Source organism: Epargyreus clarus, unplaced genomic scaffold (assembly GCF_041222505.1).
Source record: "Epargyreus clarus isolate Ecla_fem2 unplaced genomic scaffold, WU_Ecla_fem_2.2 ptg000021l, whole genome shotgun sequence".
Classification (NCBI taxonomy): domain Eukaryota; kingdom Metazoa; phylum Arthropoda; class Insecta; order Lepidoptera; family Hesperiidae; genus Epargyreus; species Epargyreus clarus.
In genome coordinates, this window is record NW_027332228.1 from 3,715,325 (window position 1) to 3,787,413 (window position 72,089).

Consider the following 72,089-nt stretch of genomic DNA (forward strand, 5'->3'; position numbering starts at 1 on the left):
TCTGGGGTTGATTACAGATGTCCATGGACGGCAGTAGCCACTTATCATCAGGTGGACTCCATGCTCGTCTGCTACTCTTATATTATAAAAAATATATATTAACCATATCATTTACGATAGATATAGCTACGCCACATACCTACAAATACCCAAAACTGTTATTATCAATAACTAGTTATATCTTAATGCTTCGTAAGCGCTCAAAGCACCCTTCCGAGACTACCCTTCATTCAATATAATTAGATAAGTCATTACTGACAAGATCACTGAAATGCAAGGCAAAGCAATATCACGCATATTCGCCTCAATATCGGAATGCAATACATATCTAATGATATTACGCATTTGCTAATTTATGACGATACTGTCACATACATTTAGTAGATACATATGGATTGGGATTATGTTATTTATAAAATTAATACTTAACATTGATTAAAATTTGTCAAATTACGCTTTAACAGGCCTTCATCGTAGAGCTCGTCGTGGTTTAACTTCATTAAACAGACGCTGTGTAAAAAAGCGTATTATAAACTAAGCGATGATTTGACTGACAAAAACATGTGGTCTTAAGTAGCTCCAGCTCCACATGTATTACGTTAAGTGTGTCATTGTAATTTTTTTTTTAAAAAGGTGTGTGTTATGGCGACGTAGCGGCGAAAGTAATTTCGCCGCTACTTGTCCATAACGAAATACCTTGTGGTGGTAGTTGTATTGACATTCAAAAACTGCTCTGTAAAGAACCTATTTTGAATAAAAAAAATTGATTTGAAAAAAAAAGTGTGGTAAGGGAGACGTACTTTTCCGAGGCGTTCCAGCTTAGTCCTCATGGGTAGCGGCGCATCTGTGGCCGATCTCAGGTAGGAATATCTAATCCTATTTGGAGTTGATTACAGATGTCCATGGGCGGCAGTAGCTACTTACCATCATGTGGACCGCTTGCTCGTCTGCTACTCCTAGGTATATTATAAAAAAAGGTAATAATAAGTATTTTTTCTGTAAAATGTTCGACTCTCTCGTTCTTAATTCACCTTATTACATCTATACCTAATTGGTATTAATAGGTTTTTAAGTACCCTAAATAAAGTCCCTATAACACAGGCATAAAATATTAAATATGTGACATGACTCCTCGTGTAACGAAACCAAATCGGATTACGGTGACAGATTATGGCTTAAGTAACGTTAGTGTATAAATTTATGCGATATTCCTTTCTTTAGCGTACTTAGTTAAATCCAAAATATGTATAACAAATTACATTTTATTAACAGTACAATTCAACATAATTTTAAGTTGTATTTTCTTTGGCGCATTGGGGAGAATAGATACGATTGTATTACAGATTGCGACGGAATTGCATGCGATGTGACACATAATATTATTTTATAATTACCCCCAAAGAAGCATAACTAATGTATGTATAAAACATAATTACAAATTATTAGTAGAGCCACCTGAGATAAGCATAAAACATACGAGTATTTTATATGAATAAAATACTGAGGAAATTGTGAGGTTTGTGAACAAATCCTTAAAGGTATAAAGTTAGCCTTGCTAAACGGATATTTAATCACTTACAAAAGAACGAAATCTATTTTCTCATGTCTATCCGAATGTCATTTTTCAGATGGAATATTTTCAAACTCTAATAATATTTTATAAAGCAAAAAATGTATGTTATGTATGTATAGGTATACTTTTAAGTATACTGTACTGACATTTTCTAACCAGAACATGCCTACAGTATGCTCCGTGTGTAATATTCCCCTAAACATCTAAGGCTTCTTTCGTCGCGAACTATGAATACCATCATCAGACTCAGCGATTATCATATTTCACGTACCATTTTACCAGTTACCCCCGTTTTATCACTCTTACAGCAAAATGAACTGTATTCCCTGTTCGTACTGTATACAAGTGACTCTGTGGTGTGTAAATGATATATTGGTGCGTGTGCAACTGTAGGGAGACCTCAACAAGTCTTAAGTCCCCGTTCAATACACCCTCAAGTTTGTATGAGGATTGTCTTCGAATGTCGGGGTATTTACTGGAAGCTTCGGCACTGCAAAAGGCAGGGAATCCTGCTTAATGTTCGGTTCAATATTTTGTACCTTGAGGTTTATATTTTAGATTTTTGCAAGATTCAAAGAACTGATTTTGTGAGAAGTTAGCAAATTACATGCTAACTGGTAGTAAGTAGTCAAAGTGATGCATTAAGGTAGGTAACCATACCAATTGAGCTAATTCAAGTGCTGCTTCAAATATGTACCAGAGTATTCTATAATCTTCGGATTGACTACGGCGTATTGGAATGCGGGTAGTTTAGCATAGCTTTTGTAATACTTAGCCTAGATTAATACCAAAATAAATAAGAGTATTATACGAGCGAGGAAGAGGATATTAATCTGACGAAACTGTCATCGTATATGCCAAATAGGCTTATATCCTGACGAATATTCGCACATTTTGATAATAAAGGCATCTACACACAATGTCTTGTACTGTCGGCATATATAAATTTAGCAAGATTATTCAATGTAATAACTACAAAATTGTATCCCCAGACATTACTTACATAACGTACCACATTTAACATCCAACTCAACTCCAAATTGGGTGTGTACTTACCCCCAAGGAAAAGAATTTATAACGACTTTTGTACCAAGGCATCTCGCGTTGTTCATTAAAAGAGAACAATAATCTGGAATGAATTGAACTTATTTTTGTATTATGGTCATTATTCCACTTTAGTTGGTGGTTTAAGTTAAATCGCATAGTGTGTAAATGACCTAATAAGTTCTAGCTTTAGTGAACGTTTCATAACGATCAAACTTGATACACGTCAAGGCTGAGGATTGATCTAGATGAAGTGGCTACTAATACGTCCCATATATCGAGGAAGCAATGCATTTTTCAAGATCCAAATTTTGACATTGGATATTCTGCGGACCACAAAGTATTATGGCAAATAAATGAACGTATACAATATTAATGACGATATTTTACACATACAGCTCGTAAAACATTACCCTCCTGCAACTCATTCAGTGCAGATAATAATTCTGTAGTCGACTACAGTAATTTGATTGAATTAATATACAAATTTTGTAATACCTTTATACAAGTCGTTGTATGCTTTATTCTATTAAAAGGTATACAATTAACGTATATTTTTAGAAAAGTTACTATACAAAATACTAAGTTGTTTAAAATATTATCCGTCCTCTTTATCCAAGATAGAGAGGAATGTTTCAGATGATTTTTTCTTTCATTGGGTAGTAATATTTAAATTTGCCACGGTTGCACTGTATCAAAGGATATAATTAAGCCGGTCGCTTGGGGTGCTGTGACGTTATAATCTGGGCAGAATCTCGCTTTGGGAATACAGCTGTGAGGTCATATCTCTGCAGCTCTTAAATATAATTCGCTGTTGAAATTTATTTTTAAAAATAAGATTTACTCTTTGAATTTTGACATGTACCAGGTGCATGAAAGTGAGATTAGATAAATTATGAATGAAGAGAGCGCATATTTTTCACTAAAGCTTTTTATCTTGTTTCTAGAATGTGAAAAATTGAAAAATTGTAATATATGAAGGTGGTAGAACCCTTTGTGGTTCGACTCCGGCGGCACCACCGCAACACCTATTTCTACCTAATAACAGCAGTGGTAGGCGCTGCTGTGTTCCGGCTTGAAGGGTGTGGTAAGGGAGACTGACTTTTCCGAGGTGTTCCAGCTTAGTCCTCAGGGGTAGCGGCGCATCTGTAACCGACCTCAGGTAGGAATATCTAATCTTATCTGGGGTTGATTACAGATGTCCATGGGCGGCAGTAGCCGCTTACCATCAGGTGGACTGCATGCTCGTCTGCTACTCCTATATTATAAAAAAAAATATGGAATAAAGTTCTTTCTCTTTGAGGCAGAACTGCTTCGTGTAAAACTATTTTGGCACAAAAAGGTATAACGACTGTTTGTCTGAGGTGTGATGGCACTGTCACAGTAAAACCATAAAGGGTCAACTACTCCTGAGGACTAAGCTGGAACGCTTAGGAAAAGTGTGTCTCCCTTACCACAATCTACAAACCAGAATACACAGCGCTTAACACTGCTGTTATGAGGCAGAAATACCGCAGGTGTACTGGCGGTGCCGCCAGAGTCGATATACATAAAAAATCATACATAAAGACATCCCAATTTAGCTTCAGCAACACATTTTCGTCTCTAGGTATCACCATCTTCTATTTAAAGGTCATAGATTAGTAAAGATTACACGCTCCTGACAAGAAAATGTAACCAGTTTAAAGAATTGAAATAGTTGCGTAAAAAGTTTGCCGCTAAAATGTCCCTACAATATTTGAAATACTTATTTATTTATTATGTAAATTACGCAGTATTAGTTATTTATTCGTAAATTTTCTTTAAAAATGTTTTTTATTTGTCAAAAATTAAAAAAATAAATCATAACTGAAATCAGTCTTTTAGTGGCTTCCTTCAATTTTAAGGCGGCGAAGTATCTTTACTTATGGAAGTTGAAGGTAAAGAAGATATCAGAACTATTTCGACACCTATTTATACACAAAATTATGACCGCAAAGTTACAGCAAGGACTCACTCAAGGGAGCCAAAGAAAATTGAATTCGAAACTGCGGAATTGAATTCCGTACAATAATCACTTCTAATTGTGCTCGGCTGAAGGGCGAAATTTGCATAATTTTTGCTCGCTCTGCCCCTCAGGGGCCGCTTTATGTAGTCTGCATGAATAAATATAAATGTGATCGCTTGCGACCACAGAACTAATGTTAGATAGAAGTTGTAGCTTGCCACACTTAAGAAAAGTTGAGTCAGAAGTCTGTAGTAAATAGTACTGTTTTTTAAAATATAAGAGTAGCAGGCGAGCATGCAGTCCACTTGATGGTAAGTGCCTATGCCGTCCATATACATCTGTAATTAACCCCGGATAAGATTAGAATTCCCATCTGAGGGCGCCCACAAATGCGCTGCTACCCCTGAGGACTATGCTGGAATGCCTTGGATAAGTATATCTCCCTTACCACACCCTTCAAACCAGAACACGGCAGCGTTGTACCACTGTGTTTATTAGGCAGAAATAAGTGTGGCGGTGGTGCCGCCGAATTCGAAACACAGTGAGTTCTACTATCTTCCAAAAACACTATTCATATCGCCACTGCTGGGCAAGTGTCTGCTCTCACGGTGAGAGGTTTAGTCATAGTTTACCGCGCTGGCCAAGTACGTCTAGACTTCACATACCTTTGTGAACTTTATTTTCTTTTAAAGAACTCTTAGGCATGTAGGTTCTCCAGTTAAGTTTGAAACCACTAGGCTATTATGTTACATGTACCTATACAATTTAATTATTCTAGAGCGTACTAGAGATTAGAGTTATGAAGATGTACAGTACGGCACAAATATATCACAATATCACATATTATACATATTTACTTAAATAATTTTAGCCTCACAAATTTCTATAATAAATATTTTCCTCTTCATTAATACATATCCGTTCATTTATTGATTCAATATGTTTGCATTTCCTTTCGATACGACGCTAATAAATAGAACGATAATATAAATTATAATTGTTTTGCAGTAGATGTTTAAAGTACTTGGAACTAAACCCTAAAATGCCTATCGACATTTCTAAAAGATATTACATCCATTCAGTGTTCGCTACGGATGATACGAAGATATGAACACTATCGGGTTATCTTATATTTTAGTGCGAGATTGTGGGAAAATCTCTGTTTAATATTTATGATACGCTCTGCATTTTATGCGATGAAATATCTTTCTGTCGTACGGACATTTTATTTATCTCACTTCATTTCTTCATGGGAAAGAATAAGCAAAACAGTGCGCGTCTGTGATATAGAAAATAAGTAACACATTTTTGGATGCTTTTTCTTATTGTGTGTTTGTTTTACGTTGTGAATCCGTTGCGGTCCCACATCTGGGCAAGAGTCATCTTTCAATGTGAGAAGGATTTCGCTCATATCACTTTCAGAACTTTTTAAAAAAAATCCCAGGATGTGTACTTAGGTTTTCTCACGATGTTTTCTTTCAACGTCATAGCAAGTGATGATTACATTTTATTGCACAAATAATCGGGGATTCGAAACTTGGACTCCTCGTTTGAGAGACAGAGTTTTATACATTAGGCTATCATTAAAACTGCGCTGCACCATTATTTTCTACACAGACTATTTTAATACATATTTTTCGTATGAATAGTTCCTGGCGACTTTTTGGGCCACGAAACGATGAAGATGTAGCTCATGTCTTCTTGGTACTAAAATAGTGTTGTCCTAGATAAAAAAAGGCACAATTATTGATAAGCAATGATTAATGGAATTTCATTTCTATTATTACATCTCTATTAAAATATGTCTCGAAGAATTGTCTCCAAAGATAATAAGAACGCTAATGGGAGAGAATATGATATTATGAGAAGCGCTTATCATGAGGATTGTATTTTATTCCGCATTCCGTATTGCTTTCTCAGCAGAAATACCCGAAGATTGCTTTAAGCAGATTGTCCTTATTGCAAAGACAGGAAGCATAATGTTATCCGCCTAAATGTAGCAAATAATAAAGGTGTTCGTTAGGGTGCTTTTTCACAAAAAAATGTGTGAGTTAGCTAAGCGATATGTATTATGTATGTATATTAAATCTACCAATAGGGTTTCTTGATTTTCATGCAATGACATTTCATTATTTTTTAATTTTTATGAAAATTCTAAGAGTGGATTTGACGCACGGCCACAGCTTAGCACCAAACAAGTCAAACAACAGCTTTTAAAATTAATATTATATCTGGAGGTGTGAACACCACAACAGATCGCATCATGAGGCGTGTTTCAATCAAAACATACATAATCCGACAAAATAAAATCGATCACCGAGGCGTCGCCCCAAACTTCCTTTGACGGACCCCAGTTAAAACCTTTGTCCCTACGTGTCTTTTGTACAACAAAACAAACAATCGGTGGGCATTACCATTGTGTCAGGAATTAAGATGCTCGTAATAAGTGAAAATAGAAAAAGGCTGTATCGCAAATTGCGGGGCTCGAGCGCCCTCTTGTTTGCGGCGGCGCTATTGGCGCGACTGGATTTGGTAGTTGCGGTAGTGAAGATGTATTCGATGCTATTAATAGTAAACTTAAACTGCAAACATTAGATCTGATGCTACTGAACTGACTTTTAAATAAAATAATCACACCTTACCTCCCAAAACTTGATTTTTTGTAGATCTTATGTTTTTGTCAAATTGTTCTAAAAGTTCTAAAATTTTACTAGAAAATAAGATTGGAGTTATAGTAGTTTTAAATCTATTTCATGTTTTCGTAGGGTTTAACTAATTGAAAAGAAGACTCTTTATCGTTCTCTACACACAATATTTTTAAGCTTTAAATATTTCATTACTCTATCTTAGGATTTCACTATCACAAATCCGCCAACAATATACTCGTAGCTAGCATTACTTTCATAACAAGTTTCACAATACATTGACGTCATATACTACAAAAATACTCTCGAACATTAGTACCTAACTACTACTCCAAGGCTGTTATATTTTCCATTATTTTAGTACTATACAAAAATCTCTATACCATTATTATAGTGTTGAACCTGGCGACATTACCGAGAGTCCGCCACTAATCGGCGATTGTTTGACGTCGGCATTAAAACAGCGAAGTGTCAATATTTGCGGGCGATGCGGGGCGGATGTAATCCCTCTCAGCAAATACTGGCTGCCATAAGCTTCTAGGTACAACTGTTAAATGATACTCGGATGCTTATACATCTTGAACTTTAGTATTAAACTAAAATTTTATAACGCCATAGTTTTTTAAAGGTAAATAAAATATTATTATTTCATCCGATTTTCTTCGGGGAAAACGTAATCAATATTCAAGTTTTATAATTTGAAAGTTCTAAATATTGCATGTAAACCTATTATTCGCTTAACGCTGCTGTTATGAGACAGAAATAGGTGTGGCGGTGGTGCCGCCAGAGTCGAACCACAAAGGGTTTTACGACATTTAATAGTCATTTATAATCATATTCGGTTACAAAACGCATAGACATACTCGTACGAGCGTAGAGGAATTCTCCTGTGTTGCATTTCGGGAAACTAGACGTGTTCTGTAATTATGGGCAGCGTGTAATTACAGCTCAGTCGCAGCCCGCGCCGGAATTCACCGATTTGTGTATGCTGTTTGATGTCGGATGTGGTTTTTGAAGCGTGGGTACTTTTTGGAATGGTTTGTCTGGAACCCTTTTTATGTCTCACAGCTGGTTGGTCTCTCCCTGGAAGAGGCCTGGGGTGTACCTGTACCCTTACCATGAGTTTTTACGTTTTGACAAATATGACCGTTTTGGTATTTGTTTACGTATTGGCCTATACAATTTCCAAGTTCTGACACAATCCGCTAGGGGCGCTGATTGGAAATTGTATGGGCAAATACGTAAACAAATACCAAAATAGTCATATTTGTCAAAACGTAAAAACTCATGGTAAGGGTACTGAGCTGTTTCTACAAGAGGCTCTACAAGTTGCTAAGTATCACATATCATAAAATCTTATATCTATTTACTAGATGGTCATACACCTGCTGAAGTCGGTTTGCTCTAAAAATTTAGAGTTTAGACCATGTATAGTTGGTAGAATTCCATAGCATGATTCAGAAACCCTAGTTGCGCCATCTCTTGTTAGGTGTCAGTATGGTTCGTCCAGGGAGGTACTACACATTACCATACCTATTACTAGCGTGAAGTGAAGTATAGTGTCTACTGAAATATGAAGCGACCGTCTTAGTCCTAATGATTCCGTGCATAACCTTTTTTTCTCTTTTGTTTTTTTTTTCTTTTTCTCGAGGGGGAAACCTTCAAAAGGTACCCGACGACGTGGGAGCGACGCCGGGTTATGTGGGATTTTTACCGCACTAAACCCCCCCCCCCCCCCCCGGTGGCCGTCCTCAACGCTTGTTGGAGAACTCCGGGATCTCCGACGGAATACAACCGGAGCCCTTCAAGCGCGATGCCCAACGGGCTCTACCCTGGGGGAGCAGTTTTTGTTCCTCCCACACCATGTAGCGTTTAAGACGGTATGCGACTAAACATACCGCCGTCCTTCCCGGGGTCGCTTGCTGGACGGTTCGAGGTCCCACCCTTGCCGCCCGCAACCCCGGAAGCCCCCTTTTAGTCGCCTCCTACGACAGGCAGGGAATACCGTAGCCCTATTCTAGACCCGGAACTACACATAACCTACAGATAGAATCTGTTCTGTATGGAGTTAGTTACAAACCATAGCCGATTGTGATCACTTGCCACCAGTGAACTATATATTGCTACTTCAATCTCATAACAAACAAGACTATCACTGTTTTTTGCCATCCCTTTTTATATAACAACAAATGGTTACAACCTCCCTTTGTAGAACTACCTTTGACGCATTGGACATATATCATCACGACAAAGGACCCTGGTGTTGAAGTGTGAGTAATGGCCGCGTCCGGAATATATTACCGAGGGAAAATTCTGGAAATTGACAGTTTGAGAGAATTTTTACTGTCTATAAGGAATTAAACGTTTTATGGATTCGCTCCATTATGTGAGAATGTTTGTGAGAATCGTATATAGGTTGATTTCATAAAGATAATATCCAAAATGGTCCATCGACTGAACTAATGAGAAACATACGCATTTTTTTGGGATTTGCAAATGTGTCTCGTGAAGTGGTAGTAGGATTGTTAAGCGATTTTGTTACAATATACATACTTAAGTTAAAAGGAGAGTACGATTATCTTTTGAAAAGTCTTGAAGTTAAAACTTTTGAATCATAGGGTAAAGTGTTAGCTACAGGTATGTTGAAAACTGTTTAGAAAAGTGCTATAGGAGACCGACAAGTGCGTGCAGACACCGCACGCTCCGGAGTGCACCAAAAGTGAAATATTACACGTGCGCTGCATTTAATGGCAATCGTATACTTCGCTATACGGTCATACGCAGCATATTCTGCACATCAGGACGGTGACGTTTTAACCACGTAAATCAGCGTAGGTAGCAAACTCTTGTGTTAAAAAACAAAACCAGTTATTCAAGTGTTTCCTGCACTAAAGTAATTGAAGAATAAATCATTATCTTAAATAAACTATTATCTTAACATAAAGTGCAAAACTAAATTTCTTGGTTAAATAATAAAAAAGTAGTAAGATTTTATTGTTGTACTGTCATAAAGACAAAATAGTAACTGCAGTTATGTTGAAAACAGTTTAGCAAAGAGGGTATCAAAACCTTGTGTTAATGAACAACACGAGTATATCTTAAATGTTTCTAATTCTCTTAGGAAGTCGAATAATAAATCAGGATATAATTTACTTTTTTATTTACTTAAAGAGTAAAATTTAGGTACATAGATGAAGAATAAAATAGTAGCACAAATATACTATCATTTTATCCTACAAAACACAATAGTAACCGCAGTTATGTTGAAAACAGTTTAGCAAAGTGATAAAGCAGACGCGCAGCCAAGTGCAGACAGCGCACGCACCGGAGTGCACCTAAAGTGAAATATTGCACTTGCGCTGCATTTATGCGTACCTGCCCGTGAACCTATAAAATTCTGTGTATCGGTACGGTGACATCTTAAGACTTAATTCACTGCGAGTATCAAAACCTTGTGTTAAATAACAACACGGCTATAAAAGTTTCTTACTCTCTTAGGAAGTCGAATAATAAATTAGGATATAATTTACTATTTTATTTACTTAAAGAGTAAAATTTAGGTACATAGATGAAGAATAAAATAGTAGCACAAATATACTATCATTCTATTCTACAAAACACAATAGTAACTGCAGTTATGTTGAAAACAGTTTAGCAAAGTGATAAAGCAGACGCGCAGCCAAGTGCAGACAGCGCACGCACCGGAGTGCACCTAAAGTGAAATATTGCACTTGCGCTGCATTTAATGGCAATTGTCTACGTTTGAGAATGCTCGCCAACTCGTCTGGTTCACAGTGATTTCTCAACGCACTAGTGCTGTGAATTATTGTTTTGTTCTTATACTGACCACCGACCGCGGTTGGTCAGATAATTAGTAGTATTGATTATTAATTTCATTAGTATACATTTTATAATGTTTGTACTTTTATACCACTAACAAACAAAAACATGTTATATTTTGTATTGGTATATACTGATTATGTACATTGAATTTATAATTATAAATTTCATAACACAGGATTCAAACACTCTGTCTATTCCAAATCGAAAGATTTATATGAATTTAGTTAATGAAAGGATGCAGTAGCTACTAAATATAAGGCTTGCTTCTACCATTACGTAATGTCCATTCGTAGCATATCTACGTAACGGTAGCATGTACGTAGGCTTTATCTATAACTTCTATATTAAATGTCTGTAAATGACATAAAATTGTAGCATAATGTATAACAGCTAGTTATGCCTACGTAATACTGTAAATGGCTACGATTACGTAGGCTTTAGAGTATTTTTGTCTTTGTTAAAGCATATGGTAAAACTATTGTAGTGATACGAAGCAGCACGTAGCATCTAATGTAAGTGCTACGATAACGTAGGTCTTACCTTAAACATCTATTAATAATTTATAAGGCTAAAAATATATACAAAATATTTCTAATTTACAATATATACAATCAAGTGTAAAAAAACATAATCGTAAGTAAAATAAACTATCTAAAATTGCCATGTGATTAATAATTAATATTATCTATTAAAAAATATTTTAATTTTCTAATATGTTAAACAATTTCTTAATTCTTTTTTAGTGCACCTTTTGTACCATCGACAAAGCTAGAGTGACACTTATTCAATTTAAAAGGATGAATACTGTCGCTTTAATACAGAAATAGGTCTCGTATTTTACAGTCATTTAAATTGCCTTAATAGACTAGACACTTTATAGTACGTACTTCAACTGTACTCAATTACCTGCACTAAAATACACCAGGGCTGTAATTAAAAATAAATATTAACTGTACCGCATCTATTCTTTCTCGGTTTTAAAATCCACAAAGGACTTCGCCTACAATTGTTAGGACGCAGGTAAAAAGCTTTGAATTCAGTCTTCTGAAATACAAGTCCTATTCTGCACAGGGTTAAGTCTGCTTTGGAATAAGGGTCGATTGAGGTAAGTGTCGATAATAACAGACAAACGATGTCATGGCTAATACTGTTAGCTCTATTCTACGATATTTTCGGTTCCGGATTTCCATGGAAATAATAGGTATCAAATACTTTTTTTGCTTAGGTACGTTTTGTATAAAAAATATAATGTTTGTTACGTTTTGATATTTAAAACTATTTTTTTAAATAACTACATGCAATTAGGAAAAAATGTATTAGCTATGGTTCGTTTGATATTGTTTGATATAAGCTTTTATATAACTTTCCTTGTTGATATGTATCAATGTAAGTGTACGTATTATGTATTTAAGGGTTTAAATTTGGCAATCGAAATTTAACCTTAACCGTTGTGCTGACATTTTGCAAGCACGTTTGGTTTGGATAAGTAGACGGTAGTGACCTTATTTGGGGTTACTATTGATGTCCATAGGCGGCTGTGTCTACTTACCGACAGGTTTTTTTATAATATGGAGTCGCAGACGAGCATGCAGTCCACCTGATGGTAAGTGGCTACTGCCGCCCATGGATATGTGTAATCGACTCCAGATAGGATTAGATATTCGTACCGGAGGTCGGCCACAGATGCGCCGCTACCCCTGAGGACTAAGCTGGAATGCTTCGGAAAAGTATGTCTCATTACCACACCCTTCAAACCAGAACACAGCAGCGCTTAACACTGCTGTTATAGGGCAGATATAGGTGTGGCAGTGGTGCCGCCGGAGTCGGACACCACATAGGGTTCTACCACCTTCAAAGCGTGGACAAATATACAAATACATAACAAAATATAAAAAAAACATACATATACCTTTTTGTAGGATGCAAATTTTCTAAAGTCCGTAATGTAGTAGGATAAGACCATTACGTCTACTTGGAAAGTAAGCTAGGCGTAAATTAGAAAATAGTGGAAAATACGCGAGGCCTATATTTAGTGTCAAAGACATCATATTTCAATATATAATTTGCCTATCGTTTATTCCCGGCTATAATAAGACATGTGAAAGAAAATTACAGTGTTAGGAAATTCGTTTGACATGTCTTATACCTAATAAATAGTATGGGAGACGGCTGCGTGATTTACACATTCATCGGATTATTAATAAAATATTTTTTTTAATAATATGTACAATTTGATATAATCAACCTGTCACTGATTTATGAATGAATATGTGGTAGAAGAGTCTGAAGTCTATCTAGTGTGCTTCTGCAACCTTATGCGAAAAGAACTGCTAGTTTTTAATAACAATAATATCGATCGAAATGCGATCGGATCTTAGACTATAAAGCTTGAAATAGAAAATATCCTCCTTATATTTTTAATGTTATGTTACAAAGGATACTTTAATTTCCTTCCAATACTCAGACGTTACTTTTTGCGATTTCAGCTAAATAATTAGAAATGTTTTTTGTGGAAAATAATTAGAGCATGCCAATTAATTTTCTTTTTCGGCAATTAACTTTTTCATTCTTTCGTTCCGTTTCGCTTGATTTGACTTTACTTTTGGTATGAATATTTAATATTACGTCTCTTTACTCTATCTATGGGTCCTTAGTATATTTGTATAGGTTCAGTCATTTTATTGTTTGATATAGTCCGCGACAAACTGCTAGTCCGCTTTGAGGTCGTTGCGAGAAGGTTGTAGTCATATAATTTGCTACGGCGACGCGAGTCATTTCTATATTCAGAGCGATTAGCACTTTTACGTGGACTATACCCGTATTTTTTTATAATATGTATTCTACTTGATAGTAAGTAGCTAATGCCACCCAGGGACATCTGTAATCAACCCCAGATAGGATAAGATATTTCTACCTGAGGTCGGCCACAGATGCGCCGCTACCCCTGAGGACTAAGCTGGAATGCCTCGGAAAAGTCTGTCTCCCTTACCACACCCTTCAAAACGGAACACAGCAGCGCTTAACACTGATGTTATTAGGTAGAAATAAACCTGAAGATAAATGGCTATTATCTTTAATTATAGCTATTACTTAATTATCTTTAATACATTGAAATATGAAATAGACATAGCGATATAACGTACAGACAAATATAAGTGTATGTTCGTAATAATTAATAAACTCTTAATTAACGTACTACTAACATCGAATCACATTAAGACAGACGCTCGCATTCATACAGAATGAATGGGTAAATATTAATAAACCGTCATTACATAATTATGCTGCTTTCGTTTTCATGCCATTTTCAGAAATGTGATAAGTAATTGCTAGATACAGAAGGCTTGTTAAACATGTTAAATTTTTTGGAAAGTATTATAACGAAAAAAAAGAAATAAATAAATTTATTATTATTTTTTAGTTCAGGACTTTATATTTTCTAAAGAGGGCTGTATTCTATTTAATGTCACATAGGCTATATTCTGCTAAGACGCTTTCAACGATATCTTATATATTTGTCAAATTATCGATCATCATGATGATGAGCAGTTTAAAAGTTATAAAGGAAGAGTCAACATTCGTCATACGTCGAGATCATATCCTTACTTTTTTGATGGCTGTAGTCGGATCAGACATAACCACCAGTAAAGCATTCTAAGCACTCTCTTGGAAGATAAAAAAACAGTTCTAAATTCCAACCACAAGCCCAAATTGATACTTCAGTAATAACAGTAAACAATAAAACAATAAACAATAAAAACAGTATTCATTCAAACAGGCCAATTCCACATAAGCCGTTTAAAACGCTAAGTGGCTATTTAACATCGGGTATTTAACAACAGTAAACGCCGATAAATCGTCCCACTAGACTGTTATTAAAAAACTTGAAACGGAGCCGATGCGTCGCGCCGGGTGTGGCGGTTCCCTCATTATTTATTTAAACAAGATCCGATTGTCGTATGTACGTTGTTCCTGTGTCCGCAAGTTGTAGGGTACTAGCGTTTTAATGATAGTCGCTTGTAGGAGCGAGGTAACGCTATTTGGTATTTATTAGAAAGGACTTCTATTTTTTCTAGTATCTAAAATTCTTCCTATAGATTATTTTGTATTATTAAACATTTTACATAAAACGTTATAACTATAATAAAAAACATTTATTTTGGATCATATACGGTTTTCACATTATTACAAATTTATATGTGTAATGATAACATTATCACAACAGCGTCTGAAAATATTCGATATGCGTAACTAATTACCCTATGTTTCACTTGACCGATCCAAGTTAGGGCCGCGTGGTGAACTTCACTTCGGATCTGTCTCAATTGCGAAGAAACACCCAGCGAAATATAATAATGATTGCAGCTTTATCATACCATTTATACCAAGACCTGGATTGATTGAATGTAATTTTTGTTTTGTGGAATGGAGTTGTCATTTAAAGAGAGTGTTTACTAAAAACGCTACCGCTTTTAACATAGCCCGAGAGCGGAACAGACGAAGTGCTTTTAAAACTTAACCCTTATTTTCTCAGTTTGAGCACTTTAAGGGATTACAAGCACAGCATCACGCCAGCGCCGAGTGAGATACGTCCCTTCTTCGCTTCCTGAAATACAAAATTAAAGGAGAAAATGTTCATTTATTTATTCAAACTCACCCCATCGCTTACAGTAATGCACGCCATTGACGACTCGCGAATTTTGATAATTAGCTGTTTGACTGCCGAGAAATTAAGAAATTAAGTAAGTTGTTGCTGATGTAAATTTATTCCTGTATTTTTATATAAAATATTCCAGTGAAAGAGAAAATACAAATTTTCAGTACTTTTCCTTGAATTAATTATTTATTTTTCTTGGAACCAAATGAGCGTTGTGGGAACAAAAGTATTGTATTTATGTTTATGTTTCGTGTTTATCATTTATCTACTCGCAGCTCTCGTAAATATTAATAATAAGAGTAATTAAAAGAAAAAAAAGACGCTTATAACCCCACACTAGGACGCCTTGGGTCGAGGGTGTGATGAACTCATTCACAAACAAATTCATCATGTCTGTCTAGTCAGGGATACAACCCGAAACCGCGAGCGTCTATCCCTTATAGTTTCCATTCCACCACATGGGTCGTAATTCTATAAGGTATTGTCATATGTAAGTCCACATGTATACATACTATACCAAGGAATAAATAAAATACGTAAAGAATCGCTCGCAATCCTACAAGGCTCGCACGTACGATTCCGAGTGAATTTGAAATTTTGCGCATAAAAGGACATTGAAGAACGCCGGACTGAAGATTGTAAAGAATGCATCATCCCTTATGCAGTTTTGTTGGGAGATTCAAGATCTCTTTGTCATGTTAAAGATTGATGTTGTGCATTGAATGGACGCTTTTAAGGTAGTTCAATCGAATAGAATATAAGTCCTTTTGTAATATTTTAAATTTTAAAGAGACTTTGTGATAGCCTAGTTGAAAGAACCTCGGCGTCTCAATCTGGAGGCCGGGTATAGATTTTTATTTTTCTAATATAGGACTAGCAGACGAGCATGTAGTCCACCTGATGGTAAGTGGCTACTGCTGCCCATAGACATCTGTAATCAACTCCCAGTAAATAACAAAGGACTAATTTCTTAGGTTCTTTCAAATATAACACAATAGCGCTTAACACTGCTGTTATTAGGTAGAAATAGGTGTGGCGGTGGTGTCACCGAAATCGAACCACAAAAGTTAGAAAATTTCACTCCTGATTTTACTGTATTTATTGGATATAACGATGATGGAAGTCCTCGGAATGGAACCCACCGCAACCTTATTACCTTTCAAAAACTTTGTTAAGGATGCGTGAAGTCTTCTCGACCAGCGCGGTAGATTATGACCTAAACTCCCTTTCACTCTGGAAGAAGACCCGCGCCCACCGCGCATCTAACCAAATGGGTTCATTTGGTTAGATTTTGGTAGCACTGTCTTATATTAGTAATAATGTGAAGTGATGCTGTATTCTGGTTTGAAGGGAGTAAGAAATACATACTCGTAAAAGGTATTCTAACTAAGTTCTGAATAATAGTTTACGTCTGTAACTGTCCTCAAGTAAAATTGAAATCCTTCATAACATTATATACAAATATATATTAAAAAGGACAAATAAACCGTTATGTTTTTATTATCACACTGTTTAAAAATGTATGTCTCATTACAAATTCCAATTACGAAAACTCTTAATAAAATTGGCGGTTCGTGGTCATCCGACCATTAACGCTGTATTGTTTAATGTAAAATAACCACATCCGAAATGTTGCAAAAACCGAAAATAAGTAACACTGAATAATTAAACGCTACATTCATGGTACCGGTAACCATGGTTAGAGATCCTTTTATTGTGACTATATCTATGTACTTAGTTCAACTAAACAATGGTCTAAAAACTACTATATTTAGTAATAGTTTAGTATACAGTAAAAAGTACAGTAAAATACTTCATCATATACGGTTGTAAAAGTCCTGGTGATAAAAAGTTACCAAAATGATTTATATTACAATTTAAGAGCCACAAATAACAAAGCCTGGAGTTATAAATACAGCATTATTTCTATAGAGAATTCAACGTTAAATTTATACGATCTGCGTCTGAGCATTTATGAAAGGCTGGCAAAAAACCTGAATACACTAGAAGAACACAAAGCGTAGAATTTATCGCCCACCTCATATGCCCGAAACATAAGAACGCAGAATTAAATAGACTGGATTCGACTAGAATCTTAATTAGTGAATTAGTAAGTATACATCATATTTTTGTCCTCCTTTATTTGTTATCGGCATTGATGTGATAAATGAATAGATAGATATCTACTTAGATTAATTTATTATTTTTGTTTTCGTACCTTTAGTATAATACATTTTATTTCTTTTTTTGGCTTTACTCAGTCTTAGGTTGTTAAAATTTGACAATGAAGTAATAAATATCGATCCATATTATCTATCATTCTTATAAATATATTTGTACTTATATGGAATACTTTCCCATTTTTTCTTAACATATCCCATTTTATATAATTCGTGATCAGTGCAATCATTTAAAGAATTTTGTATCTATCTGTCAATAGCTGTTGATAACTGTAGAAGAAGAATAAGTGGAAAACATCAATCGGCAACAACAACACCAATCGACAACAACAACAACACGCACCACTACCACCTTCACTAACAACAACAATCATGAACAGCAAAATAATAACAACCGATTACAACAACAGCAACGACGGAAGATAGTATTATACGACAAAAGTCACTTCCAGTAATGAATTCAGCAGCGACATCCATGAGCGTCCTCGTAAACAATGGCTGGGAGCACAACTTTCTCTGTGCTCCATATATTTACACAGTGCATTATGTGCGCATGTCGCGCGACCAGCGCCTGGTTAGAGTACTGGTTACATACAAATGTTTTTACTACCCACAGAAGCAGAATTCGCAAGCCTAAATTTCAAACCTAGTGATATGAAATTCGGCCTCAGAGAGTCGAATTTCGTTAATTCAAAAGCACATATTCTTTTTTTATTTATTTCTGCTTAAAAAAACTAAATCTGCTTTTAGTGATAACAAAGGGTCTTATAGCTTCTGAGCTATTTATTTATATAAATTATAATCATGATAATGCTTTAAGAACCAACACACAGCTGCGCTATAATCCTATGCTTTGTCTGTGCTACAGACATTACTCTTTATCCTTGCCAGAGTAGATTAGTAAAAAAATGACAATTTCAAATTGATTGGTTTTCAATCGTTATCAAATTTTAAACGAACGTAGGCAAAATATTGCATACATTTATTATGTCTAATAGCGCGGCAAATTTTTCCTTAGACAGGACAAGTTTTAAGTTGAGATGTCCATATGAGGAATAGCACTAAATGAATAATTTTACAGCGAAATGCTGCTGTCCATCCTTCTTCATCATCTTGTTCTCATCGTGTGGAAGACACCCACACGATGAGAACAAGACTGATACTATTTCATAATGATACAATACAATTTAGGTAAACCCGTCCAAACTTTAAACGTAAACTTCGTAAACCGGAAAGCTCTATTCATCCCTGTCTCCACAGTTCCAAATCATACCTGACAGGACGCCGGCAGCACTTAATGGTCCCTAATTGTCTAAGGAAGCTAATCTACGTATGTAGCCAAATTGGCTGGAACCCCGTAATTACTAACGACATTATCATACCGACCACACGAGCTAAACTAAGCTAATCTAATTGCAAGTACACTTGGTTGTTGTGTAAACGTATCAAACATTTAGTGTTGTATTTGGACTGATACCGAGATTACTTTAGTTACACCTCTTTTTAGGGTTCCGTACCCAAAGGGTAAAAACGGAACCGTATAACTAAACCTCCTATATCTGTCCGTCTGTCTGTATGTCACAGGACTCTATTTCCTGAACCGTAATAGATAGAGAATTGATTTTTTACAGAGTATGTGTAACGGTGGCCGCTATAACAACAAATACTACGTATTGGTAGACTTCACATACCTTTGAGATTTTTTTTATATAAATATCTCAGGTATGCAGGTTTCCTCACGATGTTTTCCTTCACCGTTTAGCAGGTGATAATTAATTTCTAATACGCACATAACTTTGAAAAATCAGAGGTGCGTGCCTGGGATTTGAACCTCGGACCCCTCGATCGAGAGGCCGAGTTTCTTACCACTAGGCTATCACTGCTTGCTGCATGTCGAAGTGTTGTTAAGTGTTAACTTATATATTAAAACATTTACAATAAAATGTCAGCTCACGGCTCACGATAAAAGGTTTAATGAAAACAAATTGAACGAATCCTAAAAACAAACGCCAACAATTGAATAAGGGTGTGTTCATAAAGCTCAGTGTCATTTTATTTTCCCACGTTTGACGAATTTCCAATAAATCCCTTTAATCCTAGACATGTTTATTTATTTTTAGTAAGCTCGTTCAACTTTAAAACCTTTGGAGCAAAATATGCTTACCTTGAAACATGGCTTATCTATGGTATTTTTATTCATAGAGAAGTTTTTAGTTTTTAGAGTATTTTACTTTAACCTTGCTTCTAATTCTAATCTTAAAACCTAAACTCTTCGTACACGAAAGTACGTAGATAATATCACTATATCATTGTGGTGTCTTTATGTACCAGAAAATGACATTAAGCCCTTGATTTTAATAAAACAATTGACAGAAATGGGTATTATCAAATTATAGAGGTATTCAATGACAAATGATGTCTGACTTGCAGAAGACCGCTGAACTGAGGACCGGACAAAGTGGCGCCAGGAGGAATGATTGGACAGTAACAAACAATGATACAGACATTACACACCTAATATTATCGAGTTTGCCGCTACACTGATCGAGCTTAAAGCTCCATGTTATATACAGAAGGAGTGTTTTGTTGTAAGGATGTTATATATTATACGTACAGCATAATTTGCGTAATATGTTTCCTAATGTGTGGCTTTCCTAATTTATTTGTTTTAGTTAAACATTATCAATATATCCATTAAATGAAAATCAATTACACAAAATATATGTATATATATCTCGAAGGATAGAAATGCATTTCTGATCAGCATCAAGCAAACCCTCGTATTAGGTATTTGGGTTTTGTGATAGCTACGTAGTGGTCTATCATTTAACATTAGATGGATAAGATTGGTTGACAAATTATCGTTTGTGTTGTTACCCCCAACAGATTAAAAAGCCAAGTAAAAATATATAAAAACAGATTTCAAAAAATCTATATGAACGCTTCCTAACTTCGGTTGACGTAACCACGCCACACCTCTCGCGGAGGTTTGACTCGCGACAAATTAAATCAATTAGGGGCAGCCTCCGGGTTTTGTGTCCAAATGTCCCCCATTTGTTCGTATTAAGCCCACTTTTTTAACGTTTCACTCTTCGCGGCCGTGATTTCCACGAGGTTGTTTATTGCGTTTTGTTTAATTCGCACCCTCGTACAAATTGCTACAAGAGAATGGTTTTAAAATGAGATTTCTGTTCTAGTCCTTTATTAAATTTAATATTTTGTCGTTTTTTCGTATTGCGTCATACTCGTAATTAGCCCACTTAAAGGGACCTGCTAAAGATTAAAGTGGTGTAACTAAAATGTCGCTTATATTTTATTTTCAACTATCATTTCGTAAATAGACTTATTTATTATGTGCTCTCATTTAACTGTAATTGTTAGTTCTATGTATGAGTTTATGTGTATGTGAGGTGTTATCAATGTATGGGTCATGCCTTGCAATTGAATTTTAAAGTTAATCCCAATTAATTGATCTGAAATTGTACATGCACGTTTGATTTCGATGACAATGCATGATTAGCTTCATGACGTAATTCAAATTTCCAATATGGCGGACGTTCCAAGATGGCTCCAATTATGGAGTTTTCAGAGAAAATACGAATAGGAAATGACGTTAATAAAAGTTTTAATTTTTTTTAACGTCAATTTATGTATTGTTTCGTTAACATACTTATATTCCAGTAACTTAAAATCTAAGGTTTGTCTATACCTGAGCTAAATAGATAATAGAATTCCCTAGACGATGTCCAGCACAGTGTCGAAAATGACTGCTGCTTTTTACAGGATAAAGTGATAAAGTACAATAAGGATTCTCACCACTCAATGGGGAATCTCTGCGAAGCAATTTATTTTGCAAACAAAAACGAGTGACTGCCGGAAAAGTATTCCCATTTATCTTGCGGCGCCTTTAAATTTTGTGGGCGGGCTCAGACACGCCATTAAACTTATATTTACTTCATGGTCTAAAAATATCTATTATTAAGCTTGATGAGGCAAAAATGTATATAAAGTCTATAGATATTATGAAATATGTTTGTATCTGGCTTCTAGATGGTTTAATCGGTGAGGTACCAACGAAAATCTATTTTAACGCGAAGCATGCAGTCCGATTTATGGTAAGTGGCGACTGCCACCCATGAATTTGTAATAAACCCCAAAAAAAGATTGGGTTCTGCCTACGGTTGGTCACTTTTGTATTGCTATCCCTAATAACTTAGTCCAGTTGTAAAGCTCCGTTTTAGGGAACTTTCCTAACTAAATTGTTCAACCAGAATACAACAGCACTGCTGTTCTATGGCAGGTATAGATGTAGCGTTGGTTCCTCCAAAATCGAACCAAGAAGAGTTTTATCACTTTCCAATACCCAATCGTTTATAATAAATTAACAGATTTGCATAAAAAGATAAAAAAATATGACCAAGTTCCGTATTGTTAAATTAATTCTTGGGTGGTGTGAGTTCCCCCTCGGTGGTAATCGAATTTGAAAGTAAAAAATTAGAAACAAGACATCAGTTGTGAGAGGATTGTTAAGATGTGACTTTTGAATTGAGATAATAAAGTCAAAGAATTGGATTTATATAATGATTGAGTTCCATAACAAGTCTCTTTTACTTCCTTTCAAAGACATTGGATGCTGATTACATTTTATATTTAAGGTTTCTCTACTTTTTTATAAGATGGGTGTAGCAAACGAGCTTAGTGTCATTTTTAAAGGTGGTAGAAGTCTTTGTGATCAACTCCGGCGGCGCCACCGCAGCACCTATTGCTGCCTATTAACAGGTGTGGCAAGCGCTGCTGTGTTCTGGTTTGAAGGGTGTGGAAGACATACTTTTCCGAGGCATTGCAATTAAGTCCTCAGGGGTAGCGACACATCTGTGGTCGACCTCAGATAGGAATCCTCTAATCCTATCTGGGCTTGATTGCATATGTCCATGGGCTGCAGTAACCACTGCACTGAAGTAGGCGCAGTGCATCAGGTGGACTGCATGCTCGTCTGCTACTCCTATATTATATATTTAAAAAACTCTGATGGTAAGTAGAATCTACATGAAACCGGGTATGGATACTTTGTCAATCCTGAGGACTAAAATAGTTGCATCATACGAAAGTTCATTGGCATCCATGTCCTATCCAGTGAAACACAAAAAATGCTTCACGCTAAAAATGGGCGTGGCGTTGGAACTATTGGTTCCACCGACTTTCAAAACCTTTCACCTTCCTTTTTTTGTCGTACATATAAAATACATGAAGATAGTAGAACTATTAACAGTTCTTCTCTAGAAGCACATCAGTCTAAACCCCTGTTGCGTTTTAATTTAGTCTTCAATTGGAGCAACGAACCAACCCCACGCAGGACGTGTATCCTATTATGATGATGCAATGACCATTTGAAATCAGTTTGAGAGAAGAGCTCTTCACTCAAACTTCGTAAAAAACGCGTCAATAGAAAAATCCTATCTAAACGTTACATGTACGGCTAACTTCAGTTGAAACTCGCAACTGAGAACCTTTTCCAGTACTCTTAACAAGTTCGAGCTGACTTATAGCTTATAAGTTGAAATAGTGTTAACGTCTGGCCGACGTCCGCTCATTCTTTTTACTTTTAAACTACGTTTAGCTTCAAGTTGAAAGGAATTCAATATACGGTATTAGTTATCGGTGAAACCGTTATTTGTAAGGCGTGGTTTAAATGCTTCATCTAGGTTGCTTAGACTTTTGTCCTGAGTTTCGTCTCGGCTCAATTGTAAGAAAAATCAGATCGGTCCTTTTTACTTATATATTACGGCACATACAGAATATAGAGACGTATATACTTCCTCCTTAATATTAACCAAATTTAATAGAAAACGAAAGGGTTAAATCACTTAAATATTAACCAAATCTATGTAAACGTGTATGTTTGTGACATCCGAGATTCAAAATCTTGGTGCAAGACTACAAGTGTAGACAGTGTTTTTTATTTATTGTTTAAAAAAAAAACATGTTTTCATTGTACTACTACTATAGTAGCATAATGATAGTACATGTATATAAATTTAAATGCTAACAGTTACTTCTAACTCACATACAAATAAATCAAATCAAACATCTTTATTTGCCAAATAAGGTACAAAACTCTGGTGATATCTGTCCTAAGATACAAGAATCCTCTTATTTTACCATTTCGGCGTGCAAATATGGTTATAAACTTAATTTTATGTTAACCTACTTTGTTTTAATCGCATAACACAATTAGTAACATTGACGTAATTACACAATAATATCACATGTCAGTAAAAAATCAAAATAATAAAATAGTTACAATTTTTAATTTTTCATGTCCGTTTACTATAATATATATATATTTTAAACAAAATACATTTATTTATTATATAATACGCTTTTTTTATTCACAGTCATTACTTAAATCATAAATAAACACTTGGTCACCTGCAAACTTTTCGTTTTATATTCACGGTGGTGACTGGCGACGCAGTACAACTTTAGCCGTAAAACATTTCCGTAACAAAAAACCGGCGCCTTCCAACAAAACCCTGGGAGAAAAGTTGTGTTAAAACAAAGCCTCTGGATGTATCCAAAACGAGAATCGTGGACTACTGTTATAATGTTTCATGTTCTTTGTTTAGCATTTTTTGAAAAGTAATTTGATCGCCATGAGATGTAGGGAACATAAAAATATATGCTCTTAGATAATTTTGTAATAAAAAATACTAGATTATAAAATAGGATTACTTAGCACATTTTTATATTGATTATTCGTAATTTTTTTCAACAATTTGAGTTTTAGACTAATATTTTTAGCGGTAACATTGTTTATTAAGACTGGAAAAAGTGGTTTAAAATGATAATGTATATGTAGTTTATGTGTATGTACAGTTAGATGGTAACATAATTTACAACATATAAAACGAATTATTTGTTTTAAGAACATTTTTAAGGACTTTCATTAATACTATACCAATATGGAGGAAAACAAATCGTCACTCCTTACGACATAATTTCATAAAATTTAACTAACTAAATCACATTTTCCAACTCAACAAAGAGCTTATTAAATGACAAAGCCTGTGGCGGTCCCCTAGTTTTGTGGGCACGATCTGTTTGCCCAATTTAAAATTACTAATACCATTGGAAAAGTTGTAACAGAATTAAAATTCCCTTTGTCACTGCGGTGTACCACTGATCGGGCCAGGCATATCGTTTGGGAGACCTAAGGGTGGAGACTCATTGGCAAAGGCCAAAGAGCAAGAAATATTAAATTTCGTGATTGTGAACCTTTGGCGATGGAAGATATAGGGTTTAAGAATAAAGCGAAATAATTCATTTTTTACCACTTTCTAGTGTTTTTTGCTTCGTGTTTTCTCATTTATTTTTATAAAGTGAATCAGAAAATTTAAATCATACAGTACGTTAGTGCGAAAATTTGTTCTTGTTATTTATTGTTAGAGGAGTTTTAGCGAAACGGATATTAGGGCCGTCACGCCGTCATGCAGCACCGCAATTTTATACCCTAACCTATACAGAAAAAAAAGTCTACGACGACAACCCTACGTCTCATCTGTGTAACCTGTACCTAAACATAACGTTTTGTTATTTGTGAAACTTTGGAACCGAGGCATTTGAGGAACCATTGAAATCGAAATTCTTTTGTGGTATTATCGGTCTCAATTTCCAAAGAGACGAAATAAACTTTTTTTTTATAAATTTTGCAAACCTCCACTTAACAGCTTTAGCAGATATGATTCTAGATGTGCTGTATCTTTCTTCCGAAAAGAAGGTAAATTGGCGATAACTAATATTAAAAGTACAGATATGCTTTTTTGCCCTTGTTCTGTCGAGCCTTTAGTTTTGTCACAAATACATCCCTAATTAGCAGGCGTATTTGAATACGACCACATACTACCCTGAGTAGTAAGCGAGAAGATATGTGACATAAAATATCCTATCTGAAAACTTTGTGTCACTGCTGAACTAGAATGAGAAAGAATCGATTGGAAAATATTAACTGACAAATAATTTTATAGTAATAATTACATTAAATTGTTTATTAAGTTTTCTCCGGTTGTTTGAAATATCTACAGAGATTGTTTAGTTTATGTAAATTACTGAAGTAACGTAAATAAAACAACAACAATCGTGAATACTCGTAAAAATTAAAGATCTGTACGTCGCAGACGAGAAATCTAAAAAGTAATTAAGGATCGAATCCAAATCAGAAAGGAAGTGTCGAGGGGGCTACGTCATTAATCTTTCGTTCAAATAATCAATGTCCAGCCGACGATAAGATGAAGAAAGAAAAGAAACAAGATTGAGGGATGGCAGCGAAATGTAATACAGAGGCCAGAGAACTGCTCGCCGGCGCGTCCCTGCCGTCTAAAACAGGGTTGGCACTAACCTTAAAATAAGTTACCTTTACGTCTTTATAAGCGTTAAGTTACGTGTCAGCATTGAAACATAAAGTCAACTTGCATAGATCTTAATTTATATCTTGTATAGATCTTATTTTATGTAACATCGAGTAGGATGGGTGATCGTTAGAGAAAAAAATCACGTGCATTTCGGTCTTTTGAAGGGTACTTTAAACTAGCTTTCCATACCTCATGTGTCTTCCATCCCGCAGTCACAATCAAATAACGAACAAATTTGTAACATGACTGATAATCTCAAATTCGGATTCCTTAAATCTGGCAATAAGCACTATGACAAGTACGAAAAAACCTGTATCCACAATATTAGTTTTAATTCAACCGCTACTAATCTCACCGAGGAATCGAACCCGAAACCAGATCAGTATGGTGTCCGTTGATCTATGACGGCTATTATTGTTTAACTTGCTCATATAAATGAACAACATGCAGTAGTTTTAGGTTAGTAGTAGTTTCCAAATGTCGCAATTGCTACCATGTGTGTATTTGAGCGCATCATCAATTCTGGTTGTGAACTAGATCTGTGTATCCGATTACCTATTCCGTCATTAGGTGTTTGACTACCCGTTGAACTAATAGTGCATTGGTTTCCAAATATTTCGATCATAGTACATAGTTATAGTCCGTAATACGTGCATATGCACTTAAAATTCACGCCTAAATAGTTAAATTCAAAATTTCAGAGTTGAAAAACAGGGAAATAAAATACACTTGTGAAATATAACAAAAAACATTCTAGTCAATTTATTTGTACGGCAAGCTTAATAAAAATAATTCCTTACCAGACAGTAATTTGGCTGCTAAATAAAGAAAGGTTTTGACTATATCAGTAGTATGTATTTATATAATATGATGGTTCCCATCCATCCATCAGCCTTTTGAGGTCCACTGTTGGACATAGGCCTCCCCTATTTGGGGCCACTCCAACCAGTCCCGTGCCTTTTGAAGCCAGCAGTTTCCCGCCGTCTTCTTCAGGTCGTCGGTTCACCTGGTCGGGGGGCGGCCTAAACTCCCTTTGCCTACGCGTGGTCGCCACTCGAGGACCTTTCTTCCCCACCGGTTATCGGTCCTCCGAGCGATGTGGCCGGCCCATTGCCACTTCAGCCTGCTAATTTTGAGAGCTATGTCGGTAAACTGAAATCGGTATGATGGTTTCAACCCTTATCATATCCCACTGATGGGCTCAGATCTCTCTGCGCAACCAGAGAAAGCTTGGGACATACTCCACTTAAGGAATTATTAAAACACAGAAGAAAGTTATATTTCTAACCCAGCTATGCACCCGATTACAAATACTACTAGTAGCTCATTACTACTAGTTCATAGTACATCCATACAAGTTCATTAGCATCATTAGCACTAATCTGATAGCCTGTCCACTGTTTGCTTCATTGTTCCCGTGAAATCCAAATCCGCTGTTTCCATTTTGTGATTGAAATGTTATCATTCGGTCCATTTGGTTGCTTTGAAATTGATCTCCATTTTGAAAGGCGTAGTCATTATGTTGATATCGATAAATCTAAAATACGTTTCTAAGTCTGTTTGGTTTTGTTTTGGTATAAAATAAGTAAGAGTAGCTAGAACGTTTAAAATAAAATGATAGTCTCTGTTGAAACTCAACCTCTCGATATTAGCCCGAGATCTGAAACCCCGCAGGTACCTTAATTATCTTTACTTAACAGTGTAGAAAGAATATGTAAATGCCTCAAAGATGTGTGAATTATATCAATTTGCACTTGACTATGGCATTAATCTCTCTCACTATGAGAGGAAATCCGTGCCCAGGAGTGGGGTTGTGGGCGGCAAGAGTGGGAGCTCAAACCGTCCAGCAAGCGACCCCGGGAAGGACAGCGGTTTGTGTGGTCGCATATCGCTGTAATCGTCATGGGATGTCAGAGCAGCGTAAATTCCTCCCCCCAGGGCAGAGCCCGATAGAAGGGCATCGCGTTAGGAGGACTCCGGTTGTGTTCCGTTGGAGATCCCGGAGTTCTCCACCAAACGCTGAGGACGGCCACCGGGGGGGTTTTAGTGCGGTAAAAATCCCACATAGCCCGGCGTCACTCCCATGGCGTCGGGTACCTACCTTTTGAAGGTTTCCCCCTCGGCAACACAAACAAAAGGAGTGGAATATTTTTTTTTTATATTATAGGAGTAGCAGACGAGCAAGCAGTCCACCTGATGGTAAGTGGCTACTGCTGCCCATGGACATCTGTAATCAACCCCAGATAGGATTAGATATTCCTGCCTGAGGTCGGCCACAGATACGCCGCTACCCCTGAGAACTAAGCTGGAACGCCTCGGAAAAGTCTGTCTCCCTTACCACACCCTTCAAACAGGAACACATCAGCGCCTAACACTGCTGTTATTAGGTAGAAATAGGTGTGGCGGTGGTGCCGCCAGAGTCGAACCATAAAGGGTTCTACCACCTTCAATAATGTAATAATGACTACATATTAATAAAATCAATAATTTACACATGAAGGTGACCATTACCAAGACTAATAGCATAGATAATAGAGTGGAATACATTCTACCTTGTATATTAGAATATTATTTTATTTGTTAATTGGCTACCGTTATTAATGCTAGTCTCATTTAAATTACTCATTTTATTTAAGACTAAAAACATCTTACGAAATAACGCTGCATGTATTAGTTGAAATTTAATCAAAAATCCTGAGTAGCTACGAGAAAATTGGAAGACGTTTTAGCGAGCATCCTTATTGGCCATTCCACTCTTTAAGTTTCCAAATTTTCCGTCTTGCAAGCTCCCTTTGGAGAATTACCTACTTTTTATTACCTTTAAAGATGGCTAGCGACATCAAAGGCGGTAATCCAATAAAATGCATTACAGTCTACGTCGTCCGGATAATTTGGGTGCTCCCTTATCAATGGGGATGGTGTATGCCGGGAGATGACGAATTAAGGTATGACGAGATATAAACTTGTTTCGTGACTTTCTTTACAAAGTTGTTTGGGATGCCTTCATTAGAAAATTAATTTTAAGATGTGTTGTGATTTTGTTATTTAGATACGGATTCGTTTTAATTTTGAGTGCAAGTTGGGTTTTTTCTAATGCTTGGACATGTAAAGATTTTGTTAAAATATATATACATAGAGAAGGGTTTAGGCCAAAGTCCACCACGATATCACTGCATTCACTGTCATTAAGTAAATAATGATCCTATATAAAAGACTAACAAAATCGCACACATCTAGCTAAGTACACAACACAGGCAGTCTCTTGTGTGCTATTTTTCCTTGTCATAAAACATGCTGGTGTAAGTCTAGTGTTATCCTTTGCAATTAATTCTGCACCACGTCCCTGTGAGACCTCTGCCTCACACGTGTATTATGTAATGCAAGTCTGTGCTGGAATTTTATGAGCGTCGTAACTATGAAAGTTTTTCTTTTATACTTAAGAAGTAGTGAAATAAGCGCGATTCATGTAATGGTTAGTTGCTATGGCCGCCTATGGATATCTGTAATCAAACCCAGGTAGAATTGAATCCTACCTGAGGTCGGTCACAGATGCATTGCTATCCCCGAGGTTAAAAGTTAATGCTAAGTATGTCTTCCTTATCACACCCTTGAAAGCTGAACACAGCGCTTTACATTGCTGTTATTAGATTTCCTTCTAATTAGGTGTGGCGCTGGTTTATAACACAAAGGATTATACCACCTTCTAAAAGTCTATTTTTCTGAGACAGTGTTGTATGATGTAACTATATATATCCGGTTAATATCATTTTAAATATAAACCGTTAAAAATGATAAGGTAATATTATAATCTATGAAAAGTATCTATTCATGGCAAAACATAAATATAAGGTACTTACCAATGTATTATATCAACACTTTTTGAAGGCTTAAATGAGCACATACCTACCCATTAATGCTACAGTCACTTATAACAATCACTCTAATTAAATTCAGATAGCTTAATAGGACCGCATCCTGCATTGACGTCCCTAGGGCTTAGTACTTAGCCCTTTAATACCCAATAGTTACTGGTTAGAAATTAAACAGTCCCTATAGGGGTGATACTGCAAATTAACACTCATTTGAAAGTAGCCCTTGTAATATTTTGCGTTCTGTATTTTTTTTGTTAATTTTTCCTTCTGTGCAATCTATCTTAAACATCATTAATGCCCGTTATTAATAAAGTCGATCTATCCAAAGTTTTGAATTCGAAAGATATTGCCTAATCACACGTTTTGAAATGATCTTTGGATATTGGGCAGTTTGATTATTAATGCATTGCGATAGTTCAACTAAAATCCTACTACTTTAGATAAATGCGGATTTTTTAGGGTTCCATACACAAAGGGTTAAAACCGAATCCTATTACTAAGCTAATGCACTAACCAAATCTATGGACTGTAAAAAAGAGGTCTGACATAAAGAAAATATTATTCTTATTGTTATATTAAGCCTCTGCTGTCTGTCCGTCTATTACAGGGTTCTTTCTTGAACCGTAACAGACACTTGACATTTTTACAGAGTGTATTACGTTGGCTGCTATAACAACACATACTAAAAAAAACACTTTAGAAACTACAAAATTCTAAACATCCACATAATAAGGAAAAAAACTGAGCGCCTTAGATTTTAATTCGAGTAAATGAGTTAGATTTACAATTATACGTATGTTCGTACGGTTATCCTTACATACATTAGAATCGAGGAAACTTAAACATGCCGAAACACGAAACAACCTTCCGATGGCTCCAATGATACACAATGCGCTACGGTTGCTTTTCGCTAATCAGCGATCTAACGGTTCGGTTGCATTATGCCGGCTGAATTATTGCAAGTGCATGCAAATTTAGCCCCTAATCTAAATGCAAATCAACGTTTACACGCTAATTACGATCAAGATCCGCTCCCGGTAAATGCGAAAATGTTTGCGTTTGTTGTAGTTCGTGTATTGAATTTATAAGAGCATAAATGTTGGTTTTGTAACGCGACATTGGATTATTGTAACAAATTATATAAATAAAGCTTTAAATAAAATATATTGTTGTGACAGTGATTGAAACTCTACCTCTCTATAGGGGGTTCGAACTTCGAATCCTAGGCACACCTCTAATTTTTCAAGGTTATATGCGTATTAAAAAATATTATCACTTACTAAAACGATGAATGAAAACATCATGAGAAAACGTAACGCATGAAAATCTTTAAACAGTTCTTAAAGATGTGTTGATTCTACTAATAAGCACTTGACCAGCGTGGTAGACTATAATCTGAAGCCCATCTATTCTAATAACTGACCCATGCCCAGCAATACACAAGCAAGCGTACACAGGCGGCAGTGATCACTTACAGTATAGTTTATTGCAAGTTCTGTTGTTGGTTCAATCTTATAAAATAGTACAACGTTTTAAATAGTACTAATACGCCGAATAATGTAATACGCCAAATAATAAATATTCAAATCTCCAACACGAAAAGTTCTGCCATCTTCAAAACTATAATTTCTTCTCTTAATGCAACTAAAATGTCGCAACTTGCTACAAATTTCAACTCATAAGTTCAGCTCTGACATACTTTTAACTGACATTCGTATTTACGTAATGCTTTAACATCAGTCGACAAAACTCAGTTACAAAACTGCGTACTAATTGAAGTTTACATAACTGCAATTAATTTAATATTGTATTTAATTTTAACGGACGAGCTTCGGTAGTATTTCAAATATTGAACATGCGAAGGTTACGAAACTCCGTACTAAATGCAGTTATGTACAACTATTGCATTTAATTTTAACGGATGAGCTTCGGTAGTATTTCATATGTTGATCACGCCAAGGTTACGAAACTCCGTACTTAATGCAGTTATGTACAACTATTGCATTTAATTTTAACGGATGAGCTTCGGTAGTATTTCATATGTTGATCACGCCAAGGTTACGAAACTCCGTACTTAATGCAGTTATGTACAACTATTGCATTTAATTTTAACGGATGAGCTTCGGTAGTATTTCATATGTTGATCACGCCAAGGTTACGAAACTCCGTACTTAATGCAGTTATGTACAACTATTGCATTTAATTTTAACGGATGAGCTTCGGTAGTATTTCATATGTTGATCACGCCAAGGTTACGAAACTCCGTACTTAATGCAGTTATGTACAACTATTGCATTTAATTTTAACGGATGAGCTTCGGTAGTATTTCATATGTTGATCACGCCAAGGTTACGAAACTCCGTACTTAATGCAGTTATGTACAACTATTGCATTTAATTTTAACGGATGAGCTTCGGTAGTATTTCATATGTTGATCACGCCAAGTTTACGAAACTCCGTACTTAATGCAGTTATGTACAACTATTGCATTTAATTTTAACGGATGAGCTTCGGTAGTATTTCATATGTTGATCACGCCAAGGTTACGAAACTCCGTACTTAATGCAGTTATGTACAACTATTGCATTTAATTTTAACGGATGAGCTTCGGTAGTATTTCAAAATTTGAACATGGGAAGCCTCGCACGTATAATTTTAGTAATTTTCGGCCTCGCTGACGAGGAAAATGTAATATTTTGAACTTCAAAGCGCCGCCTCAAAACGGAGGGATGATTTATTTCTGCTAATCTCTGTAGTGTACTCTAGTTGAACTTTGTTTATTAGTTGGATTTGGATTTTAGTTTAATTATATGGGTCTAATATTCTAGTTAATAGTCGTGGAAGGCTAAAACTCTGGTGGCTAAAGGGTGAGAGAAAACCAATAATAGACGAGACTGAAGGAATATTCTGCATCACGTCATAAAACGTATCTCTTGTATAGCGCCGCTAAATGATGTAACACAGAACCCTACATTACATTACTTACATTCGGATAGTCGATTAAAATAATTATTTCTATTTTTATTGTCAAATATTCAAACTATAAATAAGATCATCGACCATTTTGTCTGGTAATGTCGCTCGGTTTAGAGATTTTTCTATTTTTATTATGAAATATTATGTTTTAATTTATGTCCGAAGTCTAAATAAAGTCGTCGACCACTTTGTCGGTTATTTGTAACGCTCACAAACGCATCATTTCTACCTCTTACGGTTTACATATTACGCATAACATAACAAGCGCATTATGAAATAACTAAACCTAGAAACATGAGTATGAAATCCGACGTAAATCATTTTTATGTCTTCGCCGTCTACTTACAAAGGATTTATGTCATACGATCGCTAGGGTTAACAAGGGTGAAGCTTTCTTTACTTCACGTGACATTAAAAAAATCAAAGCGTAAACAGAAGGAGGATTTAAACCGCTTTTCCTACCGGTATGAGTATACGATGTCGTAAGAGATTGTATTTCGTTTTAATGTTTACTTATCTATTTAAATGTGTGTGTGTGTGTGTGTGTGTGTGTGTGTGTGTATATTCTATTGAATTAGTGTTTTAGCCACAATGTACCTTTCTTTTGTTTTAATTATATATTTTAATGAAACAAATACTTATTTATTTTGATACGCTTGTAAATATTCGCCAAACTAGTAATTTTGACGATAACTTATTTTACAATAGATAACAACAATTTATGACGTAAAATATTTTGTATTTGTCAAAACAGTTTATAACTATCGCCTGACACAAACAATCTCAGTATACCCCTTAAAAAGAAAAAGCCAGGATACATAAAAACTGAAAGAGCGCGATTCATCTTTATAATTAGCGCAATTTTGTTTATATTAGCATGAACTGGGATGAATATCTTTTTGAAGATCTGAGCTGTAAGGGTTGGAAGAGCAGGTAATCACGATTTGAGGACTCTTCGCGGTTTATTTTTGCCCTTTTGATTCTTTGCAAGTGTAGTTAAACGTCGTATGATATAGCGATATTCTTGTTTAGGGTTCATACACATCTAATTACTTTTTGAAGTAAAAATATTATAATTTTAGATCCCATTTTCTAGTTAGCCGGCAAAGACAAGATATGCATACTTTTTCATCCACTGGTCTAGCTGAGTATTTTTTATTATTATGCAAATGCAAAATACGTTCTAGTATTTGCATAAAATATGTATGTATGAACGTATTTGCATAGTATATGTATTGATAAAAGTATAATAGTAATGTTTAATTGCTTCAAGAACAATAGCCCACCTATTTTTGAGGATACTACGTAGGTATGGCAAGTTAAAAACCTGAAATTTTATAAGTTTATTATAGCATATTTCAAACAGGAAAAATCAAGGCATGGTATCGCTTAACACAGCTATTATAAGGGAAAAATATGTGGTAGTGGTACTCCGGACTGAAATTCTGAAGGGTTCTACTATATATGTCAAAGCAATAATTTACACATGTATACTCGCCCTTAATTTGAGCCTGCCCCACTAATCGGACGATTAGGGGGATGGGACTTTTTACTTTTACCCTTTCGGCATCCAGTGACACATTAGAGTCGGTACGAGTGATCACAGAGACTCGTTAGCACGCGTTGCGTCGCGCACGTGCCTACAATCTGCAACTTTTGTAGTTGTAATGTAAAGGTAGAATTATGCCACAAAAATTGCCAACTATTAGTATATTCTAAATTAAGTGAAAAAAAAAAAGAAAAGATAGACGTCCTAGAAATGTGGTGTTGGCGAAGAATGCTTGGAGTTTCATGGACAGAGTTTCGAACAAATATCTCCATCCTTCAAGAACTCGGCATCACACAGCGTCTATCTGTAGTAGTAGTACACGACCGCTCTGACAAGAGCGAAACGACTAAGAAGAAGCAGTATATTCTAAGGCTTCATACCTTACATTGGTATAAAAAGATGTCCAAGGCGTGTGAAGTTTGCTAATATATGTTACCTTTATAACTTTGATCACCGCGGTAAACGACCTAAGAAGCCCTCTTGCTTTGAAAGGTGACCCTCTTTATCTAACTATCCCAAATGTGCTGTTTCTTCAAGTTACTCGTACCTATGTATGTTAATTTTTTTGGAACGGTCATAATATGAAATTTAAAATTACTTGATCGATGCAAATACATGACATATCATTCAATTTACTGGTACCTAAATAAGGCACCATTTCAAGGGTTGAGAAGCATGCCTCATGAGGAAAGTCCCATCACCGAACTGCGATCATTGCGGTGTACCAGAGGGCTTAATGCACGTCTTCTTCTTCTTCTCCATAACGAAACACCTTGTGAAGTGGTGGTTCAAAAAGTGTTTTGTAAAGAACCTATTTTGAATTAAAAAAAATGATTTGATTTGTCTATGCTGTTGGAATGTGTCCGAAACGCCGTCTTCCACACAGAGAAGTGTCAGTATATTTAAAAAGAATATGCTGATTGTAATATTATTTTGGCATACTCATTCTCAAAATATAAAATTGTTAATTAAGTTATATGAATTGTCATATTTATCAGGTTAAGTTATATACTTTTTATGTTATTTTGTTTGTAACTACTTGATAATTATACTACGGTGTGACATAACAGCAATGCGATTAAGCTCCTTAATAAAGAAAAAAGGGCTGAGTATGTAATAATAGTATATGTGTCTTGTTTGTAATATTACCCTTTGATACAAAAGTTTAGTTTTTACGTCAAATAATTGAGCCGTCATCAGCCCAGTGATTCGTTAACGTCGCGTGCGTCACACGTGCGTTGTTGGACGGCGTCGCTTCTAATTGATTAAAATAACGCAATGCCACAGTAAAGAAGAAGCAGTAAGTTCACCGAGCCTTTTATTGCGATTATTACTGTTACATAATATATCAGGGTAGTGATTATTGTAACGATTTTTTCAATTATTCCTAAACATACTTTCTAAATTTATTTATAGCAACTATTCGTTTATTAATTACTTTTATTAAGTCATTTTTGTTAATTAATTATTAATTTTAAGTAAAGTTACGAACGTAACGAAGATTAACACCTGACTATAGTCTTAAGTACCTAAGTGATTTATTAAAAAATGCGAAATATGTTTCTACTCAGTGTCCACACTTCAATTAAATTAAATAGTGTTGGTATTTAGAACTGTACTTCTAAATAAATAAAATTATAAAATCCTTTTGATGTGCGTATAGTACGGACTTTCATATGGCAAAATTATTGCAGAAACTGTGTTTTTTACACACATAACATTCATATTACATAGTTTATTTACGTTAAAAAATTTCAACCCAAGCTAAATTTAAACATTCATATTGTATACTTTTATACATGTTAAAAAATTCGACCAAAGCTAAATTTATTTACCGTTAATTTTTTACTACTGCTCAACCACGCTACACGACTCTAAACATTATAGTGTAATTGGTGCCTTGTAATACAATAGCTCAATTTACACCCGTTTGCTAACGAAAAGCAGGCAATAAGGGCCCGTTGTTTTTATTGTTCACCGAACAATCCAAAATGGTATTCAAATTTGGAGTGGAATAAATGAAAAATAGAACGCCTTTAAAAATCAGTCACTCGTGCAATTAGTGTTTTAGCTTTGTTTAAATAAAATTTAATTATAATTAAGAAATGAGAAGTCTATTTTGATTATTTGTTCAAATTTATAAACATATATTATAATATTATAATTATAAAAGTTATTTAACTTAGGTGCGTAATGTTTCATGTGTTAGTGCGAGCTTCATGATTCGACTTTGGAGGAATCACCACCACATATTACGGCCTAACATCAATCGCTGCAGTGTTCTGGCTTGATTACAATAAGGCAGAGACACTCATTAGAACTAAACAACTTAGTCCTTAGAAGTAACAAGGAATCTGTGACCGACGATCCTATAATATGTGAATGAATATGGATATCAATTGCACTACGTCCTATCATGCTATTTTTATTTGGTATTGTATAACCTGTGGCACAAATATGGAGGATTTCAAAATCTTGCCAAACTATAATATATCCATATATTATCTTACATTAAAAATAAATAGATTTGGTACCTAATACATTTTTTTATAAATTGCTTTACATAAGTAAAGAATATTCTCCAAAATCCCATATAGCAGTCTCGTTAAGTTGTCGCGTCGGAAAATGAACCTAAATAAAATCAGCGGTGAATATAATAAATCTATTTATTAACATTTCTGTAAGACTGTTTCGCATTTCACCGACCGCAGCGAGTACCGTGGAAAATAGGATTTTCATCACTCGAATCTGCCTTGCCATCTGTGCTCGAATCTTTAGTTCGTGACACACTGCTGCGTTGTGCGTAGCTTATATTTACATGGTATATTTTAGGCGCTGTCTTTAAATGAATGTTAATAATAAAAATATCATTGAAAGTAGATTGGTATGTTTATGATATTTTTTTTAATTTGTTTTTTAAGCAAATTTATTCATTCATTCACTTCTATACAAAAAATAATGAAGGACAACCTATTTCAGTCTGAATAGTTGATAACAAGGTTTCTGTTTGATGTATTGAGTTAAAGTGAAAATTCTATATGCATTTCAATATAATTGAAGTATTTAAAATTATAATAGGATAATCTCAAGAATTTCGACAAAATATGTCTGAAATCTCACGATGTTATTAAGTAAAAGTTAATAAATAACTAAGTTAAAAAGCTTTTTTTATAATACGCGTTTGATATACGTTTTCCATTTTTTATTTATGACTAGCTGACCCGGCAAACTATGTACCGCCTCAAAATCTATTTATCAAATATATTTCATATAAAATATAGCCTACATTACTCGTGGATAATGTAGCTTTTAATGGTGAAAGAATTTTTAAAATCGGTCCAGTAGTTTTTGAGCCTATTCATTACAATCAAACAAACAAATAAAGTTTTCCTCTTTATAATATTAGTATAGATTTATTTACTTACAATAATAATTACAACTTCATTTTTATGACTTTGATTATACTATTAATCTTGATAATACAAATTAATTATTGTTCGCCAAACTGTCTAACCGTATGTCCACAGCATTATATAGGTCGTTAAAATTCAATTGTTAGTGGCCGCCTGCGGAGTCCAGAGGCCCGGACCCTAAAGACCCCCTATAGCTGTAATAAGTCCATTGAGACTGCATAATTGCAAATCATTTGTGGGTTTTTTTTGTCGTTACCGGGCTCTAATACCCTCAATTTATGAAGTTCCTGAGCGTGAATGAGACAAATTGTTTTCTAGGCGATGCTAGGTGCTTATAAGTGTGTATGGGATTTGAAAAGCGCTAGTGCAATTGGTTTCGTGCTAACTTATTTTAAAGTTCGAATAACGTTACGGACCGTTATTTAAAACGTATGACCCTTCCCTTCAAGTGCAGAATGACCGTTATATGAAATTATATAATGACAAGGAAATTGTTTTTGTTTGAGGAAAAAGAACTATTTCTTTGTACAGCTTAACATCACTTACAACAACAAGTAAACTCTACATATCGCTTCAGATATACAAGTAGTTATATACACGAAATAGACGAATCTAAGTCAAACCATAAAAAACCATCAAGACGACCGATTGACGGTGCAGTCAATTCCGTCAATCGTATTAATTGAATAAGCACACAACTTAAACCTAATATTAATAGAAATAGGGGTATTGAAAAAAGACGTATTTAAATGTCGCACACAAAATTCGTCGAATAAACAAACCATGAAAGTTATTTAGGCTACATCAAGGAGACTGACAGTCATGATGCAATAAAGCGCCCCCGTCGGTATCCCCTGCCTGCATAATAAATTTCCCTCACTTTCTTATTTTATTGTCGAATACCTAATGATTTGCAATGACTGCGCAGGCAGATTGTGCAAACGCAGCTCTATTTTATGAGGTAATTTAGGCGACTGGAGCAATTCTTCGATCGAAGCAGTACTTGGAATTATACAGTGGGAGGAACTTTTATCTGGAGACCTGGGTACCTGAAATTGTCCCTGTAGTCGTTATTACCCGAAGGTATAGTGAACATCTGCGTAGAGCCTAATAGAAGTACCGCACTCCGAGGAGCACTCCGGTAGTTTTCCGTTGCCTGTTTAATCGAAGACTTACTATAATATGTTGTACTATACTATTGATTATCTATTATCATGTTTCGATTAAGTATTACATCTATTTGTGACATCGCTATATTTGAACAAGGTAAGCAATAACAAACATCAAGGTGCCAGCTATAATTCAAGTTAATTTAGACCAAATTTTGAGCGACCTAACTTTTAAACCACCCATAAACCGTCGTCGTATATTCAATCGGAAGCCAATTAAGAAGAGACACAGCAATAAATCGCATTGTATTCTCTCATTTAATACGTTAACGATTCGCCATAAGAACGCCCTATAAAAAGTATTTTCTTCCATTACCATTCCATCGATGAGTCATGTTGTCCCCTTACATGGGTCAATGTCATACGATACTATAAGAAATAGTAGTTTAAGCAAACTGTAATCACCCTTATTGTTTGATGGATATGGTAGAAAATAGTCCCTTTTTTATAAGACTGTAAGAATATCTAATGGGGAAGACGTGGAAATATTCGCGAAGTGACCATAGACCTCTTCTCGACAGAGATAAGAAATATATTTGCAGCTGTTAAAATAATTGTTTGACTGATTTCTATTACTAATTAGAGAGCTGGTTACAGGAAGAAAATATAACTACATTTCTGTGGGTAAGAAACTAAAACACGTCATGTGGCCAATGCGTTTTGCAAGTTATCATCGACCACTGATTCAGTCTTCTCCATTAATTTATACCTACATAGATACATGCTTAACTCGAGTGTAAACGTAAATATTTATCGTTCATTTAGAGGAAGCCATAGACACTTTATAAAGTGATGAGTATTTGCTTATATTATTAAATAAAATTCACAAGTAACAGACGAGGGTGCTATTTACACAATTACATATGTTTTATTCATCTAGCGATATATGTCGCCACAGATAGACACAAATATAATACATAACATAAACAATTTATCACGTTATATTATAAATTAATATAACATTTTATAACGTGAAGGTGGTAGAACCTTTGTGGTTCGACTCCGGCAATACCACCGCCACTCTACCTTATAACAGCAGTGTTAGGCGCTGCTGAATTCCGCTTTGAAGGGTGTGGTAAGGGAGACAGACTTTTCCGAGGCGTTCCAACTTAGCCCTCAGGGGTAGCGGCGCATCTGTGGCCGACCTCAGGTAGGAATATCTAATCCTATCTGGGGTTGATTACAGATGTCCGTGGGCGGCAGTAGCCACTTCCATCAGGTGGATAGTATGCTCGTCTGCTACTCCTATATAATAAAAAAAAGTTACAGAGCGTACATCTGCACTTACTCTACTCTATGGGAATGATAAAGACCTCTCGAGTATGGATAAGGCGTTATTACGTGAATTATTATTATGAATTGACATTTCTTGGCTTAGAACGATATGAGGCTATTGAAACAGATTTGTACGCCCAAACGTGAAATATCAATTTAAAAATGGGTCTTGTAAAATAGACTGTATAAAAATGGTAAAATAGACTATAAAAATAGTTGTACAAAACCTACCTAAGCTACTGTTATTGTATACGAAGAAAGTTGTTTAGATTTAAATCTTACGAATATCATTAATTTAATTATGTTGGTTTAGAATAAAACATTAATGTAAACATAATGTTTAAATTAAATAACTTAAATGTTATTCTATTCAAAATTGTTATAAATATCCATGAACAACGTTGTTTCATTAAAATATGCATGTACAATTAATAATTTTGAAATATTTTAGTAAATTTATTACCAAAATAAATGGCGTTGAACGAAATCAAAATAAATAAAAAAAAAACATTTTGACAAAAAGTGGAGTTGGCTGATTTGCGAATTAAGGTATCGATATGTACCTATATCTAGAGAAGATTTTTTATTATAAAGAAGCAAATATTTGACCTCTACAAAGTTCCACCAAATACTACTCGATTCGACCCTTGAAAAGTGACGTAATTACTCCAAAGCCCCATGGATTGCCGGTAACAACAATTATATGGGGTATCGCTAATTCCCCCCTACTTAGCGCCATTACGCCGGCTTATTTAGGATTTGCTTGTTTTATTTAACAAGAATAGTTTGTTTTCTAACTGTAACTAGTAAATTAACCTGCAATCCACCTAACCTTTTTTTAAGCCACAGCTACGCAAGACATCTGTGATTAATCCTTATAGAGCAGGTGCTACATGTACTGAAGCCGATCGTAGAAGCGGAGCCATACCTGAGATCTAAGTAGTCATTTTATCTGTAAGACAGCCGATATTCAAAACTAACTATTAACCAACGCTTCATGCTTCATGCTTCATGCTTCATGCTAGAAATGGGCGTGTGGTAGTATCTCCCCGGTCGATTCTTACGAACCACTACCATTTACTAGAGAACATAAAAAAAAATCAGCAAACATTTGACCTGCACAAAGTTCCACCAAAACGCTATTCGATTCCACCCCTAAAAAGTGTCATAATTACTCTAAAGTCCCATGGATTAGCGCCATTAGACCGGCTTATTTAACGATACTGTAGGATTTACTTTTATTCAACCAGACTGGTTTGTTTTCGTATTGTAATCTGTTGTTTCCTTTTCCTGTCACACGTGTTTATTCCCTCACGCATGTTTCATCCATATACATAAAATAATAATTCCATGATGTCCCAAACAGCGACCCGTGTATGAGTGCGTATAAAACGATAGGATATTAATAGCACGCATGCAGGTGGGACGCGCGTGCGAGCGTACACACGCGCGATAGGAAATGCGTTCTTGTTGAATATTTTATGTAATAGAATGTTAGACACTAAAATATGATATAGATATTAAATATTAGATACTTTGACTCCTCCTTAAAAAAATAAAATAAAAAATGTTTATATTCTTGTTTGTTTACATTTTATTTATCTTTTATCTTATAACAGTCCCGTTCCCTGTAGAACTTCGATATATAAAAACACTCATAAATATAATTGAAGTATTGTGTTAAAATTTTAAGTCAATTCATAGCAAATTTTCCGATTTTTGCGGCTACAAACACGGAAGCAGATTTATATATATATATTTTTTTAGTGTACCTACATTCATAGTGTACAATGTACAGTATCTAATCACGGTGGCGCAGACGGCCCTATCTGCCGGCATCGGGCCCAATTACCGATCCCCCAGCACTGGACGGACCCCACAGAGATAGGATCTCAATTGAACCACGCTCAAAACACGCCTGATTTGCTTATTCGGCGTATAGATAAATAGTTTTTTTTCTAGAATATTGATGGGTGAAAACATGTCAGCAAACTATTCCACTCGTATTATGATTAAGGTGTTGCTTATATACTTAAGAATTCTAACAATTATTTATTGACGAAATTTTAGTAAGTAATTTTATTAAGAAAAACATTGTGATAGCAAAAAAACCTTAACCAAAGAATTGGTCCGCCGTCTTGAGGCGTCCATATTGGATTTAGAATGACCACATTAAGCTTATCGCGCATTACTAGCCAAACCAAACTTGTATGTTAATTCAGTACAATCGTTTAAACTTAACTGGTTTAAAATTCCGTTGCAAGATTTGACCCTGACATCATACATAGGACCTAACAAAGCAAGTCAAATAACCCTTCCTTGGTAGTCGGATAATAAAAGCTTATGAGAAATTGAGTCAGACCTTGCAACGCTATCAATCAATTTCGTATATCTTGAAATACAAAAAATACAAACAGTTACGGTTTTTAATAGGATACATAGATTTGCAACGGAGATAACAACACGAAACCGATTGGGCACGATGCCGATAGCCCCGACGTGATTAAGTGCACATGCATATCCGGATTTTCAATTCCATTCATATATTTCATCCGCCGTCCGATTATCCTCTTCAGATTTTTGTTTGCATTGTTTTTGCAGTATATTTGAATTGTATTTTGATGTTTGCTCCATACTAAGTTAAGCGGTGCAGTACCGCATGCATACAAATATAGCTGGTAGAACTGTTACACATTCCTTTTTTGTGTGTACTTGTCAATTAAAAACGGTTATGATGACTAACTGACTCATTCATCATCGCAGAGTTAGAAAATTAGCAGCTAGTTTTGGTAAATCCACCCTAAGGGGGTAAAAGAGCTTAAATGGGTATTTTATATTATGTTATGATATGATTTGAGCTTACGAAGTCGCTGGCAAATGCCGTATAACAGCAGTGTCAAGAGTATAACACGTATTCAGGTAGGACTTAAATTGTAGTTGAAGTTGATTACAGATATCGGTGGACGCCAGTGACCACTTACTAGGTATCAGATGGGCTACTTGATCGTTAGTTACTCTTATTTCATAAAAATACGAACAATAGAAAAAAAAATCTTTCAATGGTTTTATTTTAAAATGCTTATTGCCGTGAAATGACATTCAGATACGGAATTCTATGAACATGAATACGAAATGTACTACAAGTAAAACGTTATCTATATTATCCATAGTTATTATGCAGAATCAATTTAACAATAACAATCCCTAGTCTTCAGGGACACGATTAAGGGACGCAGGACACAATTCCCTAAGGACAGGGTGTTACAATTAGGGAGTGATTAGTAGGGCTGTTTCACGGATTAGTTATAGTTGCTTCATTTGCATATTGGGACCTTTTTTGATAGGCTCCCAATACAAGAATATTCCTCTATCTATAATGCAAATAAATTTAATATGTAATTCAATTTAAACATATATTTTGTTTGCAATATATTCAAATTATTTTATTATAGTATTATTTCAATTGATTATTTCGTGTTATATTCATGATGTGTTATTTTTATAATAATAAGTGCCCATTTATATAGTCATTGGCTGTATGGGTTATATGATTGTGTGCATTAGCATAAAACAAGAAAGAGAACGCGCTTGGCGCGAGACTTGTATTTTACGCGGGAACATTGATCTATAAAACGTCATTGCGCGGGAATAATAAAAGTTGTAAATTGGATCAAGAAAATAGTTTGTGTTATTAATTTAAATCCAAAAGTAGATAGACATACAAACCATGCCTACGGATTTTCGATGATTTTAATTTAGGTAGGATTTTAATCTGAAGCGTTGTGTGTAAACGCTTTAACGCTTTCTACACTCATAGCCGCACACTAGGATTCCCTGACACACACAAAGACGAATACACAAACACACAGACCCAGAATACATATATCTAAATTCACCGTTCGGTTATCTGTCTGGCCGGGAATCGAACCCGGAAGCCTTTGCGCGTCAGACCGGTATGGCGACCGCTCCGCCACGCAGGTCGTGTTATGTCCTTTTACCAGATTTTAATTGTCAAATTTTGACCAATATATTAAAATAAAATAGGCAAAAAATAGCGAATTATTTTACGAATTTTTCAAAACTTCTAACCAATGATATGAGAAGATGAGTAGTCTTGCGATCGGCGAGTCGACTTCCATAAACCCTTTCACGGGCAGCTACACCGGCAATCTGGGAGGAGATGACGCGGCGTTCCTCTGCTCAATGGACCGTCCTCTTGTGGCCATAGTTGCAGCGGAACGTACGCTTATCGTAAGATGCGTTTATACTGTGCTACTGTTATAAGTGCTGCTTTGTCTCGAGTAGTACTCATATAGTAGAACACCTGTTATGTATGAAATTAGTTACTGCTTAAATTGCATTACATACTTATTACATAGGTTGTTTCTTTTATAGGACGAAACCAAAATCTTGTTTTAAGTAAAATCTTTATAGTGTTATTGAAAATCAAAAATCAACCACCACTTTGCAGTTTTTCATTAATACAGAGGATGTACACGTTAACCTACAAGTCTTTCTTTACCCTGGGTAAGGTTAAAATAAATATAGTAAGGGCATCAATTAAAAAACCCTACACCTCAATACATACGAGCGTTACTGCGTGCGCAAATTCTAAATTATTATATTGTTCCCATAATTCCTAATCATCGTAAGAGTCTATGAGTTTAAAAATCGTTATTTATTTTCTTTTATCCGCTACAATTAGCACCATACCCCAAACAAGCCTAACGAGCAAAAACCTCCCGCTACTCAGCAGCCGAATTACCCTGATTCCGCGTAATTACAGAATGGCAACCCTATCCCAAACACTATGTCATCGTGACGTCATTAGCGGTAAGCAAAATCGTCTGAGGCATGAAAGCCTGTGATTTAGTGTCTATTATACTGTCCGGTAATTATTTTTAATTATCTTCGTCCTAGATTTACTTCACCCTCCGCTATAATAGTTCTGTAGCATTACCATGAGTTGGCATAGAAACGCCACCATAGAAATGGTAAATAGAAAACTATTGTCATTTTGCTAGTAAATAACATAACTACTATCGTTACGGTATTTCTTGACAACGTCTGTCAAATTAATGACTCATGGGACCGAATTTGTATGGCAATAGATCATAATGACATTCGCTAGCGATTTGAGATCGATAGGTTTTTTACGTATCGAGTTACGTCAATACGGATTTTAGTTCTACGAGTAACCACCAGAGGCGCTGTACAATTTTTCATACATTTATTTTACGCAGTCGCTAGCGAGTAATACTTTTGTAAACTCATGGTAGTCCTACTGCTCTTTTAAATTTATTTAATATTGTGACAGTGGCTGAGTGGTTCTCATTACGTAGTAACGGATATAATTAAAACACTATTAAAGTCAAAAGTAAAGTTAAAATATATAAATTATATGGTAATGTTAAAAGTATGCTCCAAATTTAAAAATCATTTCTTAAATAAACATTTTTTGTTGTTTCGAAAATTGTTGCATTACATTTGTATTCCAAGCACACTAAAGTGGGTCGCAGTTAAAAATCCATCAGTCTGAAAGTACTTTAAAGTAACAAAATACTATAAGTATACAGTTTATGTTAACTCCTGGTATGGAAAAAGCTTTGTAGATAAATTACTTGTATTAAAACGTGTTCTCGAATACAGCCGAGTTCAGAGGTTTCTTTTTTTATAATATAGGAATAGCAGATTAGCATTCAGTCCACCTGATGGTAAGTGGCTACTGACACCCATAGACATTTGCAATCGACCCCATATAGGATTAGATATTCCTACCTGAGGTCAGCCACAGATGCGCCGCTACTCCTGAGGACTAAGGTGGAACGCCTCGGAATAGTATGTGCTGTTAAGAGGCAAAATAAGTGTGGCGGTGGTGCCGCCGGAGTCGCATCACAAAGGGTTATACCATCTTTAATAAGGGTTAACATATAACCCCCTTTTCAGATGAGGTTTAGATCTAATTTCTAATAACCATTGGTTGAATTGTTACAAGATGGCAGTTTCAATATGAAAATTAAATCAAGAAATTAATGTTGTAAAAATCGCTCATATTTAGTGCATATGTAAAATAATAAAACGATATAAGGGAATTAAAAAGTGTATGATGAATAAAAATGAAATTTAACCAAGTAATCCTTCTGTTTTATTCTTGTTCGTGCTTATTTTAATAATCAAAAACAAACAAAAAACAGTTCAGATGAAACAACTGCAACAAAACAGTTCATATTAAACGTTGTATAGTGCACTAGTTTGGTATCGCTAGAGCGGACGAATTAAAATCATGAGCAAAACATGAGCGCTTCACAATAAGCATTGTGGCGACGCTGGTGGTGAAATTTCATTTTTCATTCCACTGAGATGTTTTTCCGCTAAGAAAAGTGCAAATGACGCTTGGCGAGATTTGCGAGACGAAAGCAGGTCGCCGAGACAGGCGCCGTTACAATAACGTAAGTTGTAGACGGGCGGTTTATTCGCGTTTATTTAATTTTCTATTATTATTATTTATTTAAATGATTAGAACGGTATTTTATCAATTTACAATAAATAATAAGAATTAAACTACTTACTACTTTTGAAGGTGGTAGAACTCTTTGTGATTCGACTCCGGCGGCACCACCGCCACACCTATTTCTACCTAATAACAGCAGTGTTAGGCGCTGCTGTGTTCCGGTTTGAAGGGTGTGGTAAGGGAGATAGACTTTTCCGACGCGTTCCGGCTTAGTCCTCAGGGGTGGCGGCGCAACTGTGGCCGACCTCAGGTAGGAATAGCTAATCCTATCTGCGGTTAATTACAGATGTCAATGGGTGGCAGTAGCCACTTACCATCAGGTGGACTGCATGCTCGTCTGCTACTCTTACATAATAAAAAAACACTTAATCATAAAATAAACACTATTATAATAACAGAATACACTTAAAGTAAAAATAAAATATATACTAATCCTCAATTTAAAAAATAAAGTAAATACAATTTATTTACTCAGTTATACAACTCGTATTGATTTCACAATATAGCAAACATTCTGAGATAATCATCTTCCATTCGTCCGCAAACAAATTGCATTCAGGTGCACTGTCCAGGACAGCATTGAACGCGGTAAGTTACGTTTTAATAAACAGTTATGTTGTTATTTTTTTCGTCTTAGTTGAGATTCCTTTAAAGGAAAATATAGCCATTTGCATCACCAATTTTATAACATTGTAAGTATGATAGGTACAAATAGTTGTGGCGGTGGTACCGTCATAGTCAAACGATGGAAAGTTCTTCTTTCCTATGCAATAATTGAAGCGAAAATTGAACACGATATTTTCGATATCCACATTTATATATTTTTTGGGGATAAATTAATTATTGAATATAATTAGTAGTGGTAATAGCCTGAACTGCAAGTGATTTGGGTATTTAAATCATAATTTATCCTTCTAACAAGTGTTGAAAATAGAAATAATGTGTAGTAAATTTCAATTTTTATATAATGATTAGAAAAGCATTGATAAGTAGCTACAATGACTAACTTATTAAGATATTTGGGCGTTTAAAACGCGTGTTTTCGCGCGTCTCCCACGCCAGTGTGCGTAGCCTAGTAGAGAGAAGCGATGTCAACAGCGTTTGGTTCGAGATGAAGCCATTCACGTAGCGTCATTGTCTAATTGTCTTATTGTTCGTGGGATCATCTGATACCGTTCTCTGGTCCTGAAGCTCGGTAATTATACCGTGGAGCTAGCTTACGGAATTATTCTAGAGGATCGTTTTATAGCCAACAAAGGAAAACTTGTTATTAGGAAAGGGGAGATATTTTTTATTTTTAGACTAAATTATGAAACTTCGGCGGTCTAAGTTCCACTGATATTATACATCCTTATAGATCATGCATAATTTTAGAGTCAGTAACAAATATTTCCTACCACCTACCTACTTTTTGTTCTTTACGAGGGGGAAACCTTCAAAAGGTACCCGATGACGTGGGATTTTTACGTACTAAAACAGCCCCGGTGGCCGTCCTCAATGCTTGTTGGAGAACTCCGGGATCTCCGACGGAACGCAACCGGAGTCCTCCAAGCGCAATTCCCCGATCAGGCACTGTCCTAGGGGAACAGTTTTCTATCCTCCCACACCATCTGGTGTTCACGACGGTACGCGACCACACATACCGCCGTCCTTCCCAAGGTCACTCTTGCCGCCTGCGACTCCGGAAGCCCCTTTTTAGTCACCTCTTACGGCAGGCCGGGGATATTATAGCCCTATTCTAGTCCTGGAATTACAAGGACAACCACCTACCTAACTACCACTTTAAATAGTAGGTACCACCTTCTGCTGCAATAAGTATCTTTTTTACTATAGTTCTCCTGGACTATAGATACCGACATGATTTTTCAAAAGATACATTTAACGATACCACCATGTAAAACAGAGTGAAAAAATAAACAAAACCTGTCACAGAGATAAAACCGTTAGCGAGAAACAGCTGAATTGATAGTACGATGCGGGTGCAACCTGTTTTCTCTGTATCCACAAGCAGAAAAATGATTCAGTTTGTTTCATATGAATAAATACGTATCTTACTGAAATTTAATTTTGTTTTTTGTTTTTTTTTTATAATATAGGAGTAGCAGACGAACATGCAGTCCAACTGATGGTAAGTGGCTACTGCCGCCCATGAACATCCATAATCAACCCCAAATAGGATTAGATATTCCTACCTGAGGTCAGCCACTACACGCCCCTACCCCTGAGGACTAATCTGGAACGATTTGGATAAGTATGTCTCCCTTACCATACTCTTCAAACCAGAACAGCATCGCTTAACACTGCTGTTATGAGGTAGAACTAGGTGTGGCGGTGGTGCCGTCAGAGTCGAATCACAAAGGGTTCTACCACCTTCAAAACCTTATCAATACATTTTTGATCAGTTTCCATAAAACTATCAATATATAAACTATCCTAGTTAGCTAGTTGTCAAGCTTGTTTTAGGAAGTATTAAGCAAAATAATTTTGTTCTTTCAAATATTTCACATCTTGGTGACGATCCAAAGCACAAAAAGCCAAAGGCAAGTGGAGAGGAAGTATTTAGGAAATGCTTCGAACAATTACGACCATAAGGCGTTAAACGTGCTGTGCGGCCCTTTATCCCTCAAACTAGGGCAGAAGAAGCATACATCACAATTTGGCTGAAAAGTAGGTAGAGAGGGCTCGTATGCCAGCTGTGCTTTTACTGTAAGTCACTTTGAGTGGGCTGGTGATTACACCTACGGTTAGGCTTCATAATTGACCTAATATGTCACATTGAAGGGAAATTATTAAAAATAATGATCACTTGCTTTAACGGTGAAGGAAAACATCGTGAGGAAACCTGCATACCTGAGGGTTTTAAAAAAATATATATCTCAAAGGTATGTGTGCTCTACCAATACGCACTTGGCTAGCGCGGTGGACTATGGACTATAAAGAGTTGATGATGATGATGAAGGTTAAGTTCTCAGGTTTCTCTGATAATTATTTAGGTTAATGGGCTGCTTGCTTACTGAAGTTCGAGTCAACAAAAAGGAATACATGATTAAGAAACTTGAGACCTCTTAAAAAGGGTATGTAATGTCTATTTATTCTATTATGTATTGTCTAGTGTGCTAGAATAGTCATTCTAAGAGAAAAGAAACGTTTCTTGTTCTAAGAGAATCCGGCCATACTGCCAGCAGTGGGACAGTGAGGATTTGATCAGGATAAAATAAATTATATTTTGCAAGTGGTTAGCTCCAAAAATCTGAGTTAAATCACAATTCAACATGTGCCATTTTTTTAAGCTATGTACATTACAAAATTATTTGCTCAATCTTCAATGAAAAGGAAAGCGCCGGTTCTATACGTCCATTTACTAGAACTCTATATAATTTGAATAATTTTGGTCTAATCCGAACTTTTTAAGGGAAAGTCTTGAACAGCAGTTAAGGACAGTCAATAGCGATGATGATTATACCGTTTAATCATAAGACAGTCATAATTATGATGCAAATTGGTGTTAACTTCAAAAATCTTCTCAAAGCAAATACATAACTTCATAACGTCCTATTTAAGCCAATATTAACGCTTCTAATGCAAAATATCAGCCATTTAAAGCATTTTGGGCCAAAGAGTCCGGAAACGCGTCAATCAGCTACAAATGGCCGGAACTGAGGCATCATTATCCGATGTCAGGGAAATTGGCGTTCTTTGGGCTCGCGTCCGGAGCGGGCTTAAGACGTCACAATAGGCCGTTTAGGTATTAGTCAACGATATGTATGTAGCACTTTAACTCGGCCTCTTGGTCGAGGGGTCCGAGGTTTAAATCCCAGGTACCTCTGATTATTCGAAGTTTTGTGCGTATTGGAAATTAATTAATTAAGGAGTCCTTATAGAAAAATACAAAAATACGTGTTCCTTAAAACTGTTTTATTTATTGAAGTAACAATTAATGAGCCTACAATCGACCGAGTTCTAGAACTATGGTTCTAGTAATGTGGTTGACAATTGGTTGGTCATTCACCATAATCACCATACTGACACGTGTTTGTGTGAGTGCATGTACTTTTCGTGTGTGCCTATTTATTAATATTTTAGATTAAAAAAGATAATATTAACGATAAAGATAAAAAAATATCACCAATTTACCAATAGACCAACTTTAGCTAATTTAAACCGGTTTAACTACAAAGAGATATAAAGAGGTAAATACCACTATATCTTTATACCATATACATTCGGACAGGCGATTCAGCCGCAATGTACGTTTCAATCACAAGACCTGTGTAGCGTGAGTTGTTGGTCCGCCATTGACCGTTATTCACCGCTCCGCTCCGCAGACGCATAAATACTATGATAATGTGGTCGGTTTGGTCGCGAATAGCTCTTGCACTTACACTTGTGTGTGTGTAAACGTGTGTATGTGTTTGTGTTTGTATTTATACGCGTGCGATATGTACGCGTGCTTTCATACATGCGTGCGTGAATGAGTGAGCGCTTGCGAACGTGCGTTTGTATGTATGTCAGCTTGCATTCATGAGACCGTGTGTTTGTGAGCGAGTGAATGGGTGCGTGAGCTCATGCGTGTATGCGTGCGTTCGTGAATGTCTGCGTGTGTGACAAATAAGATAATATTAACGATTAAGATAAAAAAATATCACCAATTTGCCAATATACCACCCTTAGCCACTTCATACCGATTCAACTACAAAGAGATATAAAGAGATAAACTAGCCACTATATCTTTATACTATACATAAACAATCGGACAGGCGATTCAGCTGCAATGTACGTTTCAATCGCATGACCTGTGTAGCGTGAGTTGTTGGTCCGCCATTGACCGTTATTCACCGCTCCGCTCCGCAGACGCATAAATACAATTCAGTGTCTTGGTTACGCCCCTACTCTGATAATGTGGTCGGTTCGGCCGCGAATAGCGCTTGCACTTGTGTGTGTATGTGTTTGTATTTATAGGCGTGCGATATGTACGCGTGCTTTCATACATGCGTGCGTGAGTGAGTGAGCGCATGCGAACGTGCGGGCTTGCGTTTGTATGTATGTCAGCTTGCATTCAGCTTGCATCATGAGACCGTGCGTTTGTGATCGAGTGTATGTGTGCGTTAGCGCGTGCGTGCATGTGTGCATTCTTGAATGTCTGTCTGTGGCGAATTAGATAATATTCTGTACATGTGAGGGTTATAGGAATGTTTTCCGATAATCTATGAGTTTCTGAGTTAGTAGAAGTAGAAATATATTTTTGAAGAAACAATTACAGTCTTAGGTATAACACACAAAGATACACCAGATATTGTAACTAACTACTTATTCTTGAGTCAAGAATGTACAGATAAACCTGATGACTCGGTATTTATGAATATTTTGTAACAACTAGATTACGAGATATTTTGTGCTATGTAGCGTTTGAATCGTAAGACGGCGTGATTGAATTGAGGACTTATTATAAATCTCGATGAGTTTGGAGAGGACGAGTTTTAATTACAATGGAAATTATCATTTTATTGCTTTTTCATTAAATCCACAGTTATTGCGAAGTTTCGAATTTTCGATATTGAATTGAAATTTTTACTCAATATGGCCCACGGCCAAATCTGCTCCGATTGCTTTCTATGTAAAATCATCGGAACAATTTGTATTGAAATGAAGCAATAATGGATGAATTATTGTGAACTTTTGATAGGGTAACACTGGCAGGCTGATATTACCAGGATAGTATAATTAGGACAATAGATAGGTAGATAAATAATAGATAATTACTAGCTGACCCGGAAAACGTTGTGTTGTCATATAAATAAAAAAAAGTTAAGGGTGAACAACCCTTATCACCTAGAGGTATGAAAAATAGATAGTAGCCGATTCTCAGACCTACTGAATATGCATATAAAATTAGGTGAAAATCGGTAAAGCCGTTCCGGAGGAGAACGGTAACTAACATTGTGATACGAGAATTTTATATATAAGATTAAAAGTAGGTCTATGTCAAACTTACAATAAGTTATCAAATTTTATTCAATGTAACACTAGAATTACACATAAGAATAAAACGTATGCTTTAAGTTTCCTAAAATACTCCTTTAAACGAGGAATGTTTAAAAAATGAGTACCGAATTGCCCGAATTGACGAATTAACACTATTTCTTGTAGTCAGTTTCTAATAAAAAACAGTGTTTAAGTTACATTACCAAATTAAATCTAACGACAGTATAATATTATTTGATTAGTTGAAAATTAAGAGCAATGTTACTTGAAATAGTAGAAATAGTATTCGGTAAGTAATATCTTTTAACACTTTTCGTTGTATTCCGACTATAATAGTGAACAATACTACACTGACCTCACAATGGCCGTAATTCTTCACACCCAACAAAGAGCGACCGCATTATTTTCTACCCGCTGTTTAGGAAAGTTGCCGAAAACCCCGGTTTCCCAAAAACCCATCGTTCCACAAAAACTTTCCAAAGGTCCATTGAAATCCTTATCAGCATTGACAAGAAGCGTGACGCATCTAGTGATTGATATTGATGGTGTGCGGGCCGCCTTATCTCGGCTTTGTGTTGCGCGACACAAATCCGTTAGTGACCGCCTAACTGACCTGTCGCACGATGGAAGGGTTGGCGATGAAATTTATTGCGGAAAGGTGGTGGAACCTTGGTTGGTTGGTGGTTGGTGGTGGTTCCTTACAATAACCGTGGTAACGGTGGCTACATTCTGGTATGAGTATGGTAAGATAGAAACTAGAGTTTACTAGGCATTACAAATTAGTTTTAGGCAATTAAACTTTTTTTTTTATAATATAGGAGTAACAGACGAGCATACAGTCCACCTGATGGTAAGTGACTCCTGCCGCCCATGGATATCTGTAATCAACCCCAGATAGGATAGATATTCCTACCTGAGGTCGGTCACAGATGCGCCGCTACATCTGAGGATTAAGCTGGAACACCTCGGAAAAGTATGTCTCCCTTACCACACCCTTCAAAACGGAACACAGCAGCGCGTAACACTGCTGTTATTAGGCAGAAATAGGTGTGGCGGTGGTGCCGCTGGAGTCGAACCACAAAGGGTTCCACCACCTTCAAACTTCAACTGTGGCCAATGCGAAGTAAAAAATCTATTTAAAGTTAAATTCTGGCATCCATGGACAGCGAAACTGAGCAAATGGTGCAGAAATTTTGGTTTTAACAGTAATACTTATCTAGGTTAGTCTTACTATGTATTGGAGTCCTTAGTTTACTACATATACTATCATAAAGTAGAGGCGAAATTATCGTTTTCTTACACATCAACCTTAAACTGTTTTCAAGAATAGAATTAGGTTTTATGAACTTTTCACAAGCCTTTTGTGGGGATATGACCCAATAAATCCAAAAAATATCCAGTTCCTCTACAATAACATACACCCATTTCTATAACCGGATACAACCAGATATATCTGGTTATTTCTTGTTGCCACAGACGTCGCCGCAATCGCAATACGTTAACGCAACGCATTTCCGATACATAACGATAAATAACGCACAGAGTTAAGCGCGTCCGGTTACACCCATTCTGTGAGTAACTTGTACTAGATGTGCCCATCGGACATTACAATTGAGAACTATTATCGTAACAAAGGTTCCGATTGTTCAAAATAATTAAGTCAAAGGGTAATATAGTAATGTAGCCTGAGAAATATTATTGTAACATAAGACCCGATTGCTTATAGATAACTAACTGAATGGGAAGTAATGTTGCATATGTCAATGCTACAATTTGCATACATTCGAAAAACATTACTACTTTTTTAAATCGGTTTCTACAGTTACAACTCCACACTAGGATTCCCTGTATCGTGGGTACTATGGACCCACACAGAGACAAATACACAAACACCCAACCTAGAAACATTAAATTCATCATTTAGAAATCTGTCCGGCCGGGGACCGAACCCGGGACCCTCTGTACGTCAGACCGGTATGATGACCGCTCCGCCACGCCGGTTGTTGTCGGGTTAAATTTAATATTCAACCCATTACTGTTAATCACAGGTGCCCTCTCAGTCTCAGTGATAGACCCATGCACAAAGTGTGGGATGTGACAAATACACACTTAGTCTTGTCTAGCGCAGTAGACTAAAACCAACTCATTTGTACCTTTAAGACCTGAAACTACTTCAAATCCGTACTCGTGCCCAGCAGTGGGACAGACACGGTTTAACAACGACGGAACTGTGATTAGCTTTTCATAAAACTAAGTTACTTTTAACACATAAAAAGTGCACACTACCACAGTACAAATATCTATATCCTTATACTGTGACACTACTGTTGCTAATACCTATGTTCTCGCGCTTATATCTCTTGTACTTTATTATTTAATTTTACATGTTTTTAAATAATCCCCGAAAAAATATCTATAATTTAATAGAAAATAATTATCTATATTATACTCGAATAACTATCTAACTCATTCTCGAATAACTCATCCAGCGGTTCTCAATCTTTGTGGTCATTAATTGCGAGTACGGACGGTTCGGCGCCGCTATTTCGCCAACCGTGTTCTTACACGTTCGAACATAATGGCTGCCTTAAGGGCTGTGAAACATTCTCGCTATATAATTTATCATCCCTTAACATCCTATTCCTGAGCAAAAACATCGACTTTTCTAACGCATTCTAAGCTATTTATAATCCACAGGGTTACTATTATTATCAAGGATCCCTGTTTTATGTGAACTTGGGTGACGTCATTGACTTCTTCAGTGGTACTAAGTGGTTATTTGCTATTAAAAAAGAAGTACCTACTGCTGACTTTAGAGTTTTAAAACAAGCAGTGTGTCTCAGTTTATCTTTCAGATGTAGCTTTTTATTTGTGATAGAATTGTAATAAAAATATTTTTAATCTCATTTGGTAACATTGGCAAAGAAACATGTGCATGGTATGGATATTTTTGAATACAGGTGACATCATTTGAATTTATTATTATTCATCATCATTTCATTTTATTATTTCTTGATATTTGTTAGTATTTAATGATCCCTTTAGTTATCGTTTAGTTTAAAATTGTCCCTTGAGGCAGATATTTTGTTTTTCAAATATAATGTTTAACAAAATAAATGTATCATCCAAAACATTTGGCAACCATAGTTACACTACTTATATAGTGATAATGCTTGTACCACAAATCTCAACGTGAAAGGAAAATAAACGGGCGAATACAGTAAATGTAAGTGTTTAAGAATATTGAAATGTACTCAGATACCTAAGGGTAGTTTTGAAACCACTTTTGAGAGCGTGCCAAAGCTTTTCTCTTGATAAATATTGGCTCTCTTAAGCCACGGAGTTGTATTGTTTCATTGGGTTTCGCATTTTGGCATTTACATTTTTATAGACCTGTGTTGACTGTTGTGTTTTTATGTTTATAGGAATCCAGACCTAGCTATTATGTGACTGGCAACCTGAAAAACTTTTTTAATGTGTGCATCATGGGGAAATAGTCTTTTTACACACACTCATATAGACATTTTTGAAGGTGGTAGAATCTCTTTTGGTTCGATTCCAGTGGCACCACAGCCACGCCTATTTCTACCTCAGCAATGTTAAGCTCTGCTGTGTTTGGTTTATAACTACATAGTAATTAATAATATTTTTCACATATTCTTTCGTTTGTATATTTTTTTGCATAATTAATCACGAAATCTACTATGTGCTTAAAAAATGTTAAATTAATATTTTTATTATGAAAATAAAAATCCGAAGACTTAAAATAATTGAACGAAAAAGGAACGTCATTTCAATTCAGACGAAACCAACGACACCTTGTTGTTAAAATCATTTAAGGCGTTTAGTTTCTAGTTCGTGCCAAAGATTTAACACATACATACAAACACTCGAAAAACATAACCCTCCGCTCAGTTAAAAACTACATATAGACCATTTCACCGGGCATTGTTAGTGTGAACACAAATCACAAATTAATTAGAACAAAACAAGGGTTAGGCTGACCGCAATTAGTAGTGGGACTAATGACTTGGAACTAAAGTTTCTGGGCAAGCGGGCAATTACTGGCCGCCACGGGCCGTTGCCACCTTAGTAATTACTAAAGGCTCTTGTAATTATATTCGAATGTTTGTTACGTATGAGGTAGGCATGTTTGGTATAATATGGCATTCAACTCTACAAAAATACTATTTTGCGCCAAAAATCCGTAATATGATTTTTTTAAACCTATCTAAGGACACTTGGGTATTTGAGACGAATATGACACCTTAACTGTCAAAATTAGATGTCAAAATTCATCGAGCCGTTTGTTAGATCCGAGGGTATAAAAAAGATAAACATACAATACTTCTTTGGCAGCCAGATTCTTTGATGTGGTAAAACTCTTCATTTTTTTTATAATATTGAAGTAGCCAACGAGCATGCAATCCACCTGATGGTAAGTGGCTACTGCCGCCCATGGACATCTGTAATCATCCCCAGATAAGATCAGACTCCTTTTTTTTGTTTTCGAGGGGAAAACCTTCAAAAGGTACCCCGTGCCGTGGGTGCGACACAGGGTTATGTGGGATTCTTATCGCACTAAAACCTCCCCGGTGGCCGACCTCGGCGTTGCCAAGAGGTCTCCGGGATCTCCAACGGAACGCAACCGGAGTCCTCTGAACGCGTTGCCCCTTCAGGCTCCGCCTAGGTGAGCTTCAGGACTCGCACACCGTCTGGTATTTACGACGGTATGCGACCACACACACCGCCGTTCTTCCCGGAATTGCTTGCCGGATGGCTCGACCTCCCAATCTTGCAGTCCGCAACCCCGGAAGCCCCCTTTTAGTCGCCTCCATTATCATTATCAGACTCCTACCTGAGGACTAAGTTGAAGGTCTGGAGCATACACTGTCACACTATAATGAAGATAAATTCATTTCAAAATTTTAGTATCTCATATTTCACGAGTATTTATAACTGCCACATTATTAAAAATTCTTGAATAGTTACAATAGACAACTACGGTATAACTATTCTTAATTACCAAGGTCGTAATATTGGAGTTATAAACGCCTTTGATAAATAGCTTCAGAACTTCTGAATAGATCTTTAGGTAGCAAAGTTTGGCGGGACTGACGCCTTCGTGTTTCATATTCATAACATATTTCTGAATTCTCGTTAGTATGTTGAGAAATGTTTCGATGTGGGCGTGAACATCAATATTACTCCTCTGTTAAATAACTATTTAGAACTCAAATGTTATTTATTAAATGTTGTGTAGCTACTCGTTAATTAATACATTTCTACAAATAAATTGGCGTGTTTGTTTCATTTTGAACTTAAACAAATGTATTGTAAAATTAAACCCCGCATTATTTGAATAACTGAATACGTAGAAGGTGGTAGAACCCTTTGTGGTTCGACTCTGCAGGACCACCGCCACACCTATTTCTGCCTCATAACAGCAGTGTTAAGCGCTGCTGTGTTCTGGTTTGAAGGGTGTGGTCTTTACCACACCCAAAAGTATATGTCCCTTGACATATACTTCTTCGAGGTTTTCCAGCTTAGTCCACAGGGGTAGCGGCGCATCTGTGGCCGACCTCATGTTTTTGTAAAACTTTTTTTTTAATATATTGTTTTCGTTATCAATTTTTTTTCTAAATATAGTACCTAATTGTGTTGTATAATTAAACCAGCACTTCCTTAGTAGCCTGCTTACATTAAGTTCACTAAGTATCTTGTGTAACAACTGTCCCTTCAGGAACATAAAATGATATCACCCCAACCCTAAACCCTGTTTCACCGTTACTATTAAAGTAGGGTTATATCTTAACCAACATTTCATTTAATATATACACACGTGCATATGTAAGCACACATACACACGTGCATATGTATGCACACATATACATAAATGTATGTGCAAATGGTCACGATTTTCTATGTAATTGTTATTCGAAAACTGCTCGACAATACACATAAATTAACAAAATGCAAGATCAGACTCTCCTACCACAGGTTTATATAAAGTTACCAGGAGAGTCCCGAAACCTTGGATCCTACCTTATATTTGTTTAAATAAAGGATTTTTGATTTTTTTTTTTTAATAGAAATATATGTGCTAGTTATCTCTTTGGTCGGACTCTACTCATTCTACCATCTTTTAAAATTTCAGCGGCAATGACCTCTTGCTAGCTAGAGTTAACTCCATGTTCTTTTTTACTTTTTACTGCCGCCCATGGACATATGTATTCAAACCCAGATAGGATTAGATATTCCTAGCTGAGGTCGGCCACAGATGTGCCGCTACCCCTGAGAACTAAGCTGGAACGCCTTGGAAAAGTATGTCTCCCTTACCACACCCTTCAAAACGGAACACAGCAGTCTAACACTGCTGTTATTAGGTAGAAATAGGTGTGGCGGTGGTGCCACCGGAGTCGAACCACAAAGGGTTCTACCACTTTCTACCTTACTACCTCACTAATTCCATTATATAAAAGACATAATAATTAACAATAAATAAACACCACATAAATAACTTTGAAACTGGTGTACGAATAGAAACTCAGAGAATGCCACGAAAACTTTGTATTTCAAAACGTTTGTATAGAATTAAAACTTTCTCGCGAACATATTTTGGCAACAGAATTGTGTCATTCTTTTGTGTGAAACTTCATACAATTCTTTATAAGTCCGTTTAAGACGATCAGCTTTAAAAATATTTTCTAAAATAAGTCACATTATGTTGGTATTTGTACGTAATAAAAGATAACATTGTCAAATCATCTTATATATAAAATTCTCGTGTCACAATGTTCGTTACCGTACTCCTCCGAAACGGCTCTACCGATTTTCACCAAATTTTATATGAATATTCAGTAGAATGGGCTACTATCTATTTTCATACCCCTAAGTGATAAGAGTCGTTCACCCTTAACATTTTCTTATTTATATGGCAACTCAACGTTTGCCGGGTCAGCTAGTTTTATATAATTAAAGCAGAACGAAGATCTAACCCAACTAATGATAAGTGGCAACTGCCGCTCATAGATTTGCACTTTGAAGTTGCAGATTACTGTAATTGTAATGACCCTAGATAGTATTAGATTCCTATCTCAGGTTGGCTACAAATGCGTTGCTACCCCTGAAGACTAAGAACGCCTAATATAAGTGTTTCTCCTTAATAGTAACCTTATAGTTTCCCTTCAAACCAGAACAGCACTGCTGAACACTGTTGTTATAAAGCAGAAATTTATATAATACCAAACATGTCCAGTTATCCAAACTATGGGGCCAAGACATTCACATAACTTGTACAACACAAACTTAAAAGTATGAGACCCTTGGACCCTCGGGATGTTTCAATTAGATTCGCAGTTATCTTGCAACCAACATCTTGAAGGGTCGGTCACGACTGCGATCCTTCAACTGATATCTTGGGCGTGATTCTGTTTGCTAAATAAATGTTACGTGTCTTGATTATGTATGGTGTGGTCGGAATGGTTTGGGGTTGTTGAATTAATTAGAAAATGTGTTCAGTGGATACCTACATGTACCTATATTGTATAACTATAAATTTAGAAAAAGGTCCCGACTGCAAAATTTTACTCCCACTATTTAAATAACTCTAACGACACCTCATATTTTAAAATCCGACAAGTTTTTGAGATGCAGTACGTGCTAAAGAATGAAATATACATAAGTAGGTATAGTCCGCTCTGAAGTTGTTCCGAGCAGGTGTAGTCCTACAATTTGCTATGGCGACGCGATTGATTTCTATATTCAGAGCGGACTAACAGTTTTAGGCGGGCTATGCATACGCTCGAAAAATATTACACTTCACAGTCGAGTTAAAAACAATTTTGAGAACGTTGCTGTGTCTTCAAAACTATAAATATAAAGCAGCTTAATCATTATCATAGAGGGACTTACGAACCTATTTAACATTTTTGTTCATTTATAAGTAATTCTATTTCGCGTATTGTTTATTCTGAGGAGTAACTCAAAGGACAATATTTTGAAAATAACATCTGGCAGCTCATTACGTTTACAATTTCACTTTACCGCTCCGAATAAGGAATTCATTTTGTACGACACAGCATAAATATTCTATTCGCATCACGGCGCTGAACACACGCTATCTAACATCTGTCTGGGCCAAAAATTAAATTATGCCGTTTAATTAATTTGGAAAATGTCAGCTAAAGCATATCATCACGGTCGCGTAAAACAATCAAAAAGTAGCGAGGATTTTTGCTTTGACACACGGAATTCCGCAGCGATGTCAACTTCAAAAGCGAAAGTTTTCAACAATTATTACAACAACGCTGTTTGAACGGGCACGTTTGAACAAAGTAGCGGTAACTCGGGTGAAAATAAATAAAATATTGCCCTCGTGCTCGAATTTTTACGTAATTTTTGTGCTGTATTTAAATTATTGTCATTTTTCAGCACACACATTTTTTTTTAAATTCATGACTTGGAAATTGAATTTGGAATGAATTGTCATCATCGTCACTAGTGACGAATTGTCCAGACAATTGTTATTCTATGACGAGTACCAGTCTCCTTTGAAACTAAAAAAGCACGTACCCCACGCTGACCAAGTCCAAATACTTATTATTATTATTGTATTATACTTCACATACCTTTTAAAATTATGAGATGAACTCACAGTACATACTTTTTTCAAGGAGTTTCGCTATTCTATTGAGGCGTTTAATACCTAATTTATTTCTCATACGTACATGACTCCGAGAAATAAAATGATATTCGAAATTGTATCTTTATTTGTTTGTTATGACGTTTAAATTTATTCATAAATCCGGATTTTCACTGCTATTTTCGTTTACGTTTATTAAAATAGCAGTGCTTAGAAAAATTAAATTATTATATAATAGAAACATGGCTAAGTAGATTATGACTTATGTCAGGTATTAATTATTATTCGCGAGTAATGAGTATCAATAAAAGAGTTTATTTTTTATTATTAGATTCCAGTCGTTATCATGAGTCTATGAATCAAGTTTATTTTTATAATAACACTACTACTACTATTACTTATACAATAACAAAAATGAAAAACGTTAAAAATATTTTTGTTGTGACATGACATGACTTACTTTTATGCTTCTTTCTAAACGGAATAAGACAGAAACGCATCTTCCCTACTCTGCACCCGCAAACCTTATCCACGTAGCACGAAGGGTTCACACCCACAAACTTGGACCACAAAGTATCTATTTGACTAAACTCGGTACGTCCGGAATGTGAGTGAACCGGCGGCCACTTGGAGCAACTCTTGCACGCTAATTACTGCGCCAAATATTTACTTTGCCGGGTTTCGACGCTCTGCAACAGGCTGGGGTGTGGGTATAGGAATTCAATGGAGCGATTAGCGATTTAGAAATTCATATGTAAAATTGACGCGAACGTAAAGCGTTTATCTTTCTTACTTCCTTCTTTCCTTCCTTCCTTCCTTCTTTCATTCGTTTCTTTCTTTTGGTTTATCGTGAATCTTTTTCTAGTTTTGTCTGAATACGAAGTGTTAAGGCGATATAGTGCTGAAGTAATATAGTTCCATCATGCGGCTATTGTCCTAGTATACTTAAATGAGGTCATAAACTTTTCAGAGTATCATTGTATGTTTTCTGATCATACTTTTCGTCATCCTTAAAGTGAGCTACAATTGTAATATGTTCATGATTGTAAAAAAAATGAACCGATCCGACAAGAAAGTACGAAATTTTTTCCAAAGCAGTGGTCAATTTTGAACAATTGATTTTTATCTTACAAAAGTAAGTTTCGGTGGTTAAGAACCACTGCAACTTCACGGCCTATTAATTTCCTTCCCAATAAACATTTTTATCATATTTGAGATAGCTTTACAAACCATGCTTTAAATAGACCATTTAATAACATACCGCTCGCCTGTACGTTTTACAATTTTAGGTAACAAAATAAACAAATAAGCTCCGCTCTTTTAAACAATGTGAGACTACGTTTGAGCGTATTCCCACTCAAGTCACAAGTTAGGATATTCCGACAGCGGCGGAGATTAAGCGAGATAAGATGAATGCGATGACACGCCAGTCCACCAGCCAGCCAACAAACTAAGGATTAAGTCAGATCATCGGCTATCAATAAATGTATTTATAATACGTAGTGAATTTGTATGACGAATATTTTACTTATGTAATAAAAGAAACTAAGAAAGTAAATACAAGAGATAGGTAATACCACTTTCGTATCTTTTATATGTTTTTATTTTTAAGCCATTTATAGCGATTGAAGGTAATGAATTAATGATACTGTTACTACGTTGTAGTTGTGTTATGAAAATTGAAGAAAATTGGCAAATAATGCAACTATTTATTATTTGAAAATGTTGAGCAATTATACTTCACCCTATAAAACATTGGCCTCAATTACTCATTTGTTAGAAGAGAATGTTCTTTTTTTTAATTGGAAGTAGCAAAATACCATGCAAAAAGAGAGGCAAAATATTATATAAATACATTATAAAAAATATTATTTCTAACAACTTTATGGTCTCTCGCTCGAGATAAGACACGTGAATAAAACTGTAATGATACCCCTTTTACCAACTAACTTTAGTTGCAGAATACGTTAAATTTTAATAGGTTTAGGATGGCTGCTTAATCCGTGTTTCAAAAATTATTATAAAAGATTAATGGGTCACAACACGAGACGAAGTTTATAAGTTTTAATCGATAAAACAGTGCAACTATATTAACTGACTCTATACTAACTATGATTTGTATCGCAATAAAATGATGATTATTTTTTATAATATAGGAGTAGCAGACGAGCATGCAGTCCATCTGATAGTAAGGGGCTACTGCCGCCCATGGACATCCGTAATCAACCCCCGATATGGTTAGATATTCCTACCTGAGATCGGTCACAAATGAGCCGTTACTCCTGAGGACTAAGCTGGAACGCCTCGGCCAAGTATGTCTCCTTTACCACACCCTTTAAACCAGAACACAGCAGCGCTTAACGTTTCTGTTATGAGGCAGTTTTGGCGGCGGTGCCGCCGAAGTCGAACCACAAGGAGTTCTACCACCGTCAAACAACACACATTGTATGGACACTAGTTCCATGTCTGTAAATCAATGAACCTATAATGTTCGCATACATTCTTCTATTACAACTGCATTTCGTTCGCAAACATTTACTGCAGTTGTTTACCTTTGAATGAAAAATACTGATAGAAATACGTATTTATTTATTGTGAAGATTCCATTACTCTGTAACGAGACTATCGATACTGTTAAAGTATTCAGGGAGCTCGGTGACGGAGGGATGGGTTTTATCGTTGCAATATCAACTTTGAATCTCTGTTATAGAGTTTAATTTCATATTTGGCGGTGTTGTTCTTTGAGTCATAGACGTACGATATGGGTAAGGTGATCATACGTCTTCCTTTTAACGGGACAGTCCCGTTTTATGGCAATCTGACCGCTGTTTCCAAAACAATGAAGACAAAATTGTTCTGTGTCATATAAAGAAGAATTAAATTAAATTTACATTCCTTCTTAAAAAGTAGCCTCGATATTTTGTTATTAATTTGCTCTACCGAAAAATATCGAAATACTTACATTACATTATTTACATAAAACAGATGGGATATGTACGTTTCCTTTTCGATAAAAAACTAGTAAAAACCAGCTACATAAATAGATTTTTTGTTAAATACCTATTTTTTCTAAAACATCATATTTTCTAAAATATTCCATAAGTGAAATTCCATAATCTGAAATATTCCATAAGCGTCCCGTCTGATAAGATAAACGGTGGCCACCCTAGATATGAGACGCAATCTAGGGACGAGCTTTGATGCATTCCTTATGCTTGAGAAAGCTCGAGTTGCAAGCTTTCAGCACCTAAATGCAAGTACTCGAGGCTTGTGATTGCTCCTTGAAAAACTGTGGTATATTGCGTTTTAATACACTATATTGCTCTAGGAAACTCTGGAATAGTATACTTCGAATATAACATCTTTTAATGGTTGGTATAATATTATTTTCCGCTTACATCACTCGGAGGACAGATATGTGATCGAAAAAAGATAATTATTAACAGACTTCCAAAAAGGAGGTTCTGTATTTGCCCACTATGTATACTATACTTACTATGTATGTATGTACGTATGTACGTTTGTATGTCCGCGATTTCCTCACAAACTACTGATTTAATTAGAATGCATTTTTGGATTTTTTAAAGTTTATTTTTATTACCGTAGTTGGGGAAAAATGTTTTGTACTACGAGCGTATGTACTCGTATATCTTAGTCTTTAGCACAGCCTGCAGCCTAAGTGACTTGGTGGATTTTAACGTATGAGTTGACGTTGGATTCCTCTAAATTGTGGGAAAAATAGGCAATATTTTTAAGCAGTCGGATTTTTTGTTGCTATAGTAATATTAGTAGAAAGCATTATTAAGAAGTATTTGATAAAATTCTAAAACCATGCTTAAATTGCTTCTAATTTTTACATTTGTAGCTACAGTTTACGTCAATAAATTTAAATATAAAATAGAAAAAGATACATAAATAAAAAAAAAAAAAAACATTTAATTTAAACTAGACCAGCGGGGAAGCTTTTGTCCAATACCTAACACCAGCATCATCTCCAGTGATTTGCCGATCGAGTGATGCTGCGTGCATCGCAATACATCATCTTTAGCGACGGCGATCAATCAGAGCCGCCATACCGCCATTACTCAATTAAGACGTGATGGATGCGCCCGAGGGACGAGGATTTACCGCCAGGATATCTATTATTCCAATTTGTTTGTTTTATCTTTTTTTACAAAATAATTTGGATGTTTTTTTATTTTGTTAAGACTCGTTTCGACTTTTATGTAAAGTAAATAATGGGTATAGGGTACCCATAGTCCACTGCGCTGGCCAAGTACGTATTGGTGGACTTCACATGTCTTTGAGAGTTTTTTTTATAAATCTCTCAGGTATGCAGGTTTCCTCACGATACTCATAATTACTCATATAAATATTACCATTACCATTCAATAAGGGGTATTTGCCCCTTTATTTACCCACCACAAAAATATTTTTCTATATTATATAATAATTATATGTATTCGCTTCGTACAGTGCTCTCCGTAACGATTTTTCAGGCTAAGAATTTGGGTTTCATCTCGAGATAATCACATATTTAAATGACGAATTTAGGCTCCTGAGCCTGAATATTTGTGAATATATTTTAGGTGTATTTACACCACAAATAATCTAAAATGGTGCTGTGCGAAAACAATAACAATATATTGTTTTACAAACACGTTATTATCAATCTACTTTCGTAGCATAAAAAAGTATTCAATCATTAAGCCTATCGTCAAAAGGACAAAGCATTTTTCCACAATCACAATATTATAATAATCACAACAATCTATCTGCGGGGCGCAGTTGAAACGTGACGGTATCAAATTGAGCCAATTTCCACACCTTGGCGGATGCTCAGTTTGATCAAATATTTGCTGCTTTAGGAATTTCACATTTGTAACAACTGGGTAACGACCCAACTTTTGCTGGAGATGGGGCGTCTTAAATTTTGAGGAATTAATTGTTTGGGAGTCGTTAGTGATTTGTAGCGTCCTGTCTGCGTATTGATTTGTAATTGTCTTGTTTATGCATATGCTGTTAAATTTAAATGTCTGTTTAAAACCATATCTGTTTAATGCGCTTCGAAGTTCAGGTATAGAGTTCGTAAAATGTATATATAATATGGGTTTCTTCTTGAACTAAAATTAATATCTTATGAGTTTCTCATTAAAACATATCTAATATGAATAAAAATGATATATAATATGAGTAAAACATTAGTTGAATGTCTATGGTTCTTGATTTTTAACTTAATTTTAACCAAACAGCACACAATAAATGAAGAAATATTAAAATACTAGTGGTGCCCGCGGCTTCGCCCGCATTTTAAAGATATAATATGACATACATAAAACAGAAAATTCGTACCTTCATTGGAATGACAGTGGTGCCATCTGTCGGTCTTACCAACTCCCAAACCTTCGTGGGGTCTTGGACAACAACTTTGCAAAAGATCATCACTTGATCAAATGCATAGTTTCCGATTTTATAAAATGTATATAGACAAATATTCATTTTTATATAAATAGATAGATGATCGATCCCTAGTTCCCGTGGGATTCCCGGGATAAAAACTATCCTATGTCCTTTCTCGGGTCTCAGACTATCTTTGTACAAAATTCCATTCAAATCGGTTCAGTGGTTTAGCCGTGAAGAAGAGACAGACAGACAGAGTTACTTCCATATTTATAATATTAGTAAGGATTAGTAAGGAAGTAAGGATTTGCTGACGGATACATAATTTGTTTGATCCTGATAACCTTTTTTTTACGCTATCCTCAAAAAAAGATCGAAGATAGAATCGATTCTTAGGGCCTCGATTTTTTTGTGAATCGATTTATTGCACTTCGTTTCGAATCGATTCAAAAATCGATCTTTTTCGGATAGAATCGCCACCCCTAATATAGCCCCAATAAATCCGTATAACCAAATATAATGTTGCAACCGTCTCTGATTGCAAGAATTGATATTTTTAAACTCATGGTTATTTGAAGTATGCCAAAAGACCTACAAACGTAGGTAGGATCCATTACTGGAGACCGATTAAAAAAATCGACCTTTTTTCGTCAAAAAGATCGATTCTCTGATTAATAGATCTAAGATCGCTATCTGGGATAAAAACTATCCTATGTCCTATCTTTGTACAAAATTTCATTAAAATCGATTCAGTGGTTTAGGCGTGAAGAAGAGACATACAAACAGACAGAGTTAATTTCGCATTTATAATATTAGTAAGGATATCGATTAAAATAATCGACTTTTTGGTCCAAAAGATCGATTCTCCGATTAATCGATCTTAGATCGCCATCCCTAGTTCCCGTGGGATTTCCGGGATAAAAACTATCCTATGTCCGTTCTCGGGTCTCAGACTATCTTTGTACAAAATTTCATTAAAATCGGTTCAGTGGTTTAGGCGTGAAGAAAAGACAACCAGACAGACAGACAGACAGACAGACAGAGTTACTTTCGGATTTATAATATTAGTAAGGATGAAGGGTTTGGCAACATAATATTTTCTTTATACTTGGATGTCTGACTGGTAGGTATTCGATCCTGATAGCCATGCATTTAAAATCCGTATTGTACCTTAGTAGGTACAATCCGTGGACAGACTGAAGAGGTACAGTTACCTCTACAATCTGTCCCCGGACTCAAAAACTATACTTAATACAATTTAATAAATAGTAAATAATTCCCTGGAAGGTGGTAGAACCCTTTGTGGTTCGACTCCGGCGGCACCACCGCCTCACCTATTTCTCCCTAATAACAGCAGTGTTAGGCGCTGCTGTGTTCCGGTTTGAAGGGTGTGGTCAGGGAGACAGACTTTTCCGAGGCGTTCCACCTTAGTCCTCAGGGGTAGCAGCGCATCTATGGCTGACCTCAGGTAGGTATCTAATCCTATCTGGGGTTGATTACAGATGTCCATGGGCGGCAGTAGCCACTTACCATCAGGTGGACTGCATGCTCGTCTGCCACTCTTATATTATAAAAAAAAATCACAAAAAATCTCCGCCTGGTACGACGCGTCATAAACTAAATGTCAAATAAAATCGCACTATTTTCCAAGTTGTAAAATTATATTTTAATGTGAACTTCAAACGGATTTTAAAGTTTTTATTGTTTGCGGCTCCACGTATAAAGTTGTTACCACTGAAAATTTTATTGGTGCTTCAATTCAAATAAAGACTTATCTGTTTTACTGTCTGTTTTACTATTACGACAATACTATTTTTGTGGAAAGATATAAAGTTTAGTTCGAGATTTAATACTCGAATATCATCGCTCGGATGAGCGCTATGCTCGAAGAAAATAACGCTTTATGCGTTATTTTATTCATAATTTACAGGTGAGAAAATATAGAATAAGTTGCACAGTAAATAACTTCAGTTTTTACAATTATGACGCAATAGCGAATTAGTTATGGTAAACAATAACATCTATAATAATAAATCCCCGAAAGTTACTTGTTTAATTAAAAAAAACGCTTTCTTAACTCACAGCCCCACACTAGGATTCCCTGTATCGTTGGTGATATGGACACACACAGAGATAAATACAGAAACACCCAGACCCAGAAACCTAAATTCATCATTCAGAGATCTGTCTGGTTGGGAATCGAACCCGGGTCACTCTGCGCGTCAGACCGGTATGGTGACCGCGCCGCCACGCGGGTTGTGTAATGTTCAAGGAATCTTAAATAAATTAATATCGACACCTCCCAGGCCTAACGTGGTTTATGGGAAAATGAGGTATTAATAATATTTATTGAAAATTATATAAATACTTTACACGTCCTTGAAATGTGGTTGAATTAATTACAAAACTAAAATTTATTTAAGTCCTGAATAATGCTTTGAGAACGTTTAAATTCCTTTTTAGTAAAAATTACAAATCCATGCATCCTTATGCTCCTATGATTATTATTATACATTCAAAGAACAGGTATATAACATTTTCATACATCATAATTTATACTTAATAAGGACAGCGACCCACAAAAATATCATGTGACATACCCTTAAACTGCGGGGAGATTATAGCTTCATTATTGTACCCTTGTCGATTCTAATTGTTTCCGCAGACTCCATATACATGCGGTGGTCGTATCAACGGCGATTAAAATATATAATTGTACTGTTATGTCCGATAAAATCATATTTTTCTATACAATACCTTGACAGGCAAGGTCTGCGCGGTCACATTTCTTACACATTGCATAGAAGTATATCATTTTGTTTTGACATGGCTCCTGTGTAACGCTTATGATATAAAAACGCCATTATATCAAGTTTAAATTCCAATTGTTCTTGTAACCCCAGCCCTATCAATTTGCCAGCGGCACAAGCGCGCGAATAGACCGCTAACAGTATTTTAAATCATATTACGTGCTCGTAAATTGCTTTTGTCCTTTATAATTATGTTATATTCGTTACATATTGATTTGTATTTTTAAAGCACTTAAAACGTATATACCATAGTATTATGACTAGTATTGTACGGTCCAGCTGGACAGCCAGACAAAATTCTGGGTTTGCGTGCACGGCCACGCGTTCCTAAAGGGATGTAGTGGAGTGTATAGTGTATGATTGTAAGAGGTATGACCCAATCCTCGTCTCAGCAGAGATGTAGATAAAACCACCAACCTTGCCTTCCAAGTAGATCTGCGGGCTCGAATAACGTCAAGGGTGATGCCCACGGCGCTGTCACGGGGCTCAAGGAAATCTGGACTTATTTCGTGAGGCCTGATCTTCCTGAAGAGTAGTTTGTTTGCACTTCACAATGCGCGGTAACACGGCTAGTCCACGTGGAAAACAGAAGCGAGGAGGCACGTGCAGAACGTCTGTATGTTCTCGCCGAGCACAAGACGACAACTGATCGCATAAAGCGCCATTGACAAGACAACTCCGGTGGAGTATTTACATCTACCCACCTAAAGTTAACAAGGATTGAACAAGTATGGTTCGACCGGGAAGGTACGACATTTTTAGCGTAAAGAAATTCTTGCGTTTCGGTGAAAGGGAGATCATCTAAATTTTCACCACATCTAAAATCGGCTTGGGTATTTAGTGGCATGCAGTCCACCTCATAGTAAGTAGTCACTATCCATGGTCGGCCATAGATGCGTTACTACCCATAAGGACTAATTTAGAACACCCTGGAAAAGTATGTCTCCCTTACACTCCCTTAATACTTAAGTAACTGACGTCAGTATTTTTCCTTCTTAAGGTAAATGGAAAACGGAACGCATTTCAGTTTACTGGATAAGGCCTGGGGCTTCCTCATCCCGTTTCTTTTGATCGGATCTTTTGTAAAAAGATTGCGTAGAAAGTGTCAATACGTCTATAGAAATTTATGTGGCGCCATCTAGTAGTACTAAGAGGTAATAGAAACATAAGGCTTATTTGAGGCTATATACCGTGTGTTAATTGAAATGAAGAATATATTCAAGTTAAAAAGTATGAATGAATAATGTATTGTAATTAATAATTCTAATTTCGAATTAATAAAAAAATCAATCAATATTTTTTTTACGTTTAGAATGAAAACGAATACTATTTACCACCATACCATTTACTATTTACCATTTACCAAACGCACTATTTACCACCACCCCTGTAATATGTCCATATATTTACCAAACACGTATATTTACCACCACTGTTCAAAGTTACTCACTTACCCTTTTTTCTCCACCACGTGAATGAATGTCAAACCTACACTAACTTTAAACAACGAAGAGCAATTACACCATTTGTTACACATTGTAAATTACTTAAATACTTTCGTACAGAACCATTACTTGTTAATTGCAACAGAATTACACCAATTGTTTTTTTCTTGATTGTTATTTTATTATAGAAGTAGCGGATGTGTATGACGTCATTGGTAAGGAGTTGTTAAATCTTATCATAGGCTTTAAAAATATCCGGACGTTGGAAAACATCCAAGTAGGATTAGCTATTAACTTCTTTGAACTTCTTTAGAGAAGCACGATGGTGTTTCAAGCCTTCTCCAGTTATACGAAAAGATCCATGATAAGATGTAAGGTGTTAAAAGGGTTGCAGGCAACATAATAATCATCTTTATGCGTAATACCTGTAAGTCGCTATAAAAATTGTGTAGATTGATGAGCAAAAATATTCTTAAGTATTATTAATTGGTATTAATTATACCAGAAATAGTTACACCAACTTCCTTGAATATAATTTTCGAAATATACACAGGTAATTGAAGCTATCAGCATCACTCAAAACTCATTTATACGGTACTTACCTAATATTAGACAGTTAATGTTAATCGTTCAATAATTCGTTTACCGGATTGAGATAAGGGCTTTGATCTTGGAATTTGTTAGAAATTCAATGCAGTCGTCGGAA